Source organism: Dermacentor silvarum, chromosome 6 (assembly GCF_013339745.2).
Source record: "Dermacentor silvarum isolate Dsil-2018 chromosome 6, BIME_Dsil_1.4, whole genome shotgun sequence".
Taxonomy (NCBI): Eukaryota; Metazoa; Arthropoda; class Arachnida; order Ixodida; family Ixodidae; genus Dermacentor; species Dermacentor silvarum.
In genome coordinates, this window is record NC_051159.1 from 82,884,931 (window position 1) to 82,948,067 (window position 63,137).

At 46.0% G+C, this 63,137-nt stretch overlaps 1 protein-coding gene across 1 annotated transcript; it reads right to left on the minus strand.

The window, feature by feature from the left end:
- Nucleotides 1–16,343: 16,343 nt before the first annotated feature.
- Nucleotides 16,344–59,239, minus strand: LOC119455680 (venom serine carboxypeptidase). The gene is made up of 5 exons (XM_037717106.2): nt 59,097–59,239; nt 32,151–32,206; nt 30,267–30,439; nt 29,205–29,538; nt 16,344–19,663 (listed from the first exon to the last, which is right to left on the minus strand). Exons 1-5 carry the CDS (start codon nt 59,171–59,173, stop codon nt 18,861–18,863), a joined length of 1,443 nt encoding a protein of 480 aa, XP_037573034.1. The 5' UTR covers nt 59,174–59,239; the 3' UTR covers nt 16,344–18,860.
- Nucleotides 59,240–63,137: the final 3,898 nt, after the last annotated feature.

Sequence of the window (63,137 nt, forward strand, 5' to 3'; positions counted from 1 at the left end):
TTTCCTGCACTTGTTGACGCCCTACTTAAGTTCCGTTTGTGAATACGGGCCTAAGCTTCCAACTAGAGCTGTCGGTGTGGTGTGGTATAGTGTTATGCGAGAGCACTTACAGTACAAGCAACTCTTTCGATGGTACTAAATAGAGAGACCGAAGAAAGGGGAAAGGCAGGGAGGTTAACCAGATCGGAATATCTGATTTGCTACCCTAACTATTATGCAGAGGGGAGAGAGGAAGGAGAGGTAAAGTGTCAGGAAAGTAGAGATAGAGAAAGGGAACGGCTAAAGTGAAATGAGGCGGTTATACTTTTGCCGACGCCCACCCCTGTTCACCGATAATGTCTCCATTTCTGTTGAAGTTTCTATTTTGCGTATTCGCTTACCCGGCACCAAAGCGAAGTTGCTGTCCGTCTCGTTAAGCAGCGGTGGGAATAAGACAGCGTGCAGCCGTTAGCTAATATAAGAGTAATGCATGCGGTAACTTGGCTTCAGGCAGAAATTCAGAATGTATGCAAATGTATGTTACAGTGAAGCTGTACACCTCTCGCTGGTCGGAAAATTTCGTGGCGTAAACACAACAAGAGTGGAACGCGATAGCATTCAAAGATCCTCGACTGTTTCTCACACTTCCCGGCAACTGCAGCTTACGTAACCGTAATGTTTACTGGGAAACGCTGGCGGTGAACGCTATGCACGAAGGCGCGCTTTCTGGTAGAAACGTGGCCTCTTTCGTGGGCCGGCCTTATTTTATTGTTTGCACCTTTAATATTTCAGCCTGAGAAGAGAGAGAGAGAAAAGGTAAAGGAAAGAGAGGGAGGTTAACCAGAGGTTATCTCCGGTTGGCTACCCGGTACCGGGGGAGGGGTAAAGTAGGCGAAAGGAGAGAGAGAGAGAAAAAAATAAGTAAAAGTAAAAAAAAAGAAATGAAAGAAAATAAAATCACACATTTAGCATAAAAGGCATGCGCTGTCGGTGTTTTGTTTCATGACAATTGTTTGTGGGCTGTCACTCTCAAAATTCCGAGGAATAACTTTGTAAAGAATGCAAGACAAAGTGTGAGCAACCTTGGTGGTAAATTATATTTGGAGGGCCTGCGTGCTTGGGGATGAATGTCCGGGCGCGGGTGTCAATGCCGACGCCGTATTTTCTGCGACATGGGGCCCTAAACGCTATTACGTTAGTTAAAAACGCCACACCCCATACCAGCTGTGCGATAGCTTCGCCGAGCTGGGAGAGAGAGAGAGCTGAGAGAGAGAGTGAAAGCAGTGTATCAAAAAATAATGTCGCAGTTGCGCCCGAAAGGCGAAGCATAGGCGGAAAGTTTTCATTTTTCCGGGGAGCTGGGACCCGACCAGCTTTCCGAAACCGACCCATATATATATATATATATATATATATATATATATATATATATATATATATATATACCCTCTGCTAAAATTTTCCAGCTTTATGGCAGATGCACTTATATCGACACTTCAGGCAAATTGTCGTGGTTGTCGTCGCCGTGATGTTCCGCATTAAATCCAAAAGCCATATACAGGAGCGACCCATACCCTGTGGGTGCGGGAAAAAGCACGTAACAGTGAGCCGAAAAGGATGGCGGCTTGATGGCATTATTTCCCACACGCTCAATATTCGGGTTAGTTGTAGGTCACGTAATCAAACGCGAATGGGAAGGAGAGCACGCGTCTTCTCCTCTAGCCCTGCCGTAGCTGTGAATGACTGTGCGCGGCTGACGTTTATCGGGCCCGCGTGTCATATCTAATTGTTGGTAATGATTGGTGGGTGCAATGATGAAGGGCGACCAGGGATGGCTGCTAACTTCATGCGCGCTGTCTTTCTTGCCGGGCTGTCTTTCTGCGCCCCTGGTGTTGCAGAGTTAAGAGACAGAGGCCATCGCAGATCACTCACACAGGCCGTCAGTAGTGGACATAAAAATAGGCAGATAATGATAATGAATCTAATTTTAGGAGTTGCGGTGAATCGTTCGCCTCCGCTGCCGACGTTCTTCACAATGCTTGCGTTGTGAAAGTGAGTGCTCGAGGTCATCCAGTGAGATATTTACAGGTTTACATGGTCCGTGCTTACTATGTCCACTATGTCCGCTATGCTTACTATTTTAATTTTAGGTGAATGTTTACTACATAATATATGGCCACTGTATTAACGTATAGACTCGTGTAAAGGGCACACTTTTCTGTCGCGATTTTGACAAGCCTTTCATGGGACCGGGTCATTTGACCTCATTTTTCCAACTACGAGTATGAAATCCGCCGTAAACATCCGCGATCGCCTCCTCTCGACATCCAGTAGCGACGCGCGAAAGTACGCTGCGCGCGACAATTCGCTGTTGAGACCAATCAGAATCATCGCACGGAACGCGATTGCTTCTCGGTTGGATGTCTTTCTTTAAATATTGGCTGTCAAGTTGGGGGTGCGGCCCTTACGCGGGTGCCATCCTTACACGGATTTACACGGTAAGAATCTTCCTTCGTGTAATTGTCTTCTACATTCGCTATCGCTAATACTGCTTCGCCTTCCCGGCCAAACTGCACTCTTTTTTTTATTTTTTAGTACTTTGAGTCCGAGTATAAGCGCTGCTGCGCATGACTTCTAGACTTCTATTTATTCTGATTTTGAGTGAATCTGGCTTCGCATCATTTCGGTTACTGAGTGAATTCTATATAAAAGGTATTTCAGCGAACAGTTTCCCAAATTTTTAAAGGTGGCCTGTGGCAGATAGTACAATTCTAGTTCATGAGCTCGTCTACTCGAAGAGGCGGGCATTACTTGCCCAAAAAATTGAAATGCATAATCGACTAATTTACAAAATTAACCAATTAAGTTTGTAACTTATGGCCAATGGCCTTATGCCTTATGGCCCATGTTGGCCCACCTTATGGCCCATGTTGCAATTTACAAATTCTAGCCATCGAGTGCGGATCCACTTTGAACTAAATCTGAGGCTGACACCAGTGTCGATATATTAATTCTCTAACTTTGCGGAGAAATACATAGGCGTTCCAGTAACTTTCTCAACAAAACGTCGTTTTATGCATAAAAGCACAAAAGTATGAAAAGAACAAATTATGGGATTTTACATGCCAAAACCACGATCTCATTACGAGGCACGCCGTAGTGGAGGACTCTGGAATAATTTAGACCACCAGGGGTTCTTTAACGTGCACCTAAATCTAAGTATACGGGTGTTCTAGCATTTCGCCCCATCGAAATGCAGCCGAAGTGGCCGTGCTTTGATCCCGCAACCTTATGCTTAGCATTCCAACACCATAGCCACTAAACAACCACGGCGGGTAAGCGCAAAATTAACTGGAACGCCAATGCATTTCTCCGCAATGTTTGGGAATTAATATCTTGAAACTGGTCCCATCCTGAGAATTAGTTTCTAGTGCATCCACCTTGCGAATTCCACGGCCAGAATTTGTAAACTGCAACACGTGCGGGCCATAAGTTAATATGTTAAAACTTAATTGGTGATTTTTTTAATTATACGATTTTGCATTTCAATTTTTTGTGCAAGTAGTATGTCCACCTCTTCGAGTAGACCAGCTCATGAACTAGAATTGTGCTATCTGCCACAGGCAACCTTTAAAATTTTTTTGAAAGTACTTGCTGAAACCCCGTATTTATGGCCTCTGCATGCAAGATGCGATGTTTCCATGCCTAATACGCAAATGTTGTAAATAATTAGAAAAGCTTTTTTTTATTTTTTAACGCTAGTCATTAGCATTGCCTACTGGAAAGAGAATCAATATTGAGACAATTATCACTCACGTGCTTTCACACGCCGTTCATAGAAGACTCTGCCGATGGGGTGACTGAAGTCTGCAGGTTTTTTTCAGGCTCAAAAAAGCACGCAAAGTAATTTGAAGTGAGGTGAACATACATCAACATATTCATTCCCAAGTGTACGTACAGGCTATCCATTTAGTTGGCTACCTCCTTCTCTATAAAAAATATAATATACTTTCTCCTTTGTATATATTTAAATATATTGTGTCTGTGCGTGGTGTTCTCAGCGGAAATTTTAAAAAAAATGTTAAAGTGAGGGAACACGGATGAGGTAGCCGCCGCTGGTGCTTCTAATGCGCTTCTCCTCCTAATGTCAGGATTTGCCGAAATAAAGCGAAAGTATAGATTAAAAGCCGTGCACGTCCACGCCAACAATGGTGCCGTCAACTTTTAGCCACAACAAAAGTGAAAATGTGGAGGCAACACAAGAGAATTCTCAAATTATGTGGGTAACAGAACTCCAGTGATGACATTTTAGGGGCGGGGGGCGGGGGGTGGCAGGTTACGGATCATCGGGGGGGGGGGGGGGGGGCTCAGCCCCCCCCCGGGAAAATTCCGGAGGGGGCTCGAGCCCCCCCCCCCCCCCCCCGGAGTCGGCGCCTATGAGAAGCATCAATTGCGAGAGCAAGTCAGTAGAGAGCTATTCGGAGCAGGGACAGTAGTTTTATCGGCTGCATAAACTTGGACACATTCGCTTACTAACTGCATTAACAATCGTAGTGTCAGCGCGCACAAGCAAACATGAATAGATCACACTGAATAACCGCAGACGACTGTCAAAACGCTGCTAGCAAGCGCAGCCGCCGCAGCGGGCGAAGGTTCGTGCGGTCTATCGCTGCAACGGAAACTGAGCGGCGAATGCACAGCGCATACAAAGGTCAGAGCCGTGTGGAGATAAGAGACGGTACGGGCGACCGCCACAGCCGGGCAAAGTACGAGCGCATTGTTCGCAGAGTAGAAGCTGTGCCCCCCCCCCCCTCCCTCCCGCTCTGCCTTCCCGCTTTCTTGCTTTCGCGTGGGAGATTGAGTGGCCAGTTCCCCTTGCGCCCGGTTGCAAGATACGCCTTTGGTGCCGCAGCAGAGCGTCGTCCCGCCTCCCATACCCCCACGGCCTTTCGCGCGACGGTCGCGTTTGCTTTCCGCCGTGCGTTCGCTCTCTGTGATAGCGCGCGTCCCCGGCGCGCTTTTGCTCGCGCATACGGTGCGCGGCGACGATTTTATCGCCCTTGGACTTTATACGGAACCTCATGGCGACGGCGACACCGACGGCAGAAATCCGGCTGAAGTTTCCATATAATTGCTATAGCAATAATAGAGAAAGGTTGTGGTTGTGAAGAGGAAGAGGCGCTATTTCGCGCAGTACTACCGACAGAGCCGTTGTACGTATCCTACTCCTCATCCTTCACTTAACAGAGCAGATACCGCCGCTTGGCACCAACTGCAGACTAATTCATTCTCTTGCCTCTATATGCTTCATCTCTTTCATCCCACTCTATACCCTTCCTACTGTCTCTACTGTGGATCCAAACAAACAGTCTATCATTCCACATGGGAATGCTCTAGTCCACGGGGCGTTCCTCCTATCCCCAACCCCACCCCTTCCTCTTGGGAGTCTGCACTGCTCAGCTTAGGCTGGCAGGAACAGCAACAGCTGGTCCAGCAGGCTCGCAGGGTCGTGCAAGGCAATGGAGCCCTGGACTGAGGGCCCCACCCAACGAGGAGGAATTGTCTTGCCTTTGTGAATAAAAGTTTAATCTCTCTCGCGCAGCATAGTGGATGCGAGGTGGAGAGGAGGAGTGAGTCAGGTGGTAGTGGGACGCGTAGAGCTGCTGTCGACGCCGACCTAGTTCGCGCCGAACGCGCCCGGTGTCCGTTACTGCAGCCGATGCTTCTGGCAGCGGCTCGGCAGATTTCCACCAGAGAACTGGCCAGTATTTGCTTCGGAAAGACTGATGCTAGAGTTAGGGAAGGCTGAAACCAAGCGTTGCAGAAGAGAACATCCCGAGTTTAGATTGAGGGAAGCCGAGAGTTCGCGTATAGGCAAAGAAATGAAGATCCGGAGGCTTGTCAATATGGCCAGCTGAATTCATCGTGATACTACGCAGAACATCACGAGATTGTGTGTGTGGTTTGTCACTACTTTATTAGCCTTTCCCCAGCTCCACTGGTCTTCGGTGTTTGCGCTAGCAGAGCCACGCAAAATTTCTACAACAAAGCTGTATACCTCTCGTCGGTAGGAAAATTTCGTGGCGTAAACACAAAACGACAGGTTAACAATTGAAGGCAAACGGCATATCTCTCTTTGCAATCAGGCATATATATATATATACTTAATGACGTCACCAGGCTTTCATATATACAAGGGAGACCCCTCTAGCGCAACTCATTCAGTTCATTCTAAGACTGCCGGAAGACTGTGACGGGAATTAAAGAGACCAGAAAAACAGCGTGAATACAATGCTCGACCATGTGTGGTGTTTGATACAGCTTCGCTGGACATTCACGTTCGCAGGGCGGGATGGCGGCCATTTTTTTTCAGAATGTATGCATTATGCACACATTGTATTTGCAGCTCATAGCATGTGTCTCTTAAGGTGCACTGCGTATATGCGTGCAACAGACACCGCATATACGCGCTTGCGATGGGGGAGGTGTACGCTAATGGAGGACAGCTACTGCGGAACTCTCACACAACTTCCAGATATCTTCACCTTAGAAATACGCACGTTCTAAACGCACCATCGTTTGAAAACGTCGGGTGATAGTTCAAATTACCGAAAAATGTATCACGTGATCCAGAGGTGCTATTGAGGACACTGTTAAATTCCACCATACCGCCGAACTAACTTGCTATCTTGTCACTTCTGATTGGCTCACGGGGCTGCTACAGCCTCTCTGATTGGCTCAAAACGCCAACATAGTGGTATTTGACTGTGTTCGGAATAGCCCCCCGGGAGCGCGGCAAAGCTCATCAGGGTGTTCTTGTCGACGCGTGGCTCGCGCTAAACCAGTCTACATGCGCAAACATTAGAATTACTTTCTCTTTAGAAGGTTTTTATGAAGCTTTAAAATCAAACAGTACAATATAGGCGCAATCAAACAGTACAATATAGGCGCAATTGAACGCCGCCAAGCGGCGTTCAATTGCGGTTAGGTTGGTGGTTAGGTTGGTGCGAGATTTTTTTTTTACTGAGAAATTGTACTGATACTGCTGAGAAATCAATGAACACCGCATGATACCGACATGCTGCGCGACGATAGACCGAGGAAGCAGCAGCGGCCACAAAGGCCGGCAAGCGCGCGCAGCAGCTAAGCCCAGTAAGGGCGAGAAAGAGCTACGGACTGCCCGCCGGCTACACCGAGAGCGAGACGACGGCGACACCCGCACGCGCCCTTCACGCGACTGCCTCGCCGACGACAACCCGTCTCCACACCGCGGCCATCGCGGTGTCCTTCAAGTCTCGTGTCCCGTGAACTACTGCGGCCGACTGTGCGATGTACGCGTGCAGTACGGGCCACTTTTAAAGAGAACGTACAGTATACATGCACTTTTACATGTAACTTTCCACAGACATAGATTACGAATGTTGTGGATATACTGCGTCTTACTTTCGCTTCATCGCACTACGCAGTATTAACGATGACCGTTTTGCGTTCTAGCTCCATATCTGCACGACCATTTAGAGCACGGTTGTCTTTCTCTGCTACGGGTAAAAAGTCGCAATATCATGGCCCCCAATTTTCATTTTCTTGGGTGGCTGCTTTTAATCAACTTCTCTTTGGTAAAGTGACTTCATGTGAACTCTCAAGCAAGCCTTTTCTCACACACTGGGAAAAAATTCTTTTTAATCAATTTGCAAATCAGAGGTCCTTAGAACACACACTTCCACGCGAAAGTGGCGGCAAGCAGCTAAAATAAAGAAATAGGCTGAATATTTGGAGTTCGGGAGTAAAATATACGCTTAATTCCATTACAATATTATAATAGGTTTAGCTGATGGATCGGGTGGCGAGTTTGAAAACATATTTCACTTCTATGTTGGTTAGGGCACTATCGGTGACAAGAACTGCTTGGAAAAAAATGTGGGACAAAATAGCAGAGACTTCAATGTCCCGCTTCAGGCACGAGCTTGAAACAAAGAAGTTCGAAAGCATGCACAATGACACTACTTTGAGGCTAGGTTGCGCGAAACAAATCAATTCCACACGGCATATAATCCGCTCGTTGCAGTGTCTGGAGAACGCCATAACATGAGAAAAGTCCCTAAATAAATAATGTAAATTTCTCAAATCCTGTCTAACTTGCACGTCAGCTTGAGTCAGAAATCCGGCTTCTCGGAAGCGCTCCTACGTATAATGTACGTGAGCGGTAGCGCTCACCCTAAATGTGCCTGCTTACCTGATGGCATGACGCTTGGGTGAACTGCCGAGGCAGCAGCTGTAGCGTGGTCGTTCTGCATGCCACCGTTCCCTTGACACAGGAAACCCCATCCCCCTCCCTCCTCTCCTGTTTATTGTACCTGAATTTCCTTCACACATGCGAATATTTATAGCAAGGAAGTGACTGTACAACCCGGAAATATGCGAAAACGAAGATGATTTCAGTTGGAAGCGGATATCATGTCAAAATAATTTAGACCTTTCGTGATGTGTTCTTGCCACGCGTCGATAGTCATAACATTCTCGTTTGTCTTCTTTTTGTTTGTCGGTTAGTTTGTTTGCGCTTCGCGCATATGATTTAATGGCTACGTATCCCTCGAACTTCCTGCGAAAATTTGCTGCATGAGCTTCGTCATCTCTGGATCACAGTTGAATCACCCAGAAAAGGTTAACTCAAAATGAATCTACCAAATGCTGTTTCTAATCCGCTTTAAAATGATCCTGCCTTTGTCGCGGAGCTAAACGAATTTTGGCCGAGCGTTAGCCCTTCGTGAACCATATTATTTGCGATCAGCTCGTGAACTACACGTCGCTAAGTTCATGATATTCGGCGTGTGTCTGTTAATTACTGAAATCGTGTACAGAATTTTCTTTAACGCAAGAGAGTTTTATCTTTCCATATCACCGATGCAATGCTGAATTCGCCGGTTCCTGTTCGATCACCAAGGGTAAGCACCGCACAGGATGCCGTCATTTCTCGGAAGGCAGGTCCCTTATCGGAAACACGCAGCCCTGATGGCTCTTCTCCCGTAGCCCAACAGCTCATGCGTCTGCATTTACTGGTACTGTTCAGGCCTTATTTCATGAATTTTTGCATTCTTGTAAAAAGTTACGCAAAGCTTTCAGATATGCCCAAGCAAACCTTAATTTTCTCAGGAAACCAATTGGTTGCGATTGTATGACCGGAAATTGTCGCGTATCATATATGCTACACTATGCAGTTGGGGTATATATTTCAAAACCATACACAAAGGCGTTTGAATCGGCGAAAGCCTGTGACAAATGTCACAGCCAGTCAAAAACATAAAATTTTGGTGTAATTAATGTAGCGAATTTCTCGCATCTTGATATATTACAAATTTATTTAATTTTTATGACTTCGTCTTTGATTTATTAATTTATAGCTTCCATAGCTTCCAGACGGATCCCTTAGTGCCCTTCTTTTTAATGGAGAGGTTTAGCTTGTCCGGTAATCAGGTAAACGCGGGTGGACTCGGGCGTTGGAGCGTTTTGCCGGAACCGTAAACGTGAGCGGCCTGAATGGAGCTGCCACCTGGTGGCGCAGAAATCAAACAGACAAAAAGCAGCTAATATTGCAGTAACCATGTGTATTCTACTTCTCTGCTGGTGTAAATTTTTGGCCGCAATACAATTATGTCACTGTCGAACATTTACACCAGCAGCGAAGTAGAATACACTTGGTTACTGCAATATTGACTGTTTTTTTTTTTTTTGTCTGTTTGATTTCTGCGCCACCAGGTGGTAGCACCATACAGGCTGCTCACGTTAACGGTTTCGGCAAAACGCCCCAATTCCCGGTCCGCTCGCGTTTACCCGATTACCGGACAAGATAAACCTCTTTATTATGATTTTTGTTTTACGTAGGCTTTAGGAGCTTTACACAAGCAAACAAAATACCTTATTCCTGTTCCCCGAAGAGCAGTTTGTTGATATACGCTTGTCTTTGGCTTTTGGAACACGGCTGGCGCCGCACGATATCTATCGTAAAAGGAGCTGGAATTTCATGTTGTGACATATTCATAATACAAGTGCTAATTAATATTATAGCAGTGAAAACGCTATCTTTTGCCGCTAAATTTATTTTATCGCCACAAAACAACCCATAACTAAATACATGTTGTATCATTATTATTATTTGCTTTTTACACATATACACACAAGGACATAGGAAATAGGGAGGGAGTAAGCTGACAACTGCCACCGAGAGGGTCACAACGCCTGCCTACTCTTTCAGGAGGAGGAAATAGTGGAACTGAAAATAGGAGGAAACAAAAAAGGAAATGAAGAAATGATGGAGGCAGACAGAATTGCTGTATCATAAATGATACAGAAATTAATTCTCGCCTCACAGAACCACCAGAACGTCTTTCTCGTTCAAAACATCACAGTATACTGACACAGAGCTAAAAAACCCTGCTATTTCTCCTACGTTACTTTCAGGCATAAGAATTATTTAGATAATCTGTTTGTTAACTCTTGGCGCATTGTGCGACGAGCTGCGAGCCGCCATACGTATTTCGTGAGAAAAATAACTGAAAAAATTGTTCCGAGAGTTACAGCCGCTATGGATTTTATTGCTGTAAATGGCGCATAATCCCGGAAAATATGCGTTAGTTCTATTAAGTTAGAAGAAGTTGTTCTATTTATGCATCATATATGATAAAACTTGCGGGTAAGGAGTTAAAGTGCGTATATTCCAAAAGATATACTTCCCCTTTCCCATCTTTCAACTCCATCCGATTTTAACAAGCACATTTCTTATAGCTGAATGTCCCAGGAGATTTCTACAAAATACTGTAACTTACGTGAATCATCGTATTGTTGTTTTGCATAATATACTGCATATTACATTAATTTGGAATTATAGGTCTTCATCGAGTTTTTCTAAAAAAATTATGATTTTCTGCCCCCTGCATTGATTCTGAAAAAATATCGACATTTCTTTCTTGTTTCTTTTTCTTTTTTTAACAGTCTGTTTGGTGCTCTCACGTCAAGAACATAGTCTTTCCGTGCGTCCCTAACCACGGGAATCTCTGGAAAACACAGCGTTAATGAAAGGAAGTGCCTACAAAAAAAAGCAAACGCGATTGTTGCTCCGTGACAAAACGACCACGCACGATATTAATAGCATAGCATTCTCCACACCGTTTCCTTTTGGTCCACTAGCGCCGCTAGCTCGAAAACGTTTAGCTGCTACCAGGAGTTCCTTCAGACAGTTGCGCGGTGTGCAAACGAATTCACGAACACGTGTAATGCCAAACGTACTTTATACGACCATATACATTTGTTCATTTCCAGCGGCGGCGCTGCGTATGGCGTGGCCGCGCGGGCCCAATCTTGAAAGAGATCTGCGATGGGGACATAGTACGCCGAGTGCTGATAGCTTCGTGTGCGCTGTGCTCTCGCCGCTTAGTTCGCGTTGAAGCGAGAGGCAGCACGAAGGTAAATTCGCTCGCTGCCGCCGCGCTTTCTCACTCCAGCGTTTTGACAACGAGTGTGCGCGGTCATCGAGCGAGATGTGTTCAATGTTTGCTTGTGCGTGCGTGACACCATGCTTATTAAGTTAGTAAGCGAATGTTTACAAGTTTATACGGCCAGTAAAAATATCATCCTTACTTCGTGTAGTTGTCTACTAATTTGCTATCGCAATCGATGCTTCGCCTTTCGGGCGAAACTGTGATTCTCTTTATCATTTCAAAAAAAGAAGAAATTGTAACACTAAATCAGTTTAGACTGGTAAAGTAATATTTCACTTTGTGCACCCCAACAGAAGGTTGTGACGCACTTTTAATAAGTGCAAAATTATTTTGCAAATTTTCCTGGCAAGTTTACTTGGCAGGAAAATGTTTAAATATACTAACGCATAAAACGTAGATAAAGGTTTGCTTTCTTGAATTTTGCTTACAAACTGCAGCGCCGGTTTTTAAAAAAAACGTTATCGGAGCTTTCATTCGCTGAGTATTTGGTAGCGCCAGAATGCAACAAAATTCTCCTTTACCGACGAGCAAATCGCTACACTGGAGCAAACGCTGCCAAAATCCATGACGTCATCGGTAGCTGGTGCGGGAACGTCAAGGTGACATCGCCACCCATCCTTAGTTTTTGCGCCCTCTCTGGCTTACAAAACCTTCCGCTGTCGCTAAAATTACCTGTTTTGGTATTCGAGAAGCGTTATCTACCAATCAAGTTTAATTTTAGGTACTCCTCCTCAGTGTCCCTTTACGTGCGGCAGCTGAACTGGTGGTATTACGCTCGCGCACTCCGCGAGATCCACTGGCGGCGGGCACGGCGCATCCCGTCTAGGGAGCCTACATGCAAGAGCGCTTGCATGTAGGCTCCCTAATCCCGTCTCTTGCGTGGACACGGGATCATTTATCTTTTGTTAAACGTACATAGGCAGCAACGCAGCGAAGACGAGGGCACAAAATCGTGAAAAGCAGACGCCAGGAGCGCTGACGCTCCGTACTTGTGTTCTCGTATTCTCTGCGCTACTGCCTTAGTGTGTCGAACAAGCTCGCCCGTCAACTCGCGCTCAGTACATTTGTTAACTTTATCGGCATGTATTTCCTCTGCTTTCCCTATTTATCTCGAAGCTACAGCGTGCTCCACCATTTGCTTGTTTTTACGAGCAGCAGCATAGGGTATATTGCATCGTAAATGGTCCCTATTACCGGCTCAGGATTGTCCTGGATAATTGTACGATACGTAGCTATGACAAACGAAGGACAAAAGAGACGTCAATGGAACAATTTTTGTTCTATGTCTCTAAATGTGGCGTACATGCCAACTGTCGCAACTTTTCACAAAGAACTGCCTGAAGGGAAACAGCTTTTTAGATTAAAAAGTATGCGGCACCGCGCAGACCGATGACCCACTGCGGCGACTGCTGTGACTTGATCAGTTTTTTTTTGTTTTTTTTTTGTAGATAGCATAATTTTCTTCTTTACTTTCTGTGTTCCCATGACTTGACCATGCGTGTATTTTTCTGCTATTTCTATAGCATTTTTGTTCTCTGTATATCTTGACTGATATATTTGTTTTGATAGTGTTTTATCCTTTCGTTACTTTTTCTTCTTTTCAATTGTTCTTTTCCTTGGCTACATATTAGAATATCAGGCCGTTATCGTGGCCAATCTTTCACTTTTCACAATCAATAAAGAATAAGAAGCTGGAATGGTTTTTGCAATCTGGCATTTTTTTTTACAATCTGATATCTATGCATGGCGAACAAGGCAAGGAGGCGACCCGCGGGCACTCACTTTCAGCGGTTGTCGGAAGGCGAGAGTCGAGTAAAAGTTGTCAGAGCCGAAAGTCAGTGCTCGTTTGTGTCGCCTTTTCGTCTGGTCCTTCTGGCGTTCGAGCTGTTAAATGCTCACCATGATTCAGAACCAACTTGCCCACCAGCTACAGCGAAATTTATTATCTATGCAATTTTATGCACGCTCCATACAAGTACTCTCGAACGAGTGTAGGTGAGGTGATACTTTTTTATGGGAGGGAGGGGACTTCCTTTTTTTTTTTTTTTGTACGATGCACATAACAATACGTAAAGTCCGCCGTTGTAGCTTGTGCACACCGTACTGTAGCTTCTCTGTCCCTCTTCAGACCACGGATGTCTTCGTAGTGCTTTGATTATATTGCCTTTCGATAACAGGTGGGAAGAGCTGCTTGATTAATTCAATGCTCACTGCATTAGTGGCAAACCCGCTACAGTAGCTTAGTGGCTATGACCTTGCGCTGCTCATCTCGAGGTCGCGCTTGCAATCCCGGCCGCGGTACGTGGCCGCATTTCGATGGGGGTGAAATGCAGCAACACTCACGTTCTTAGATTTAAGTGCACGTTAAAGAACCACAGGTCGCCTAAATCATTCCGGAGTCCCCCCTTATGGCATGCCTCTCTTAGTAAGATAGTAGTTTTGGTACGTAAGAAGCCACAATTTAATTAATTTTCATTTGCACATTAGTGGCCGCCGATTGTTCCTTGTGGCTTTTGCAGTTAAACAGCGGCGAACACCGACCATGAGCAGTGTGTGCGTTGTGGGGTCACAGTCACAGGCACCAAGACACGACTGTCGTTAAATCACAAACGCTGAGATTGATAACGTAAACTTGAGCGCACAAGAGTAAAATTGAGGCAACGACTGAAAGTAGGCGCGATTCTCACGCTTACAGCGTGATGTTTTGTTCTTTCTTGCCGTTTGAGCCCAGGTCATTCGATAAGCAATTTAGCGCACTTTATGCAACCTTGGATGTTTTTTGCACGTGCACAAATATTTTTTAAAGAACCTCGGGACACGCTCAAGAATCCTGTAAGACACACGGTGATCCACCTGTTTTGTTGTTATAAGCTGGACGGCGCTGCATTCAGAGGTGTTTAAAGGTCAGTGCACTACTGTTCGAAAGCACATGAAGACTTGGGAGAACACGACGTCGCATCGTGGGCCTTCTGGACAGCCCGGAGTTGATTATTCCATTCGTGGCTCTTGACCAATGAATAAAATGCGTCCGCCATCAATACGTGGTCCGTGGGGTGCTGTAAAGAGGGGCACTCCCAGAGCATGTGTTTGAAATCGCTAACTCCGCCGCAGTCGGGACAAAGAGGGGAGACCTCCGTGTCCCTACTGATGATGGAGAGTGTGGGATACGAGTTCGTTTGTATTAGCCTGAGGGTCACGGCTTGAGGCCTCGTGAGATTCCGATGTGGCAGGGGGAAAGCCCTACGACTCATCTGATAGTGGCTAGTGATCTCGTTGAAGGTGGAGAGAATGTCCCTGAAACGGGGGGGTTCTGCCTCCGAAAAGGTCGGACCAAGCCCGTCGCCGGTCCCACCCGGCACACCGGCCTCCCAGTGCCCGGCGCGGCCGGAAAGACCTCGCGCCCGGGCATGGGCCAACTCATTAACGTTGGCTAGCCCCCCTAGTTCTGCGCCCTCGTTGGAGAGAAATTCCCGATGTCGTCTATGCATGCGTTCATTGTGGCAATAGCTCCGAAGCCATGGAGCATAGTGTTTTGTTGGCATGCCGCAGTATCCATACAGAGGCGAATGACGTCGTTACCTTGTCCGAGGCCTTGGGCTTTAAAGATTGTAGAGCAAAGTTCAAGGAATCTGGTGGTGAAGAATAACAAAAAAATGGGTTAAGCACTGGTGACGCAGAACTCTCGGAATAAGAAAAGGCATTACTTTTCTTTACTTCAATAAACTTTTTCTTATATTGAAGGATTTATTAAATTGAACCATAGATCTTAAGCGCCGATAATAAACACAGAATAAAGATAAAAATAACTTTGCTCGGTGGCATAATTCAGTACCCCGTTTCCACGGGGATGCTCCTTCAAAAGGGATTCTCATATCCATCCATTTATCCTTTCTCATTAGCGTAACCTTTAGGCTTTAAACGTCTCTGGAGACGACCGCTTGCACCTCCAATGTATTTAAGCATAAGGACGGCACAATTCTGCCTTATTTAAAACGCCTTTCGAGCAAAGGGGCTTTGTTTCTCAGGCCTCCAAGGCACCCATGGAAAAAGAATACAAATCATTTTAATGTAAACATTGCTGAAACCGGAGATATGCCGCTACAGCACTTCCTTGAACTTCCGCGCAGAATTTTACTCATGCAATAAAGTTTTCATTTTATATTTATTCGGACGACGATAACATAGCTGCCTTAAGCACTTGTGTAAAAGTTCAGAAAGCCTTACTTAGAGCTGATATAATCTCGACCGGGTGAGGTGGGTCGTCACCGCAAGAATCAGGAGACGACGATGAAGGCGGGCATCGTGATGATGAAAAATAGAAAAGATTGTATCCAGTTCATTGGTACATGGTTTTGACTCAATCCGAGTCTCGAGCGGTTCTGCTTAACACGGGGGCCAGGACGGTTTTAAATAACCCCTCGTGGTCTTGAGATAGCCGATGTCTCCTTCGGGGAACTTGCGGAAGTGTCAGTCCTCTGTCGGGTGGTCAAGTTGACGACCTCCTCCCTCTTGGGGTCCTCTCCTTTGGTAGCTCGCCTTTTGCGTCTGCTAAGGTCGTAGAGGTCTGACGCTTTCTCGGGGATGAAGGGGATTATCTCGTCACGGGAAAGGCGCTCGGGCTTGCTTCCCACATTTGAGAGGTACAGTTTCCAGGAAGATCATAACCGCCTCTTGGGGATGAAAATAATTGCCCCGACACGGGAACGTGCGCGGGTTCGGTTTCCCACAACTGAGATGCAGAGTTCCAAGCCGATCGCAACAGCGTCCGTCCCCCGACCCCATTTTCCCCATTTTCAGACAGCTCAACGATGAGAGTCCAACATATAGCGTTCCTACAGCAAGCTTCGAAAGTAATTTCATTGCGCATTTTTAAAACACACTTCTACTGGGGTTCCTGCGGAGCCGAAAAAAAAGAATCCAAGCAGAAATTGACGATGGCATCAAGGAATGCAGAGTTATGAAAACATTTATTTCGCCTTCTATTGTAACCTTTTGTGCGATTGCGAACAACGCTGTGGCCGATTACTCAGCCATAACTGATCTTCAATAACCACAACAGCAATGCGCACAGGGAAAAAAATAACATTGCACTGAACGACCTTCACGCACCTCATGACGGGCATGAACGAAGAGTCACGATGAATAAATGCTCGAGAACGGACATTTCATTTGTGAGCCCTTTTGACATTGTTAAAAGAAAGCGTACTATGTATGACCCGACTGTCGTTCACTGTGACACGGCCAATTATGACTCTGCCGCATCAGCACCACCTTCGCTCTCATTAAAATCAAAAAACAGTGGGTCAGTCAGTTGAGGTGAATGGCTGCATCAAAAAAAGGAGAGAGAGAAAGAAACACATGAGAGGCACTGAAATTTCGCTGCAAACACGGCTGTTTACGTCCATGTGAGGTCGACCCCCATATCTTTTCATTATTATTTTTCCGTCGCCGTCTACCGCGGGCATGGTCAAATACAGTTTCACCTTGTTTTCAGCTAGAAAAGTTAAAGATAGAAAGGCAGTTAAACAAGCTCGTTAATCCATATCCGTGGACGCATATCTATAAGCATATTTAATGTGAGTGTGCTTATTTCGATAAGCACACTCTGGCAACATGGAGTGTGGTAAGTGCACTCTGTCACTGCGGAATGGTCTGCTTGAGCATCTAAGTTTTGTTTCTTTATTTTCTCGTCTTTACGCGGGATCACTGGCAAACCAGCCACGACAATCAGCGTACAATAAATGTAGAATTGGGCCCGTTTTCACAAAGGATCGACTTCGTACGCTAGAGTGATTCGTAATATCAGGCGCCATTCAATCACGATAATAATTATATTATTAACGATAGCCACTAGTCAACGACAAAAGTTCTTACGAAAGAAAACCTTTGTGAATTCTTCCTCGAAGTCTGTCAATACAAAGACCACAAAGTACGCAGTCAACGCATGCACTATAATAGTTTCATTCAGATTGCTTGTTAATGCAATGGTGATGCTTCGTAATGACCCACGCTTTGGTAGAGTGCTTTGCGGTCGTTGTCAAAAATGATTAGTACTTGTAAGGCAAAAATAAGCCCATTGTTCCACTTCGTTTTTAATTGGGTTTGCGCTTTCTGTGCCGTGCGTACCTGAGTTTCGGTGCAACAACAACTAGTTAGTAGTCGGCACTTATCTATACTGGCACATGATCCACTCGCACACTATCTGCAATGGTGTATGTTCATGTGGCCTGTATAGCCACACAATCGTAGCTCAGTGCGCGGATCACGTGGCGCACGCGATCACACATACATGGCTCGCACTAATGCAAACTTCGAGCTTGCGATGCGTCGATCGAGTCACTGCTTTGTCTCTGCGATTCGTTGGCGTTAGTGTGTGCTGACTATGTTTCAATAGAACGCACTGGGTCGGACATATTGAACAACGATGCTCAATTGCTTTCATCGACAGCTGTGCTTCGGAGAAAACAGCTGCGCCACTAACATACCTGAACGCATGAGACGTGTACGATTGATCCGTTGTTTACGTAGCAATTACTCGGCGTTTCATTTGGGAAGAGCATGCGCGTTGGCGCCTTTGCAATAAGTTATTCATAGTGAAATCATTTGACTCAACTGTTAAATTGAGCTATATTTCTGCTTTTACCCCTTCTGATCATAGGGCGTCTCTTCTTTTTACCGACTTTTTACGGAAAACTTGTAATCTATGCCCAACTTTAGGACACAACCAGAACCTAATAATTTGCACGCATGCTCATTATTGGGTTCAAGTTAATATCATGTCTAGCGGAAGCTTTTCGCGAGGCTGACATACGTTCACATAGTGTACGTTCGACCAAAAGCAAACAGAACACAATATTAAGACGTAAGAAAATTGATACATGAGCTTGCTTCATTCAGGAGATGTGCCAGGTTCACATGTGACCGCATGCAATAGACACTTGCGCATTCTATGCCTCCTAACGCCAGTTAAGCCCGTCAATTGACTTGCGAAAATGTGCTCCATTCGCCATTGTTTTGTATACTATGAGACATATGCCTTTAAGACAAGGTAAAGTTGAATGCAGCGCATTCGAGGAAATTCCCCTGTTCGTCCACCTTGCCAACCACACGTGCGCATGTGGTGCATACACCGCAGCGCAGTGCGCGTAAATCTTGAGCAGTAACTCTTCGCAGCACGAGATTAAGTTTCACAGCGACCTTGGCCGCGACAGCCCGCGTACAATTTTGACCAGTCTTCAGAGCAGCGACTTACAGCAGCAACAATGCACGTCATATCTTGAGTGAACCTCAGGCGAAAACAGGTGTTGCGGAAACTTTGAGGACGCCGTCGACTACAGAAGCCAGCGGTATACCTGCAGCCATTATTGAATTCGCCATACACGAAGAAGCCTAGGCTTCAAAAGGACGCTTGTTGTCTATGAACGCCGTTATCAGTTCGTACGAGGCCCTCGGTTGGTCGAAAGGAAGGAGGTGTCCACCGTTTCGCACCACCACGAAGCTGAGGTTTTCGACAGTCTTCTTGTAGCCGTATAAGCTGCGGCCATCGCCACTGCGCCACACCGTCCGCGGCTCGCGGTTCCAGCGGTCGGCGTGCGACCAGGCCACTTGTGAGAGGAAGTTCTCCGTCTGAGTGGTGGCCATGGCCATATCGAGGTTGCCGTTGTACACGAGAACCTTGTAGCCACCCTCCACGACCACGGTGAACTGCGGCCTGGCCGAACGCAGTAGGTCGTCAAATAAACTAGTAGCCACGACGCTGTGCGACATGTGAAACGTTTGGTGTCCCACGTGCAGGGCGCGTCGGAGCTCCGGTCTCTGCACGAACGTCTTGAACGCGACGTTGTCGTTAGGCGCGGTGTCGTAGAGCAAGTTGTAATAGTAGTGCATGCCCGTGACGTTCTCGTAAAATGTGTTTTTGTGAATCACGCCGAAGAACAGTCTGTCCATCAGCACCACAGCGTCTCGCATGAGACCACCGCGGATGCAGTCGGCCGCCTGGTTGGCGACGCGCGTCATGTAGTCGGCGGAGATACGGTCGATGAGTCCGAAGCTGTAGAGAAGCTCACCGAAACCCAGCATGTTGACGGGGTCCGTGAATCCGTTGCCGATGGCGATGCCTCGGAAGTTTATCTTGACCCGCATTGTGTCGGCGTTTTGGTGCAAGACTGCGCCGACCGTCGGCACGTACTTGCCTGCGCGTGATATATAAGACAGGTAAGATGGTCCAGACAACAGACAATGCACTCCGCATGGCACAACTCATACAAAAACAACCGTACCTTCTGCAACGTCAGACTTCAACATATTTACCCTACTGAAAACCAAATAGTTAAGTCACCATGAGAGGTCTCAAAGCCTGTAAACCTGTTACTTTGGACGGACAAGTACACGTTATATGTTAAATACATCGACGATTATGTCCCTCAATTAATCCACCGCAACGCATGCTTCCGAAGCCCATATGCTTTGTCTACAGTGCACACCATGTGTGTCTTGGAAGTGCACCACAAAGCAGTGAGTAAAATGCACAGAGCGCGCATATTGAAACTTGTTACACGCTGTCATAGCGAATGCTGTCTACATTACTTAAGTTCATGATATATAGCCTGCTTCGATCTAATACACACATAGGCGCGCTATATTTTAGTCATTTGCTTTTAGTAAAGACCAACACAGTAATACTTATCTATGAAGGTTTAAAGGGGGTTTGCTGGTTCCGAGCAGTATAAAGCCAACCTATCCACTCGTTTTTTTTTTCTTTTTTTTAACTATCGTGCCTACATCACGAGGCATAATAACATCACAGATGGCATGGGAAAATTGGTGTAATTTTATTTAAGCAAACAAAAGAAGCTGATAACACAAAACGAAAGAATTCCACGGAATCAGAGTGCTTCCAAAGCCCGTTGTTGTAGCAGCGTTGCGGCTGAGGAAAACAGAACGACACGCAACAGACGCAGAAAAAGTTTCATTGTGTCGTATGTCTCCTTGTTCTCACGCTCTAAAACAGCATAATTCTTCGTTTTATTGCGATAGCAATTATATGGACACCCGAAGCGGATTTCTGTCGTCGGCATCACCGTCACCGTCGTCATGAGGTTCCGTATGACGTCAACGGCGATGAAATCTTCGCCGCGCGCCGTATGCTGTATCAATGCCTCCTTTGGCTTACGCGCGCTTTCACGGGGAGCGAACGCACGGCGGAGAGCAAACGCGCGTTCTGCGCCGTGCTCCCTGTAGGGCTGCAGAATTAAGCGTCTCTTTCCTCCTTTACAATCACCATGTATATAGTGCAAATGCGACTTCTTCCGTGGCGAGAAGGTGGTAAAGACTTCTGACGCTGCTCGACGAGTGTGTCCCGTTCTGATCTCATCGAAAACCTCCGAGCCTCTCCCAGAGGAACCGGCAACAGTGACCAACGCCACGCGCGTTCAATGCGAACACAGGCAAAACGCCGACGGCATCGACAACAGTTCTGCGCGTTGCTGGTGCTGCTGCATGTCCAAGTTTATACAGCTGATAAAACTACTGTCCTTACTCCGTATAGCTCTCTACTAATTTGCTATCGCAATTGATGCTTCGCCTTTCGAATGAAACTGCGACATTTGTTTTGTTAATGTAGCCTGCTGTACAAGGAGTTTTCTTCATTTCTTGGTTTTTTTTTCCTTTGTTCGGTGTTGTCCTTGTCAACCCTTATCGAGTTGGCGCATGTTTCCTTTTGAACTACCACATCACCCCACTCCCCGTTCTAATATCATGAACATTATTAGGAACACGGCATACTGTCCTGTCAACAGCTCACGCTTGGAAAGCGAAGCTCTGCAGACGGCGGTGTCCATTCAGGTGAACAAATAACACACTTCACCTCTTTAATACAAACTCTTTCAGAAACTTTCATAAAAAAATACTCCATCTCTCGCTAAAGGGAACCATGTGTGGATGCGAAGCAGCGGGGAGATGGTTAGCTTGAGCGGGAGATGATTTCGCGGCAGCGGCCCGAGCGCTAATCGCGACGCTGCACAAGAGAGAGAATTGTGGCGCGCGCTCCGTCATTTTCATACCGCGGAACTACCGTGGCGCCCCCAGGGGAGTATGCAGCTGTCGCACCACCTGTCGTGCGCGCCGCTTCGGATTCCTAGAGGAGAGAAAGGGGGAGCATATGAGAGGAGAGAGAGGGGGAGGGACGCGCATGCGCTGTGGGGGTGTGGGACGCCACGGTAGGGCCGGACAGAGCCGCCGGCAAGAAATGCTACGCATTTAAAAACTGCCAGCCCTTCCACTGGGGTGGAGATGGAAGACCAGCGCTGCTGTACTATGGTAGGAATTATGTATTTCCAATTATGACTATTAAGATGTGATGGTGTAATTGGTTATTTGAACTATTAAAGAATGAGAAATATATATGATCCAGTGGTTTTCATTTATTTAGTGACCACAGGGACCATGGCCTTATGGTCGCTACGGTACACCGCCATAGGGTGTACCGCAAAGTTTGGCACGTTCTTCATAAACACGTCACCAACGCCGCGCGCGTTTGGTGCAAACGCGGGCAAAACGCCGCCGCCGCCGTCGACAACAGTTGTGTGCGTTGTTTGTGTGACCGCACACAACCGCTGTCAAAACGCTGGCTACGTGAAGAGAGAGAACTGTATTCGTCAGAGTGGGGAGCTAGTTCGTGGGCTACTCAGGAAGGTCAGATGAGCCCATGAACTAGCTCCCCAGCTAAACGCCGTTGTCGACACTGTTGGGGGAGAGGAGGGCACGGTGTAAGAAGTAGCTCTTACACTGTGGAGGCGGGCGAGAGCCCAGAGAGAGTCGGCGGCACTAGGGTGCCTAGGTTGCCTCGATGCCTTCCTCGCCCACCGCTCCCCTTCCACTGGGAAGCCGCGTTTTAGGGGCGAAGCACCTTAGGTCCGAGCCTTGTCCCTCGTAGTCTGTAGCTCTGGTTGGCATGGAGACCGCTATGTATCTATGTATGTATGTATGTATGTATACGCATATATATATATATATATATATATATATATATATATATATATATATGTGTGTGTGTGTGTGTGTGTGTGTGTGTGTGTGTGTGTGTGTGTGTGTGTGTGTGTGTGTGTGTGTGTGTGTGTGTGTGTAGTATATGTACGCCAAGGTCCGGCTTCCGGAAGCCGGAACCGGAAGCCGACTTCCGCTTCCGTTTCCACTTCCGGCTTCCGGAGAACGCTTCCGGCGTTTTTCTCTCTCGTCCGTAGCTAGGGCCGCTGTGGTGCACAAGGGCGTTCGTCCCCGACGCGCGCTCTCTTTCTCTCTCGTCCGTAGCGGTGGTTTATCCGAATGATCCCCCGGTGCTTCGCCCACTCATCATCATTCACTTCGTGGATATGCGGTGATTTTTTTCTCTCAGCCGTGCGTTCGCTCCCCGTGTAAGCACGCGTCCATCGCCCTCGCGCGCTTTCACTCGCACATAGGTCGCGTTTGCTCTCCGCCGTGCATTCGCTACCCGTGAAAGCGCGCGTCCCTCTCCCTCGCGCGCTTTCACTCTCACATACAGCATACGGCCTATGAGAGTTTTTTTTTTCTATTGCCGGACACGACCATCGAAGAGTAAGATCAGCTAAAACGCCGTGATATAAGAACTTCGATGCATGAATTTACCTGCAAACGTATCGCTGTACGCCTCATGCGACTACTGGTGTTGCGCCCGCTGTACTTCTTCATGGACACCAACCTCGAATCAGACTCGACATTGTGGGATTGCCTGACAAATGTTTCAGCACGGACCCTTCAAAGGCACAGCAGGAGTTGCGAGAGCGCATCAAGAACAAGCAAATCAAATCGAAGAGTTACACCGATGAAAAGCGCGGTGCCAAGGAACCCAACTTCGTCGTTGGTGATTACGTGCGGCTTAAATTACCTACAGTTCATGGGACGCTATCTCCACAGTTTTCTGCGCCCACGAAAATTATTGAGAAGCGTTGACCCGCCTCTTACCTCTTGGAAGAGGGGCGTGTGTGGAATGCTTCCAAATTAGCGGCCGTTCACCGTGAAGCTATCAGCAAAACGAAGTTCGGCACTTCTGCTGTCATGAACTGGTCACCGGCATCCGATTATTCCGCTATTGCTGCTGCAAATCATCCTTCACAACCTGGCACGTCAAGCGCGGATAACTATTAGAATGCACCCCTCAACCCTGAACCACCTGCTGCTGAGCGCACGCAACAAGCTTCATTTAATCTGCCGGAATGCGAAGCACGCGTGAGAAGCGCCCGTGACAAGAAGACACCGAAGAAGCTGCAGGACTCTAAGAGGCTTTTCCTCGAGTATATATAATCAATCACGTGGTGTTCATCAAGGAGCTGTCACTTCACCATTACTTTTTAACACTCTGATGTGTTCCATTCCTCTTCATCAAGATGTACAAACATACGTATACGCAGATGACATTGCTTTCTTCGCATCAGACAGTGATATCCAATCTCTATATTATCGACTACAGAACTACCTCTGCGCCATAGAAACATGGTTAAACAAAATTCTCCTTTCACTTAACGTTAGAAAATGCTCGATATTGGTTTTCCCTCTTAACAATCCCGTTAACGTATCGCTATCCTATCGCCTCGAGACTATACCTCAAGTGGAGTCTGTGAAATATTTAGGTGTAGTATATGACGGTTCCCTCAGCTGGCTCGGCCATATTGACCATATAGTTTAAAAAGGAGTGAGAGCCGTTGGTATGCTACGTAAGCTGTGCAACAGTCGGTCCGGAATGCGGAGAGATCCACTTTTAATGATATATAAAATGTATGTGCGGCCCATTTTAGAATTTGGATGTGTATTATTTTCTGGTGTGCCAGCTATAAGATTACGTCTCCTTGTTCCCCTTGAGCGGGAAGCCCTACGACTGTGTTGTGGATTGCCGAAATGTGTTGCCAATAACATACTACACCAAGAAGTCAGGTTGCCCTCAATATTGTGTAAATTTGGTTTACTGACGATGCAAACAGTCTTAAAATTGTATGAATCCCCTATTACAAGATTAGAATACATATTCATTTCCCAGCCTGCACTATTCTTCGGAGTACACTGGCCTCGTTTTCATACACCCCAGGTGGTCTTCATACAAACATTAATCAATCCCTTAAATGTACGTATCTGGGAGGTGCCGCCTATTTGTGATGTGCGAGAGAACCTACAAATCATATATGATGACATCTACTCAAACAACGTAAAACTTCTTTCTTATAATATATTAAACGGCCCATTACAAAACCATTTATTAAGTTTATAAGTACGGTCATTGCGACAGACGCCACACAGTGTGAAGAAAAATCTGGAATTGGCATTTTCTCTCCTGCTCTAGATTGGTCATTCGCAATCAGGATTTCGGACTTCTTTTCCGTATTTCTGGCTGAATTTCTAGCTGTATAGTTCTAGCCCTACGCAAACTAAATTCATCAATATCGGCGGTAGTAATAATAACAGATTGTTTATCTTTATGTTCCTCGCTCACAGCAAATAGTGTCACTAACCTTTTACGTACATTTCATTTTCTAGTGCCTGCCCACATAAATTTAATTAGATTGCTTTGGGTGCCTGGACGTAAAGGATTAGTCATGAACGAAATGGCTGACAGTCTTGCGAGAGCGGCCCTCAGTGGCCCTGTATTACGATTACTTCCTACAATAGCTTACCTAACGACTACTAGATTCAGGATATATTCAATTATTCAAGACTTTTTGAACCCAGCTGTAGCTAATTTTTCAGAATATCGACACCTCCTATTCCCTTGGCCCAAAAATTCCTTTCACACCACAAAAAACGGAAGTCATCTTTACCCGATTACGTTGTCGAGTACCAATATTAAACTTCTATCGTCACAGGGCTGGTCTGGTGCCCTCCCCTCTGTGCCCATTCTGTGGAGAAGATGAAACAATAGACCATTTTTTTTTCATATTCTGCCGCCCTTTTTTTTCTGTAAGAAAAAATATTCTAGAATCAAGATTTACACCGCTTGGTTTAAGCTTTTCTATTCTAAATATCCTTTCTTTAGGAGCTTCATCTCTTGGAAAGTGCCACAGGGACATTTGCTCAGCCGTGGATGAATTTATAAGTGCTTCAAATAGATTTTCTTGAATTCTTAATTATTTTATGTTTGTTCATTTTCTCCAGTTAGCTTTACCAATTTTAGTATTAAAAAAGATTGCCTAATTCCATCCAAATCTTGGCCAATCCCCCGCAGTGGGTATGCGCCATCAGATAAGGCATACCATACCAACGCCTCCTATAAAGACATTTAGGAGGCGTCGACCATACCATACCATACTACGTTAGGCAGTAATGGACCAACAACCGTTCTTTTTTCTTGTTTTGCATTTTATTTATTGATTTTTTTATGCAAGAGGGGATATGTTATATAAGACATCGCTGCCGACTGAAGCGCCATTAGAAGGCGCGTACTTGGCGCCGCCTGAGAAAAGAGGATGAAGATGGAATAAACTGTCAGGGACTGAGTAAATGCAGTCAGATATAGACAATTTTCTTTGAGCGAAGACAAGAAAAGCCTCACGTTAGAAAAATCTACAGATTTTATACATCTAAATTATTCTTGGAACCGACACTGGTGTCCTAACCGGCATTTCGAAGTAACATTTACAAGGCTGCGTTGCCGTATTCTACAACTAAATTTTTACTTGCACAGATGTGGTCTGGCGGCATCCCCATTATGCTACCTCTGCAATGAACCAGAATCCATCGATCACTTTTTATTATCGTGTCGGCGCTTTTCTAATCATCGACAACGATGTTTGGAAATCCCACTTCGCAATCTAGGACTGCCTTTAAGCAGTCCAGTTATACTCTCACTTGGAGCCACGGTGTTAGGATATGGCCACGGGAATGTTTGCCAAGCAATTTATAATTTTCTTTGTGACACAAAAAGATTGCCTTATCAATATTTTCCCATCTTTCCATGATTGATTTATTTATTCTTCAATAAATTATAGATTTAGCAAATTCAAAAAGTAATGTCTCAAAATCACAATTATATTAGTGTTAATATTATTATTCAAAATTTACGTCTATCCTTTACTGTATTTAATTAATTATTAAATTCATATTAATACTCCTATCTAGGTAAGGCTGACTTACTTGGTATAGACTACTTAATTCTTTTATTATCGGTTCGTTTCACATCTTCAATTATTTATTTATTTTCCTTTAATTTTTATTACTTATTTATTTCTAAACTAATTTATTTTAAATTTCTATCATAATACCACCCGGTTCGTGGCCTATCCCCCACAGTGGGTTGTGCCATTGATTGAGGCATCATCATCATCATCATCATCATCATCATCATCATCATCATCAATGTCTCCATTGAGTATTACGCACGATATAACAGTGTTCGGTGACGTGCGATTCCGCCGGATCCTCCTCCGTCGCCGTCATCGACCCTGGCGTGGGTCCTGGGGGCGGCGTGGTCTCCTACGCGCTGCTTCAGCTCTCGGCGCCGCCGTTCGAGAAGGGCACCGCCGGCGCAGGTGACGTCATGCGCGCGATGGCGCCAACACCACCTCAAGAGCGGCTCCGTCCCTCGGCGCTGCAGTGCATGGTTCTACACAGACGGCTCGAGAGGACACGGTGAGCTGTGTCCAGTGTTCCGGTGAGATTTCGGGAGCTCGAGGCCAGTTGCCAACGCTCGCGGCGGTGGCACCGCTAGAGCGACGATCGTAATCATATGAGATCTTCCCCTCTTGTCAACTGCGGGCTGCGGTGCGATGCAGGCTTCGTGGTGACAAGGCATTGAGCAGGCGGCGGCTCCTTTTGTCAACCTGCTGTGTGCACTCTTCAGAACGAGGTCGGAGAGGAAAACCAGACCAGGTGTGCGTCAGGGCCTTTAGGTTCCTGCAAGACCTCAACTCCGGGGCTGCACCACCTGGTCTGCCCAATCTTCGCGAGGAGTCCATCCTGGAAGTCAGCCAGGTATAGGGTCTGCGGGTTCCTGGAAGACCTTGGTGACTCGGACGTTGCCGGCTCCGTCCATCCTCGTTTGGTGCATTAGCAGTCTAGTAGTGCACGTTAAAGAACCTCCGCTGGTCAAAGTTAATCCGGAGCCCTCCACTACGGCGTGCCTCATAATCAGAACTGGTTTTGGCACGTAAAACCCCAGAAATAAGAAGAAGAAACAGCAGTCTAGACGGTTCGTCCGTCGGTAAGGGTGTTATGCCGTCGCTGCCAGCCACCGTGGGCCAGTGCCGTCAACGCCTTCGAAGAGGGAGGGGCAGTGTGGGAACGCCGACATGATTAGCGGCATCAGAGCCAACTGTGGACGAAGAAGACGAAGGACGCGCGAGCTGCGGCTGTGCGCCCTTCGGCGGGGCCGGACGAGACTGGAGCCTGCTGGCGTCGACTGCGGGACTGAGCCGTTCCCCACACCATAAAGCTTACATTCACGCCGTTATTTCCTTTGTCAGATGTGTTGCGAATACTATTCATGCTGATCTACCCGTTGCTGAACCATTGTGTCTGTGTTGTCAATTTAAGACGAAAGCCTTATATGTCTCATGCTGAGGTCTCTGTTTCAAGGCCGTTTCAAAACCGCGTCGTTGACACGGAATGGCCCTCTCAGGATAAGAGGCGATAATGCACACAAAACTACAATTAAGGGTGGAAGAATGACTGAGCAATTGAACTGAAGTGATAATTGGTATACAGAGAGGTGAATGAAGTGAATTAAGAGTGAATTGATGGTGAATAAAGAGTGAATTAAAGGGATTTAGTTGGGTGATAGGAGTGAAACAAAAGGTAATGATGAGATAAAGTGAGCTAAGGTAATGAAGAGTAAATGAGCATGATTGAAGTTGATTGAAGTGGTGATAAAGAGTGATTGTTGAATAACATTGAATGTTGAAAAGGGGGATTGTTGATTGTGATTGTTGAAAGAGTGATAAAGTTAATTCAAGCGTAATAAAAAGGCATTAAAATTGGAAATTTGGAGTATAGAGCAAACCAAGTGGGATGGAAGTAAAACAGAGATGGATAGAGAGAATGAAAGTGAACCAAGCAGTGATAGGGTGAATCAAGATTGAATGAAGGTGTTATGGAGTGGGGGAGTAACTTGCAAAAAAAATATGAGATTTGAGGATCCAAGGGAGAGTGACTCAGCAAAAAAAGTGTTAGTGTTTCGAGTTTGGTGAATCATAGGAAGGGTGACTTGCAAAAAAAAACGACTTGCAAAAATGACTAAATTGTGGTTTCAGAGTGATGACTCAGCAAAAGAAAGCGCAGAGTCACGGTCCGAGTTTGGTGAATGAACTTTGCGAAATGTGTAAAAAATGTGAATAAATAAAATAAAGAAAATTTCAAAAGAAATTTAAAGCGTAAAAAGTGGGCGTCGTTTCACTGAGTTAGCGGCGCTCGGGATTTTGCCATCAAGTCGTCTTAGTTGTAGCTTAAGGGACCCCTAGTAATTTTTATTTTTCTACCTTCTTTTAGTGTTGAACTCTGGAAAATATGAGACGATTTACGAAGACAAATATCCTGTGCTAAGTTTGTCTAACCTGTGTTAACCTGTGTTAATATCCTGTGTTAACTGTCTAACCATTTCCCTTGTTAGTTTCTTTTTCTTACTTTCATTGGTTATCTTCTCTTGCAGCGTCCCATTATTATGGGATAGCAGCAGATTGCAAGTAAAGAACCGTCAAGGGACCGTGCGTGCTATATCAAAGTCCAAGGCGCACTTACCGGCGTATGACTCTCCTGTGATGTAGAACTCGTTCTGGCCAAGCTCTCCAAACAGCGTGAAGAACTGCTGTAGAAACTCGAGCATGTCACGGCCCACGTCGGTCATGTCGCGTGCGTAGCCGCGTTTGCTGTCGGTGAAGCTGTAGCCCGACCCGACTGGCTGGTCCACGTACAACATCGAGTAGCGACGGGCCCACGTCCGCTTGCGGAACTTCACGTCCTTGCCGTCTTTCGACAAGCGGTACGGCCCATGCTCGACGAAGAATCCCAACAGTGAAGACGATCCGGGTCCCCCTTGTAGCCACAGCACCACCGGAGCATTCTCCGGGTTTGTCTGCGTATAGGTGAAAGGTATAGGCGCAAGTGCTACAGATGCTGACGTCACTTTGGTACCATCTCTAGTTGAGAGTTTGTGTGGAAATCAATCAATCGAATAGTTACAAAATTTCTATACAAACGTCATTATACCCCTCACCCCTGCCGTCCACTTTAGACGAGGCTGGTTGGTACGGAGCCGAGGCTGAACCACTCATCGGCTCTAATTCTCCCAGAACTTCATTTTCGGTCTGCCAACTTTGTCTTGCAATGACTAATAGCATTGCTTTTTCTCAGATTTTTTTTTCTGACAATGTTATGCGCAGAAACTATTATTCTTTACAGCAGTTTTGTTGTCAAAACACATTGCAAATATATTTCGTTTTGCTCGTGTGGCTACGCGCAGAAGGTTTTATATTACCATTTATGCTTTGTATTACTATGGTGCTTTTCAACTTACGTAAAACGTTCGTTTCGAAAGAAAATTAAAAAACAGAATTGACGCTGCTCCTAACATGATTTTGGCATTCGTAAGCCTGCGATATGAGGAAATTTGTAGATAGAGTATATAAGTGACTTCTGTTCCCGCATGACAAAGTGGTAGATATCTAAGAGTGGTATATGTCCGGCAGTGCGCCCAATCAGAATGATAATGAGGAACACCTAGCCTGGGTGTTCTTTGAGCACCTCTGAAAACTTCTAGCAGAAGCTATACTGCACAAGTGTGTCAGATAATCATTTACTCACCATCGCGGGTACAAACCAGAAGAACAGGTTACTGTTGAACTGTGGATTGACAGTGATGTATCCGGCATAGCTGGGCACTTCGTTATCTGCTCCGATGCGACCGACCTTGCTAAGCAACTTGGCCTCATCCAGCGTCCCTGCCTCAATGAGCGGCGTCAGGTACAGCGTCTCCCCTGCAGTAAAACTGAGATGAACATTCTCAAAATGGCGTAGATGCATTTCTTAGTTGTCTGATAAGAGCATGCCGGTGAACTTCAGTTCTACCGAGGAATATCTTTGTTAAATTTTATGACACATGTTATTCGTGCATAAATATATTAAGCTAATATGGATTTACATTATGTATATTATGCCCATAGATATTATACGTATTATGACGTCATTTACCTGGCATTAAAATTTTTTGTCAGGAAAACATCTAAACTTGCGCCAGACGAATGTGTTGTCCAAAATATTTATCGCAGGGAACGTAAATAAATGCAGTACACTCATTCAACATTGCCGAATTATATTTCTTTCCCACTTGTCCAAATTGCCTCTTCAATTTACCTTCGTTTATTTATTCTTAATTTATTTAATTCTCTAGCATTGATATAAAATATCCATATCCTTGAAAAATGTCAATTCGGAGGTTCTAACAAAGTTAGAAGGCAGAAACTTATGGCATATGTTCCGTAAGATCTATGTAACCGAGCTACGCCATTTTCAAAATTTGCATACCTAGATGCACTGTGCTGAAAAAGGTATGGCTCCTCTAGCGCATTTTGTGCCATGTATATAGTTGTGCACATAAAGTTTGCGACCTAGAATGCGCCTGATGAATCGACCCAGAGGTAGGTTAGATGTAGCTGTATCGCAACTGCTGTCTATCTAAACTACTAAAAAAAAAAGACGGCAAGAAATCTGTCTGTCTGACACTGTAAGTCTAGTCAAATATAAATGACACTGAGAAAGACAAGTAATCTGCAGATATGCATTATATTTTATGACAAGGTTGACGGATATACCCGAGTTCGTTCACCAATGCGCGGTGCTGTTCAGATCATAAGGTCATTTCCATACACCTTTACTCTTCTTTTTAAAGGGTAGGTGTGGTGCTTTGTCGCCGAGTGTTCATAACGGTATCGCAAGCTTGATATTCAGCGCAGCCAAAATGCCTTTGCCGCATTTCTTTGAACATCATACATGTGATTATGATAGTTACGCTTTTAACATAACAGACTTAGATTACCTGCTTAGATGACACTTCGCAGCTGTTGGTTGAAAAGATTGTCGCTGTTATCGTCCGATGTATACACTTCGAGTTAGTCGCCGGAATGGTTACAAATGCTATCACCCATTTTGAATATTGCAATAGGGCACTTGTAACCAGTTTTCTAAAACATTGTCAAACATTGAAAATAATCATTAGGTGTGAAAAAGGTGTATGTACATTGGCTAAATTAACATGGCATGAAAATGAGTAGTAATTAAGGATATGTGAGCTTCCGGACATCGCGCTGCAGTTGGTCCTACAACGGACCTATGAACGTGATATAGATAGCTCATTGTCAGAGACGAACATTTCTGTTGACGTTCACCCATTATAACAGTTTCAATTATTTGATGAACTTCAGCTGAGGGAGAGTTGCTCATGCTTGCATGTGCCTGGTTACTTGTCATCAATCGAATCCTTTCTTTTTTTTTGCATGTGTGCACTGCTACCGTGACTAACAACTCACACAGGGAGCATCTTCCCGAAAACTGGCCCTTGAGACATGTTGACATTAACAAACACCCGCACAAAATGCACGGAGCCTTATTATTTCTGGCAGGCTCCAAATCGTCCCTTAGTGAGATAGTTGTTTGTTTTACTTCCATTGACGCTGGCTTCGCAGATCTCACCTACGCTGCACTCTTCAGCCGCAGCTAGTGTCGCAGCAACGTTTTCTTTCGGAGACCTGCAATGCAAACATCAAAATACTTTCACTTGCGCGCGTACGTTCTGTATGTAGAAATGCAAAGGTTAATGAAAACTGCAGAGTTCGTCCGCTACTACTCAAGCAGTACTATAAGTGCGGCAGTATTGAAGAAGCAGGTTGCAGTGAGCACAACTTCTCGATGAATCCTTGCGAACACTTGCAACGGTAGGCTCCCGTACCCTGCTCTACAGCAAGGAACCTTCACCTCGTCTGGATATGCTCGACCCTGAAACGCTGTACGAGCTCCATATTTTCCTCAGCAGGGACACCCGGCTCAGTCGTACTTCGAGTGCACTGAACTACATGCCCCAGCTGCATGATGGAAGGTCGCCTACGATGCCCTCAATTAAATGCATACGTAAGGCTAAGCAGCGCCAAAAAAAAAAAAAAAATCTACACCTATTTTTCAGCGCAACATCAAGGAAAAAGCAACATTCCAAAAACACTTATAGCAACGTATTTTAGCCTTGAAGCCGAAATGACACCCATGGCACGGCCTTGGCATGCTACAGTAATGCCAAATGGCCAGCTTGCGAGAACTGCTTTCTGATTGGCACAATTGTGTTTCCTCCCTTGCGCAGAGGCAAAGCATAGAGTAGTCTCAGGACATTATATTAGTCAACATATAACAGTTTTTTAATATGCTATATTAACGCTTGTTTTGTCGCTTCTCAGGGTACATAACCGAAGCTAAACAGACTTTACAGATATGGGGAGCAAATAAATGTGATTGCTGTTTGTTACGTGTGAAACCAAGTCATGATCAGTTAAGGCAGTATTCGAATAGCTCGGGCACAATTAATGTGTTGAAATTTGGCTCAATGGCCCCAGCATCAATTGAACTTATCGCTACCCTGTCCAGTTTTGTCAGGTGTTAATGCATTATGTCAGCTATCCTGTTTTTTTTTTTCTTTTGTCCAGTAATCGCAGTTCCTAAGACAAGTCGTCATTATGCAGTTCTTACGGCTCTGTCGCGACAGCTGTTAAATCGATGCGAACTGCATGCTTTTTAAGCTTTCAGACTGACTTGATTACTCTATGAACTCTGAGCGTCTTTCTCTGACAAAATTTTAGTCACGCTTTGCACACGTGCTTTTTCCTCGTCCGTCCGAACCGTCCTTCTCTGAAGATCCATGTCATTCCGTGAAAAAGAAAATGTTAAGATGCACAACAATTTTTTTTATAACTACAGCAGAAATACAGAGAAAAGCACGAATGCGTGCAGCTTTCTGAATGAAAGGATGTTTCATAGTAGACAGGGAAGTGGCATTCAAAACAACCATTTTCCGTTAGCTAGAGCAGCTCGCCTGCATTACAGCCTTGAATGTCACTTGGATTGAAAAGAAGCTTCAGACCAGCGCATGCGAATGAATATCAAGGCTGGCAGGACCCGTATTCAGAAGATGTTCCTACGCTAGAACTGTACGATAGCACATGTCAGCCTGCAGTCGTGATGTTAGACGTATTAGCGATAGCAGCCGGCCAATGGGCAAACAGCACTTACGACCGAGAAGTTTTCTGCATTTGACCCCAAATTATTTGTCTCCACTGAGCGAAGGGGAGTTGGAATAAGCACCCAATAAGCAACGCACAACTTCCGAACTTTTCACAGAACAAGCGGGAAACCTTCATTTTAAACAGTTGATTACAGGTACTGCTTGTATTCATTAGGAAGGTGCCATCCATTAACTTTTTATGGATGGCTCGTTTAGTTTTCAGCCGCAAAGAGAAGGGTGCTACAAACTGGTTATTGATGAGTGGTTAGAGCGACTCATTGCATTAAGTAGTACAATTAGCACCCATGTTGCCGAGCAGGTTATCATTCCCCATTGAATATTTTGGAGCGGTGGTTTCTTTTAGGGCTCACGTGGTTTATTATGCCCGTGCCATCTCCCACCCATTCTCGTTAGTACTTAGGTCTAGAGATGGGCAAAACGACTCACTTCAGTGAGCGGCTCGGAACGGCTCAGCTCACTGAAATGAACCGGTTCATTTGAACGGCTCAACGGTTCACTTAAATGTGTAACCCGTGTTAGGCATATTCTATAGTTATTTGGCTTTGAAAAAAAAACGTTATATGCATAATTGAATAACCGTGTTATTAGTACTCTCGCTATGTTGAGAGAATATTTTTACATATTTTAAAAGCATGAATTTTTACTTGTAATGAAACTTTATTTTCTTTTCTATTGGGGATAAAATGCTCATTATACTGTAACAGGCAGAATACGATGTACCTTTTTCAGAAAAAGAAATATGTAATTTCATCGTCATTGCAGGAGCTTTTCTGTTCTTGTGGTACAAATTTAAGGTCAAGTTTGGTCAAAACATATAAGAACACAAAGTTATTGTGCGTTGTCTTTCAACTTTATTCATTTAGTCACATACGCACGCTCACTATAATATGAGTGATCTGTAACGCCATGCAAAATGAATGTCGAAATCATTTCTTGAAATACAATACAAAAACCATATGAAAGATCCACAAGACTGCCGATCGTACCTTTCGTTTTTTTTTTTCGTTTTTTTTTTCTCTTGAGTGCGCGCACCATACCGGCGATCATGTCATCATGCGCCAGGACAACAAAAAAAAAAGAAATGAAGTTCTATTACAACACAACAGCTCATTGGCCTCGTTTTATTGACGTGCTAATGATACACGCTCAGAAAATGCACAGAAGTGGATGCCATGGGTGACATTTTCATGACTACACTAATTAGCACAAATGAAGACCAGGGCGTAAACTTTACGTTCACCTGTTGTCTTTAAAGACACGGAAGACCATCTTCGAAGTGTTGTTGCATCAGCGAACGATTTGCGATCGGTGAGAGTCGTGAGAAATCGTTCGTACAGCAGCAGGCAACGAACGGTACCATCCTTTGCCAATTAAGGCTTCTTTACTTCGCCCTTCGGTGGCATGCACGGTTCTGCACGGCTCACTGAACGAGAGAAAACCGGCTTCCTCTATTCGAAAGAACCGCCGCTCACTAACTCAACCACGGCTCACTCGCTCTTTAAAAGAGCGGCTCAAAAGATCCGGCTTGCTTCTGAGCGACCCATCTCTACGAGGGAATGATTCGTCACGGCTCACTGAACGAGAGAGAACGGGCTTCCTCTCTCCGAAAGAACCGCCGCTCACTTACTGAACCACGGCTTACTCTCTCTTTAAAAGAGCGGATCAAAAGACAACCGAAGGCGAGGAGGTGGAGGCCACTCTTGGGAGGAAGGGTGGGAGGGCAGTTGCTTTCGCGCACTGCTAACTAGATGGTGCGGAATTCACGCCCAGCAGAAGACCCGGCTCTGACGGAACGGTTCGGCACGGCTCACTGAACGAGAGACAACCGGCTCACTTTCTCCAAAAGAACCACCGCGCGCTTTTATTGAATCATGGCTCGCTCGCTCTTTAAAAGAGCCGCTCACAAGATCCGGCTCGCTCCTGAGTGACCCATCTCTACTAAGGTCGTGCCAAACTAATTTACTTGCGCCGACTGAATAAATCAGGGGCCCAATTCCCAACACGTTCCGTTCGTAAGTGACCTTTGCCGTCGGCCGGTGGCCTTCGCGAATAATATATCCGGCATCGCCTAAAATATTCTCTTACGAACAATTCTAGCGTAGGCGCTTTTAGATGCGAGAGCATCTTATGCTCGGGGCAGTGTCCGTTCTGCGGCGTCCGCACCCATACTGCGCATGCGCAACTCTCCCTCATTCTCCTCTCCTACGCAGGTATGCGCTCTCCTCCTCCCCTCTCCCCCCTCTCCGCCACAGGTGCGGCGCAGTAAATCATTGCATATAACTCTCTATCTCACTCCCTCCCTCTCTCTAAGGGTACACCGGTATGCGGCGCAAGTGTCGCGGCGCAGTATTGACCCTTTTCGCGGCGATCCGTGGGCGCTGCCATGTTTGATCACGTGGTGACGCGTCCATTGCTTGCCTCAACGGCCTCAACTGCCTCCTTGTTTACCATATATGTGTATGACGCCGGTTCGGCTTAGCAAACCTGTTTCGGGAGATATTGTAGACGGTGAGTGGGTGGACGACACGAAGCTTTGCCCACAGCTTCAGAGAACACGTCCAAACGGCGCGATCAGCGTATACGCTGGTTGCTCTAAAAGCGGGGCTAAATATGAATTCCAAACTTTCAGCTCATGAAATGAATCAGGATTAGTGTGTTTTGCTCTTCGTTCTTTATTTGGCAAATATTTTGAGGCAGCGGCTTGTCATATTTGTGACTCAGTAAAGTTTCTCGGTGCGGTCACTATCTTATTATTTTCTGGCTAATCGCTCGCGCTTGTGCTCAGTTTCGTTAGGTTCATTCTTGCTGCGCACAAGGCTTGAAACGCAGCTGTTCTGTACACTACACCCATACCTTGTAGCAAAGATTTATTATCGCTAGTAACTCGCTTACTCTCGTGGACCGTCACGAAACATTCAACTTCGACCATTCGTACGCTATCGGTGTAGTCCGTCATTTATTGTGCGTATAAAGTGCACGTATATTCAAATGTGCGTCCATTCACTTATTCCTGACACATTGGTGAAACAGTGGGCGTAAGTTTCCGTGCCGTTTGGGGTAGATGGGTGTAGGATCCTGTGCGCGAAACCTACTATGACAGGAAGCGGCGCTACTCCCTTTGTCATTGTTTAACGACTGGTACTCACTCTTGCCGACGTACCGGGGCTGAAGCCCTTTCTTTGAAGGTTAGCGACACAACGCTGGAGGATGAGCAAATTTCTGTATCCTCGAGGAAAGCCGTAGATCTCAAAAGTGCCAGAAAAATGTACGGACAGTTGCAGCAGCGGTCCGCGAACTTGGCCCCATATATTCATTACATTCCTTAATATGCCAGTCACTATTTTTGCAGCCAACTACTGCACGCGTCTTCAATCCACATGATTCAAACCAGCATGAATGAAGCACAGTGCGTTAGCGAAAACTCAGTTGCATTTCCGACAGCTGATCGCACAGAAGCAAGGTAGAAGCGGTAATGTTTCCGTATTCATGCGCTGTCACTGAGGCAACGTATGGCGCGCCGCCGTAAGCGCCATCTCGTTTCTCTAGAACAAACTGCTCCGCGAAAAGGGTCAATAAAGCGCGCGTTCGCTGTGCTTCCGTCATTCTCTCTCTGTGCAACGATGTGCGAAACGCCATGAACAACGTCAACGTCGGCTCCAGTTGCAGCGGCAGCGCCACCGCCGCGGAGCAGAGGAAGGCTCGGGAAGCCGAACGTAAACGTCAGCGTCGGCAAGCGGACCCCGAACTTCGGGCCAGAGAAGCCGAGCGTAAAAGTCAACGTCCGCAGGAAACTTCTACGGAAGCAACACGGGCTCGGCACGCCGAAGTGGAACGTCAGCGTTATCAATCCGACCCCGAACTGTGTCTCAAACCCAACATCTCAAGAGAAAGTGTCGAACTTTACCTCGCAAGGAGCATGGTAGAGTACACCCAGACCTCCAGACACGCGCCCCTCATACTCGCAGGGGACTTCAACGTAGACATACTGACAACCGATAGGCTGGTGTAGCACATGAAGGACGTATACTCCTTGCGATGCATTTCCCAAGATCACAAGCAACCCACCACCATCAGGGAACGTGCATAGACCTCGCCTTCACAAATTTCAAACTCGACCCTCTGCAGCAAGACCCATTGACGCTACACTTCACCGACCACAAAGTCATCGTCTTCAAGATACCGCGCGCACCGACGCTAGGAATCACGTACGATCTCTATATAAAGAGGCAACAACCCCGTGCAAACGTCTCCTCTCTTCTCAATAAATTGTCTCACTCTAACTTTCATTGGGTTGTGTTGCCAAGTGAAACGAAACGGAAACTCGATGCGCACCCCCCCCCCCCCCCCCCGATGCTTTCGCATCGCACCATGGTTGCCCGTAGGGTGAGATGATGTGATGTTTTTCGTAAATACGGACCCCGCTTTCGTTTCTGAAAAAGAATTGTTCGTCCTTTCTCTTCCGATGGGGAAAGTGATGTGAGACCCGACAAGCAGGTCGTGTCAAGCAGCTCGTGTCAAGCAGAGCGCCGCGTGGCAAACTCATCCACTGACAGACGAACTGTAGATGTCCTTTCACGAAGCGAAAAAAGCCAACCACACGTGTTCATTTGTGGCCCGAAGGCAGATGTAGATGACTGTTTCTGGATCATGACAGAAAAGCTGTCCAACAGAGCAGGGAACAAAAAAAAAAAACTAAAACCCCTCCCCTACCGGAAACAGGGGTGCACGCGAAGCTTGTCCATCCCTAGGGGAGCCGTTGGTTAGTTTTTTGAGCGTTTGAGATGTCCACGGGCCCGCTGCTGTTCTTTCAACACAGCCTGCTCTTCGGCAGAACGAACCAAACGCGGCCTCCTCATCTGACTGCTGGGCCAGAACTGGCGGGAAACGGCGGGCGCGAGGCGAGCGAACACGCGATCGCACCCTTTCCCTCCTCCGGAGGGAGGGGATGCCTGTGATTGGCTCGGGGTTATTTAAAAAATTGTGGGATTTTACGTGCCAAAACCACGATCTGATTATGAGGCACGCCGTAGTGGGGGCCTCCGGAAATTTGGACCACCTGGGGTTCTTTAACGGGCACCTAAATCTAAGTACACGGGTACTTTCGCATTTCGCCCCCACCGAAATGCGAACGCCGTGGCCGGGATTCGATCCCGCGACCTCATGCTTTGCATACCAACACCATAGCCACTAAGCAACCACGGCGGGTAATTGGCTGGGGATATGGCGTGATCGCGCGCGCCAGCTGCGGGCGCCACGTCTACTTCTTCATGCATATAAAACCCAGCTTCAAAGGGCGCGTATGAAGAAGCCAATAAATTCTCATACGATACGATATTTGATACCACCTAAATGGAAAGATGTGCCTTTTGACATGCTCCTACTTATGACGATGCACAATGTATGGAAAACTCGCATGTTAGATCGGAATGCAGAACCAATTGTATCTTCGAAGTCACATTTCAGTCGGATGATTTCACAACTGAAAGGCTTTTATGATCAGAGAGACTTCCAACCAGACAGGTATCCATTGTTGATGCAGTGTATCCTTTTGCCTCCCTTTTAGAGAACTCTTTACTGTGATAAATGTACTGTGAAGTGTCTGTTTTGTGCTTGTAGACGCGGCTATGACTGTTTTGGCCATCATGAAAATACCTTAGGCATGTACGTTTATATTCGCAATATATACGATGAAATAAGAACGACAGTGGTTGAATCGGTTAGCGTGGTGGTCTCGCAACGCGGATGTAGGGGGTTCGATTCCGCAGTCCGACCAGCAATTTTTATAGTTCGCGCGGCTTCGGTTTTTTTTTGTACGCCAACACCACCGCGACACCGACACGGGTGAGGCAATACAAGCGTCGCTTGAAAAATTTGGCGGACGCTTAAGCTTCGCCTTTGAGAGAGGAACGCGATAGCATTCAAAGATCACTGGCTGCTTATCACGCTTCCCGGCAGCTGCAGCTTTTTTGTCCAACTTCGCCTCCGCGCGCGGCTGCCGTAAAACCCCTCAGGGGCTTTAGGCTGCCGAGGAGGCGAGTGCCATCTGGATGGTGTTCTTGCAAGGAAGAAACCACGGCGTTACGCTGTATGAATTGTAGAAATACTGGAAAGGGGGTTTGTGTTTGAGTTCCGCGGTAAGAGAATTATGTTTTCCAGCATATCCAAATTACTGTCTGACGCTCTCACGCCTGTAGGTTGTGGTTAAGCCGTACTTTACAATTTTTCTGGTGGATTTTACTTTGATAAATTCAATTTTGTTCACTAACGCCTTGCGCCACACGGAGGGCGTGCGCGACGCCTCCCAACGGCGACGGCACGCCGGCGCTCACGCCGACGCCGACACCAGATTTTCTGCGACTCGGGGCCCTTAACGCTTTCGCGTTAAAAGAAGTGCGTTTGTTAATGCCTAGTTTGTTATCCAAATGCCTAGTTTGTTATCATAGCATTGTTTTTATTGCTGTTATTTTTTACATGTCAATTAATTCACCTAACAAGAATGAGAGTTCCTTGATATTTCAATTTCATTATTTGATATCATGCGTTATCACTTTTTCTTTGTTTTTGTGTGCTTCATTTTATAGCTTGCTCGTGATGCTCATTATTCTAGTCAAGTCATTGCACTATGCATATTAACTGCGTTATTGCTAGACCTGAATTATTTAATCTCTCGTCATGTGAAGCTTTGTTCTCACTTGCACTTTCCTGCTGTACATAGGCCGCCGTCAAAAGTTTAAAAAGTAATGGTTAATATTTATAAGTCTATGTAAATAAATAAAATCGGTACACCTGTAAGAAATTAAGATACAGCCGAACTCAATCGTCGAGAAGGCAATTTCATACATATGTACTACGATTTTTCATTGGGACATTTTCCTGCCGTGTGTTGTAGTTCCTTTTCACTATGACGTTTTCCTGATGTGCGTTGTAGTTCCTTTGACCTTTCGCAATGCCAATTATTATTTTTTTGCTCATCTTACACCTTCCTTGACTAGCTACACCGATCGAAAACCTTGGTCAATATCGTTTAGGAAATTCCCGATAAAGGAGATTAGGATGTCATGACTTGGACTGTCAGTGCATATAAAAAAAGGCTCACTCTCTATCTTTCTCTTATTTGAACTACGGACGGGTTTAATAAAGTCAAACTTGGCATTCAGTAATAAAAATTATCGGTTTAGATTTATTCTTCAGCAGCACTCTTGTACTGAGTAGATGAGTTATCACTCATAACATAATATAACTTATGTGATAAGTTATATTATGATAACATAGTTATAACATAACATAGTTATATAGTTATATATATATATATATAGTCATAACATAGTTATATGATAACTTATGTTATGAGTGATAACTTATGTTATCACTCATAACATAAGTTATCACTCATGTGCACATGATCTTTCAAATTTCTTTTTCTTTGAGCTCGTAATACATTAAATTCAGAGTGGCGCAAGAAGTAGTAATAATACAGATAACTCGAGTTTTTCTTTAAGCTCTGATCATTCAAAATATTCTATAATTATGACAAACCTGCAATTTACGTTTGGCTCGCTATGTTCTTTTTCTTTAATTCGGCAGATTTCTCTCAAGGCATAATAATAAATACATCATAGGAAATTGTGAATCTACCCGCCGTGATGGCTTAGCGGCTATGGAGTGTGGCCACAATCAGATTGTGGCTTTGGCACCCCAGAATTTAATTTTTAAAACTTGAATCTCTGGAATATTGCCTTTGATATTATGCTCAAATGATCTTTAATCCGCCTAATGCAAACAAGCATTTCGTATAATTCAACAATTTTGTGACCATTTCGTAATTCGTGACAAAGCAACATAACCGAACAGGAAATTCTGACGGCTTGAACAGCCGGCCAGAATGTGCCCACATTAGGTAATCGGACTACTATATATACCGGGTGTTCTTTTAAAGCCATATGAATTTTTTTTAATCTCCTGTGGCAGATACCATAATTCTAGTCATTCAGCTAGATTACACAGAGGTGGACATTATTTGCACGAGAAATCGAAATGCATGTTCGAATAATTAACAAAACTAACTAAATAATATTTTAATTACGTACTTAACGGCACATATTGCAATTTACGAATTGCCGCCGGTGAGTTCACCTGGCGTATCCACTTGAAACGAAATTTCAGGCTGACACAAGTTTCAAGATATTCCTTCCCAATGTGGGCTACAAAATACATGTGCGTTCCAGTTACTTTTGTGCTTCAATGCATAAAGCTATGGTTAGTTAAAAAAAGTAAGTGGAACAACAGTGAATCTTTACTGAAAGTTTCACGGCTCACATCTCGATCGAGACCAGTGCAATCCTTAAAGTTTCTTGTGAGTGGATGTGCCTTGCAAACTCATCTGCTACAACTCGTAAGTTGTAATATGCGCTCTAAAGTAGTCAATAAAGCGATAATTAGTTATTGTTGGTAATTAGGCGGTTATGCAGTTCGATTTTTTGTGCGAGTAACGTCCGCCGCTTCGAGTAATCCAGCTCCTGAGCTAAATTTACGCTTCTGCCACAGGCAATCTTTGAAAAAAATTCTGTGTGGTCTTAAAAATATGCCCGATATATTTCCGGTCGTCAGAACATGTAGAGAACACAAGCAGACACCACGCATTCAAACATCCGTGACTAATACTTTTTTCTTTTCATAATTTTGACAAGGTGCTGCCCTTACACGGGACCGTACGTTTTGGTTTGGTCCCCTGCAAGGGCCGCTGCTAAATGGCTCTATATACTATATGCCCCTACTAGATGGCGCTCGCCGCCTAGTAGCGGCACGCGGAAGTACGCAGCGCGCGAAAATTCGCCGATGCGCGCGCGTGGCATCGGGGCACCGAACTCGATTGCTTCTCCATTGGAAATGTTTTTCCCCAATTTCTGGGCTGCCAAGTTGGGGATGCGGCCCTTACACGAGTATATCTGGTATCTCGTCACGCAACCCAGTAATGGCCTTTCGCCCACTGTTACATTTCATATATATTTATGCGGTAACTCATTATTCTGCTTTTTGTCATATTTAGTCATCTTAGAATAGATCAAGGTATATTTTCTTCCTAGGAGTTCGACTTTAATATGAGCAGGTTGTAATAAAGGTAGCATACTAGTCGTGAAGCTTAACCTGTGACTCCGACAACGCTTCCAAGCCATCAGGCGCCACACAACTCAAGAAAGTTCATAACGTGTTTCTGTTTTGTGTCAGTTATTCGGCCATTATTGTATGTCTTAAGCGAGTATCCTGTGTACTACAGAATTGACACCATGACCAACTTATAACAGCGTAGCTGTTAAGGGCTCAGTCTCCGATGGTCGTGTCCGCGTGTAGAAAAAAACTCTCATTGGCTGTATGCTCTATGTGCGAGAGAAAGCGCGCGTCTCTCGCGCGCTTTCACTCGCACATACAGCATACGCCGTGCGTTCGCTCTCCGCCGTGCGCTCGCTCACCGTGAAAGCGCGCGAGGGACGCGAGCTTTCACGGGGAGCGAACGAACGGCGGAGAGCGAACGCGACCTATTCCGTCGCGCGAAAGGCCGTGGGGGGACGGGAGGGGAGGCGACGTTTAGCTGCGGCACGAAATGCGTATATTTCGGCCGGGCGCAAGGAGAACTGGCGACTCAATCACCTACGCGAAAGGAAGAAAGCGGGAAGGAAGCGCGGGAGGTAGTGAGTGCGTCTTTTGCTCTGCGAGCAATTAACTGCACACTTGTACTTTGCGCGGCGACGGGCTGTCTGTCGCGCGCACTGTATCTTGAAAGCGATCTGCAACATGACTCCTACCTTTGTATGCGCTGTGCTTTCGCCGCTCAGTTTCCGTTGAAGCGATAGACCGCATGAACCTTCGCTCGCTGCTGCTGGCGCGCTTGCTCACGCCAGCGTTTTGACAGTGGTTGTGCGCGGTCATCGAGTGTGATCTATTCATGTTTGCGTGTGCGCACTGACACCAGCCTTGTTAATTCAGTTAGTAAGCTATTGTGTTCAAGTTTATACGGCCGTTATAACTACTATCCTTACTCCGTACAGCTTGCTAATAACTTGCTATCGCAATTGATGCTTCGCCTTTCGGGAGAAGCTACGTCTTTTTTGTTTCGCACTTTTAATATTTCAGTCTGAGAAGATTTACCATAACAAGAACTGTCAGCCGTTCCACTGGGGTGGAGATGGAAGACCAGCGAAGCTGTACTATGGTGGAAATTATGTATTTCCAATTATGACTATTAAGATGTGATGGTGTCATTGGTGATTTGAACTAATAAAGAATGATATATATATATATATATATATATATATGATCCGGAGGTTTTCATTTATGTAGTGACCACAGGGACCATGGCCTTATGGTCGCTACGGTACACCGCCATAGGGTGTACGACAAAGGTTGGCACGTTCTTCATAAACACGTCACCAACGCCGCGCGCGTTCGGGGCGAACGCGGGCAAAACGCCGCCGCCGACGACAACAGTTCTGAGCGTCGTTTGTGTGACCGCACACAACCGCTGTGAAAACGCTGGCGTGAGCAAGCGCTCCAGCAGCAGCGGGCGAAGGTTCATGCGGTCGATATCTCTTCAACGAAACTGAGCGGCGAAAGCACAGCGCATACAAAGGTAGGATCCGTGTTGCTGATCGCATTCAAGATACGGTGCGCGCGACCGTCTGGCGCCGTGCAAAGTACAAGTTGCTCTCAGAGCAGAAGCCGCAACCACAGTGCCGCAACCCCTCCCTCCCACGCTGCCTTCCCGCTGTGCTCCTTTGGCTGGGAGATTGAGTCGCCAGTTCGCCGTCGCTCGTGCATTGTTCCTCCGAACGAACAGCACGCGGCCGGGCCATGGCGAGTCGTAAGGGCAACAGATAGCGCTAGCGCGATGTCTACGTGACGGAACGGCTAAAAGCCGTTGACACTGTTAGGGGAGAGGCGGACGAGAGCCCAGAGAGAGTCGGCGGCAGAGGCGGCAGAGGCTGGCAGGGCTGCGCACATGCACCGCAGTGGGAGAGCGAGAACGCACACGCACAGTCTATGGTGCCTCGATGCCCTCCTCGCCAACCGCTCCCCTTCCACTGGGAAGTAGCGTTTACTCTCCGCCGTGCGTTCGCTCCCCGTGAAAACGCGCGTCCGTCGCCAGTGGCGCACCGACGGAGGGGGGTTTCGGGTGTTGTAACCCCCCGCACCCCAACGCGTCCAGCCCCACCAGTCCAACGTGTACCTTCAACGCTCTGTTCACATTGTCACTACAGTTCAGGAGGTGGCTTGAGGTCGAAATTTTGAGTCTAAACACACACTATCACGGTCTTGTATTATTCATTCACTCTTAAATTACTTTGAGTAAAACGCTGAAGAAATAAACATCTTCATCATCCTTGGTAAGATTATTATAATTATTAGGCATTTTATTTATTGTTGGATTTCTCTGGCTAAAGCAAGGTAATTGCATATTATGCAAAGTGCTTGCTCCCCCCCCCCCCCACACACACACAAAAGATTTAACCCCACCCTGGCAGAGATCCTGGGTGTGCTACTGTCCCTCGCCCGTATGCGCTTTCACTCGCACATGCAGCATACGGCCAATGAGAGTTTTTTTTCTACATCCGGACGCGACCATCGAAGAGTGAGCCCTTAGCAGCTTCGATGTAAAAGGAATGCGCTGCAGGGTTTCATGACATTTGTTTATGTGCTGTCATTCTCAAAATTCTGAGGTTGTAGCAGCACCAGCAACGCGCAGAACTGTTGTCGACGGCGGCGGCGTTTTGCCTGCGTTCGCACCGAACGCGCGCGGCATTGGTGACGTGTTTAAGAAGAACGTGCCAACCTTTGCGGTACACCCTATAGCGGTGTACCGTAGCGACCATATACGGCCATGGTACCTGTGGTCACTAAATAAATGAAAATCACCGGATCATATAAATTACATTTCTCATTCTTTAATACTTCAAATAACCAATTACACCATCACATCTTAATAGTCATAAGTGGAAATACATAATTCCCACCACAGTACAGCTTCGCTCGTCTTGCATCTCCACCACAGTGGAAGGGCTGACAGTTTTAGGGGCGAAGCTCCTTAGGGTGTGGGTCCGTCCCTCCTCTGTAGTATGTAGTAGTAGTAGTAGTAGTCGTCGTCGTAGCTAGGTAGCCACGTCTACTTTTATGAGAAAAAATTGCCGCGTATCTGCGTGCTTCGCTGCAAATGTCGTCGAAAGACGATAGTCTTCTGCCGGCCGTACTACATGAGTGCTGGTCTCATCCGCGGCCACCCGTGATGCTGTTCTAGTACCATTTCCGTCCTGGCATGATAAATGCAATGGAGGTTTGAACAGATTTCATTTTACCGCATTATTTCATCAAGCGGCCATTTATGTTTTGCCCTGCCTCAGACAGCGCTTCCTTTATGTTGAATCAGCCGCATCTGGCTGGCATTGATAAAATTGAGGAGGCGCTGCGTGAGACATGGACGCCATCTGGCAATACATCGGGAAACATGAGCTTGTGCAGAGGGTTTCCTTCCTCCATGGCAGAGGGCGCTCGTCGGCGCGCAGTCGGGGAACGTCGTTCGTCGGCGCGCATAGCATGGCATTTTCAGCGCAGCTTAAGAAGCTAGGGTCTTTAGAGTTACGTATCTATGTATTTTCTATTAAAGGAACACACCTCCTAATACTTACCTAGTGATGTTGCGCCTCAGATATGCGTAATATTTACTTTGTGATAGATAACGTTCACAAGTATGAACAGCCGTACCAGTTTAAGTAGTGTGGGCGGTAAGCAAGTGGTCCAACTTTGGCCGGGTGGCTGAATCGGGTGACAGACAGACAAACAGACAGACATACAGACAGACAGAGCAAATTTTCAGCGTTTAAGTTCCCCAAGAAAGACTATCGTCTTTAAAAAAGAATCTGAAAGTTGTATCCGTAGCGGAATCGAACCAGGGACCCCTCGCTTCCGAACGCGCGGCGCTAACCACTACGCCACGAAGCGCACATGGACACACGCACCACGATGGCAATAAATACCCAACATTAACGAAAGACTGCGCGTTTCTAACGCGTTTGTGCTAGCGCGTTACGGCCCGTGTAAGAAGCTGGTGTAAGACGCTGTGGCCTCTCCCCCTTACTAGAGAGTACTGCACGTTTATAACGCGTTTGTGCTAGCGTCCCCTTAAGAGGGAGATGGTGCAATTATAATGAAGGGCGCTGTTATAAAATAGGAATGACGTCACATATGGCGCGTGTCATTGGTGTAAGTCAATCGTTCGATTTAGTGCGGCGAGACTGCGCGAATTACACGGAAGATTCACGGTTTACCGATGATTCCCTCCGGAGCTTCGCCCACTCATCATCATTCACCCCGTGGATATGCGGTGTTTTTTTTCTCTAGAAAAACTAGCCATAGAAGGTTTTACCACATCGCACACTGTCAACGAATGTTTGGGAGTAATCACACCTAACAACCTCGAATAAAACGTGGAGACCAAGATTTCCCATTGCCTATCCGTTGTGTTTTTCACGGTTTTTCACCAAACGAAAAAGGCAGTTTTGTTTTCACCCGTGTCGGTAACTCATGCTCAGCTGCTATACATTGCTCGGAAATACAAGTTGGCGATAAAATAACATTCAATGGTGCCAGTGTACCTAGCCCTAGAAGAGCTTGTGGACTAGTCGGTAGTTGGTGCTCAATGTACATTGCCATGCGCATTCGCTGCAACTTTCGTTTTCTTTGCTTCAGCCGAAAGCGGTGGAGCGCCGAGTCGACGCGTAATGATGATGATGGTCTTCAATCACAGTGGGTCTATCACCAAACCGTACTTGTCGTCTTCCTGACAATGACGTCAATGACTTCCTCCCTTGTCATCATCTACATGAGCGGAAACCAGGGCAGCGATAATATTAGCCAAAACACAAAGAAAATAAAAAAATGTCACAGTTTCGCCCTAAGGGCGAAGCAATGAATGCGATAGCAACACAGCAATGTCATACGATGTAATTAAGGTGAGCGGCTTTGGTAGCAATGTGAATTGTAGTAAACATGAGCTGATTAAGTAAGCAGGTGTGCTGCGCCGTAAGTAGACCGACATGAAGAGAGACTCGATGACCACGAGAAGGCGCTTGTGAAACGGTGGTGTTGATGAGAAGCGCTTACCGTGGGCAGCGCGTGCGAAGGGACACACCTGTAGTGCTGCACTGCCGATCTGGGCAGCATTGCATGTGTAGCGTGCGTTGGAAAATGTGGCCCGACTATTACTAACTGAATGAACAAGCGTGGTATGAGCGCGCACAAACAAACATGAATAGATCACACTGAATTACTGCAGCCAACGACTGTCAAAACGCTGGCAGCGAACGCATACGCCGCGCAGCGGGCGAAGGTACGTGCGGTCTATCGCTTCAACGGAAACTGAGCGGCGAATGCACGGCGCATAAAGGTCAGAGCCGTGTGGAGATAAGAGACGGTGCGGTCGAACGAACGACGAGCGCGGTTGTTGGCAGAGTAGAAGTGCCCCCGCTCCCTCCGGCGCTGGCTTCCCGCTTCCTTGCTTGCGCGTGGGAGAGATAAGAGACTGTGCGGACGAGCGACGAGCGCGGTTGTTGGCAGAGAAGTGCCCCCCCCCCCCCCTCCTGCTCCCTCCGGCGCTGGCTTTCCGCTTCCTTGCTTGCGCGTGGGAGATTGAGTGCGTTCGCTCTCCGTGACAGCGCGCGTCCCCGCACGCTTCCGCTGGGGCATACGGCGCGCGGCGAAGATTTTATCTATACGGAACCTCACGGCGACGGCGACGACGACGGCGACGGCAGAAATCCGGTTGAAGTGTCCATATAATTGCTATCGCAATGAAAGCAGCGAACGCTGCTTTTTTCAATATCAGGTGCCGCAAAATAGAGGACAATATAGGCAAACTTTGTACAAGCACTCGCCAAACGTTTACTTTTGAAGTCCATTATATGTACCTGTGGCACTCGAAACATGTTGGCTTATCTCGTCTTAGTGTCCGCACAGCGGATAGTGTACACATACAATGATATCGTGAGATATTTTCGAAAAACACTCAATGCACTTTTTCTATAATATAACCGTTATTTTTATTATTTTTTTTTATTTGAAAACACATACACATGAAAGGGCAAACGAGGAGCGAGGCCGGCAAATGCCACCGGAAGGGGCTCAACGCTCGCCTATAATCGCTAGCAAAGGATGCACATTTGCAGCAAGTGGGTCTAGGGAAATGAACTAGCCCCCTAACTTCTGATTGATTGATTGATTGATTGATTGATTGATTGATTGATTGATTGATTGATTGATTGATTGATTGATTGATTGATTGATTGATTGATTGATTGAGTGAGTGAGTGAGTGAGTGAGTTAGTGAGTTAGTGAGTGAGTGAGTGAGTGAGTGAGTGGGCGAGTGAGTGAGTGAGTGGGCGAGTGAGTGAGTGAGTGAGTGAGTGAGTGAGTGAGTGAGTGAGTGAGTGAGTGAGTGAGTGAGTGAGTGAGTGAGTGAGTGAGTGAGTGAGTGAGTGAGTGAGTGAGTGAGTGAGTGAGTGTACGATCAAAAAAGTTACCCTGGAGTATTGAAGGAAGAGTGGGGTTGAAGATTGAAGCCTGGCAAGGGAACAAGAATTCAGGATCACCAGTCAACCTCTAGAGTATGTAAAGGAGTACGTTTATCTAGGTCAATTACTCACAGTGGGCCCTGATCATGAGAAAAAAATTTACAGAAGATTAGAATTGGGTTGGGGTGCATACGGCAGGCATAACCAAATCCTTACTGGGAGCTTACCACTGTCGTTGAAAAGAAAAGTGTGCAATCATTGCATTCTACCGGTGCTAACATATGGGGTAGAAACATTGAGGTTAACAAAGAAGCTCGAGAACAAGTTAAGGACCGCCCAAAGAGCAATGGAATGAAAACTGTTAGGCCTAACGTTAATAGACAGGAAGAGAGCGGTGTGGATCAGAGAGAAAACGGGGATAGCCGGTATTCTAGTTGACATTAAGAGGAAAAAATGGAGCTGGGCAGGCCATGTAATGCGTAGGATGGATAACCGGTGGACCATTAGAGTTACAGAATGGATAACAAGACAAGGGAAGCGCAGTCGAGGACGGCAGAAAACTAGGTGGGGTGATGAAGTTAGGAAATATGCAGGCGCAAGTTGGAATCAGCTAGAGCACGACAGGGTAATTGTAGATCGCAGGGAGAGGCCTTCATCCTGCAGTGGACATAAATATAGGCTGACGATGATGATGATTAAAAAACGCCGCAGTAAACTTTGACGACTTGGTGCGACTGAATCATCCATAAACTGGCATCCAGGATGCCAGTTTATGCCGCATCACTGGGCCACTGCGTGGCCAATGCGGCCACTGCGGCCAGGTGTGGAACGGGCGACTTCGCGCTCGACAGCAGAGTGTCATGGCTGCTGAGCCACCAGAGGCAGTAACAATCGATCATATTCTGTTTTCGCTTATGGGTCATGCATCCGATACCCTCCCGAGTTTATTGGAGTTGGTTGTTCACAAATTTAGACTGATTCCGCCAACGAAATATGCCTGCGAAAATTGCTGCAAACGCGTTTTGTCTTTAGTGTCCCTCGGTCTCTCTTGGTACTCTAGTTTTTGTGCCTCCAGTAATAAATCTCAGATAACTATTATTATCGATGAATGATAACCAAAAATAGAGATCGGCACGAATAAAGGCATTAAGATGAAGCAATCTGCTTACCTAATGGAGCCATGCACCCGAAGTCCGAACAAAGGCACCACGTCAACGAGAAAAAGAAACACCACGGCCATCAGTATGTCGGCAGACTTTCGGGGCATGTCGTCATGCCAAGCGTCGGTCACGACCCATCTAGCCACGGGGGTGTTGCGAGCTGTTACTTTCAGGAAGGGACCATCTCGTTGCAGCTTTAACGTCGACCGAGATGCAAGTTTAGTCGCAAAGGCCGGTGACGCAGCTCGCCTTAGCTCACACACGCGCGCCTTTGTAGTCGCCGCCCTTTGCTGTCGCTTTCTTTTCACGTCGTTGCTATAACTCTGCTCGTGTGAGTACTGGTCGACCATTGAAAGAGGTCCACTTCAGGAAGAATTAATAGCGGTGTACTGCACGGCAGCCCTCAACGTTAGGTGACATTCTAACAAGAGCAGGTTAGCAGCGCGAGCAGTAATCTTCGTCAAGTTGGCTTGGAAAGCACGGGGATAGACTGAGCAAGAAAACCATCGTTGGAGAAGAGACAGCTGCGCACTCTGCCAACTGCACATACGGAGAAGACGACACCTAGCGGAAGCCGTCACTGTCTATAAAGGAGTCGTCTCTCGCAGGACCGTGAGCTGTTAGCATCAGGTTTCCATCCAGATGAGGCAAGCCGCTGTGAAAGACATTCTTCGGTTCAGATACCATTGTCGATCCGTCGGCATGACTCCGACACATTTCTTTCTGCTGCTCCTGTGCACAGTTCGGCCGGTTGAGACTTCGCCTCACTATTGGCAGCATACAAGGTGTTATTCAATGATTTGTACAACTGCGAGGCTAAATTCAACCTTCCAACTCTGCTAAAGGTACTTCGCAGCGCGAGTCTTTGTAAGACAGTTTACCCTCCGCCCGTTTGTTATATCCTCCTCAGACCCGAAGAAAGCTCCCGAACATATTCGCTATTGAAGTCGGTTCTTATTACCGACTCGTACGTTACGAACGTCGACCCCCAACCTCACCCAACACCCCTTTCTTTTAATGCTCTGCTTAAACGCAGAAGGCAGCATTTGCATGTACGTTGAAAATATAACTCTTTGTGTTTCCTGTCGTAAAAACTGATTTTCTTTGATCAAACTCCGTCATGAAGATGTAGATCATTTGGCATAGGTTGGCATGTTCACGATGCATTGCATATTTTCTTGTCATCTCGCGGTACCTGGAAGTCACTTTACTGGTGCTTTTCGTCGTCTGCGACGACCCAACAGCATAGATCGAATTAACCTCAATGTTCAGGAAAGTTGACGCCAAGAATGTTCACTAGTTCTGCGTTCATCCAGTTTTGTATACGGGATAAATATTTTACGTAATCGCGTACGAGTTAATATTGGAAGCGGTTAAAGGAAATGTGCATAATAATGTTAAAGAGGTCGCACGGAGCCAAGCTGCACCAGGTTTCCGTTGAGATTTATTTCAGAAGATCGCATGAAATATTAAGCGGTTTACATATACTCTTTATACAGTTAATTTTAGTTTCCACTACAGGAGCTCACAATAATGTACACCAACGCGACGCTTTGACCTCCGCAGATCTATACGCAAGACTTTTTTTTTTTCATACGTGGTATTTATTGCAGCAAGTTAAAGTTGTATCAGAGTCCTTCAATGCTCCCTCCTAGTTTTTTTTCCTTCCTCCTTGATGTAGGCTCCCTAGCTCTCTTTCCTGGTCACGAAACTCCGCCCGCAGTTTCATACAGGGATAGAATCTGCCGCTAGGGTCGCCGCTGTCAGCGTGGGGGCATTCGCGTCAGCGCGCGGCTGAAAATGCTGTATCGGCAGCATTCTTTATTCTATGGTACTGGTAGGATGCAATTGTTTATCTTGCATCAAACCGCTCATGTTATACTATATCACTCATATTTCGCCTAACATACAATGTGGTTCTTGCATCTGCGTGTGAAGGAGTTACTTTTGCTTATCTCTGAAAGATATCAAGACTACGATGGAGCCAGTCGTGCCAACACAGCAATATTGCATGTACGTATTGTTGCAGCGCAGTTCCTTATCTTATAGGGGCTTTACCTTATCTGAGGCCGGGGAGCACGAGATTATTTATTAGATGCGAACCAGCTTATGGTCGGGGCTATGTCACTCCCTCCCTCCGCCGTGCGGCGTCCACACTCCTACTGCGCATGCGCATCCCCCTCCCCTCCTCTCCTCCCTCCGCTTTTCACAAATGCCTCACCTTCTGGGACGGGTCCCACCACCACCTCCGCTCGAATTCATGCTTCATATTGACAGCGCGTGTTGCTAGGATGGACTACGCTTGGACGGCGTGATGCAACAAATTGCTTAATGAAGACTCTACAAAATGAACGTTTTGGTCACATATCCTGCGAGGTAGTTCAGTATGCACTCTTTGGAAGACAGCACTTAATTGAAACGAAGCCGTGTTTCATGTCACTAATCCAAACAAAACTTTTACTAACTTGGGAAAACTACCGGACCAGCACATGAAAGCAGACTACTGTAAAAAATAATGCAAGCTTTATTGAAGTACAATTTAAAAATAGAAAAATGAACACGGTTGACATATTAATGAATCAAAAGAAGGAATGCATTTTATTACAATTATGTATCGCATAGAGAAAACAGCAGTGAAAAGAAAACTGCAGCTTGTTTGTATGGCGGTATGGCTGAAGCTGTTAAGAAGAAATTCAGCACATCACTTTCTTGCCCCGACCGTCTGGGCATGTTGCGCGCTTACTTGCCCGTGCAAGTTTGTTCTCCCTCGTAAAGAAGTGCAGACGGCACCTGAGGAAAAAATGCACCACTTCTGCCGTGGTGCTTACATAATGGGAGCCACAACCTACAGCAGCTGCTGAAGTCAGGTTGTCCAGCAGTACTCTCTCCACAATGTTCATGTACACGTCCGCACAAGCCACTCTATTAACTGTGAGTTCTTCAGCGTAGCTCTCCACAATCTTCAGGAGACTGAGCAGTCGGCATGACGGCACCTGAAGGAAACCTCTTGACTTGGCAAGTATTAAGTCGCTTGCTTGCCTAGACGAGCCCTTCAGAGTTTCGACGCAGCTAAGGCAGCTCATAGTCAGGAACTTTTTCGTTACATATCCTACCAACTAGTCCAGGATGCATTCTTTGGGAGAAAGCACTTGGCTGGAAGCAGAGGCACCCTGAATGCTGTCTGGTGGCTCCAATAAAACGGCGTCCAAGAGGACTGCCAGGGCATCAACCAGAAACAAATTTCACATTGTCGTGCTTCAGTATTTTTTCCAGAGCACCAGAGCATGTATACACTGCAGGCGTGCATGGTTAACACGTTAAAAGTCTGAGCGAATTGGTTGTTTATGACTGATATACTGAAAGCAATATACTGGACAAACGAGAACACATGGAAAGCCAAGTGTTTGCCGCCTCCTTGTTCTCTTTTGTCCCGAAATGGTAAAAGAAGATGGTGTTCTACCTGACTATTAGAAGGCTTTTCCTTCTCGAAGAGGCCCTGAAGCTTCAGGAGAAGTTGAGGCCCATCGCCATCAACAGAAGCACGTTTGGGTGGTCGCACCAACTTATTTACAGACAGCATACAGTAGATGAATAGGAAGTGTTGTACGGTAGGCTGCCCTCCATCGCCAGCAACGTGCCTCACTGTCCCAAAGAATCACTGCAAAATTAAACCAATTCATGGTAAACACCTTACTTAGCATGAAATGTAAATACGTTTACCTCCAAGGGATCTTGTCCAAAGTTTCCTACGAGCACGTAGCGAAAACCAGAGCTTAGGAGGCTTTCGACCAGTGCTACTGTGCTGCGCAGCCTTATCCTAAGCGCCGGACACATTGGTTTGCTCAGAAAACACACTCGCCTCTGTACAGGCAACGACTCGATGTACCTTTGCCAATCGTCCAGCCAAGCTATATTCTCCTTCAGTGTCTTAAATTCAATATTTGCAGCATAATCAAAAAGACTGCTATTATTACAGCAATAATATCAGTTACTTACAGTGATGTGTTCGGCCTCATTGTATTTTACATGCTCTGGCCTGCGAGAATTAAGGCTATCAAACAGCTTGTTCATGCGTCGTCTGAAGTCTGACGCTGCTGTTGAGCGATGTAAGTTCTTGCATGCCTCTTGCTTGCTATAGAACTTCATGGCTGCAGCAGTGCTTTCCCTAAACAACTGTAAAATGCACAGAATAATTTTTAGGCTACAATGCTTCTCTGGTTTCAGTGACAAAAACAAACAAAGGTTGTGGGAATGTGTTTTATTTACGACATTACCATTAGCTGAGATGATTTCTTACCTGGACAGCAAGCCGCACACTCATTTTTTGAAATGCATTAGGGAAAATGTGCGATTTGGTCGGCTTCGGCACTGCGCGAAGCCCAGCCTGCTCCTCTTCATACTCTAGTAGGGCAGAATAGTGGCAGTGAAAGACCTCTGGGCTTTGGGGCAGCTGCAACAAAAACAAAAAGAAATTTCATAAGAAAAAACAAGTAATCTACAGCACAAGTAGTTCAGGGGCGCAGTACTTTAATGCTTACCAGAAACTTCCCAACCTTCAGTAAATTGTTCCGAATCCACTTGAATACATGTGGAGGGTCTATCACTACGTAAACAAATCTTGACGGATCACACGGGTGTTGAAACGTGTTCTTAGTTGGTTATGTCGCCGCTGATACCTGAAGATGAAAATGCTTGTTAGCCCAATTATTTCATTATACAACACAAAATTGCAAGTATAATACTTATATATTTACCCAGTGACCTCAGAGCTGATTGATTTGACGTAGAATTGTCACATGTGATGGCATCCACAACGACTTCAGCATTCGAGAGGTGCACAACGCACTGATGCAGCAAGTTTGCCACTATTGAGCCTGGTGCAGCACCAGATGCACAGATACTGCCCACTGTCTGGGACCAGCCACCTAGAAAGGGCCGGAACAAAAACACGAGCACATGGTCGCCATCCTTTTCACGGTCAGCTGGTCTCGTGTGCTCAGAAAAATCCACCTTCCCCAAAAGGGACATGTCAGATTCTCTGACGTGAACACCCTTCCGCACACTCATTTCGGCAAACATGAGTACACCTGCAAAAAAATGTTTTGTTTAGTTACGCTGCATATTCGAGAAAATAACAATTGTAAGTTGATTCCATATGGTGTCTAACCTCGGCGTTCCCTTTCAGGAACTCCTTGCACTTTTTCTCGCAAGACAGCAAATAAGCTTCCATCAAAGCCAAAATCGGCCTCGAGGCTTTTCAGGTAGCCATACAGAGTGCGAGGGTTGGGAAGGGGAAGAAAGCCGTTTTCTTGTAGGAAAGTGTAAACAGCTGTTGACTTTACCTTAAGAAGTGAGCAATCATACAGCCACTCCTTTTTGTACCTAGGGAAGAAACAGAGCATGCGTTTTGCATTCATAAGCATGCTGATAAATGTGCAAGTACAATGCAATTCACGTGAAATGACTAGCTTGGCTACGAAATATATAGTGGATGTGGAACAACGTGCTCCATCACTCATGCACCCACACCGGGCTTTAAAAATATAAGCATAAAATAAACAGCAAAAAGGATTACTGACTGCATCTAGCCTAAAAAATGCCACGATGCAAGTACTAATCAGTAGTTTTTCACTCCCCATCATTGTAGATGTGCATGCACAGTACAGATATAGTGAGGCAACTAATGATATTAGGGACCAAATAAATGCACCTGCCATGGCAAGCTGCATGCACCTACCACACGATACGCCATAGAAACCAACAACCAAAGTAATTGAATTACATTCAAAGCTGTGCTAACATCACAAGCAACAACTAAAGGGTTTGCCTCTCCTATAGTCGAATACTACTGAGCATCCTACACCATAGAAGAGTTACTGATTTCTTTTACGTTTATCAGAATGCTGGCATGCATGCAAACACAATGCAAAAAGAAAATGCAATGTCTACATAAATGCAAAGCAATTACCACAATTCATATTAACTTATGCGTGATGACATGCAAGTGATACCTAATTACAACTTGCTTTAAATAAGCATGAACATTCTTTAGAGAGGTGAGACCGCAAAGTATTGCAAGAAGACGGGGAATATTGCTTGAAAGGAATATGCCCATTCCAGATAGTATTCCGAGCTGACTAGGCAAATGCACTAGACTACTATTTTTTTTTCTTTTTTGTGAGCTTTAGCCACATATGAGTCAATCATAAGTATTCAAGGACGCAGAACACAACTCGTTGAGTAATACAGCATTTGCCCACGTCTCAATAGCTTACCTCACAGCTGTTGCAGACTTCGCGTTTGCTTTCATCAGGCACTGATCAAATATCAGCTTTTCGCGAGCAGATAGCTTCAGAATTTCCTGATCCAACCTTTTTTGTCTGCTTGCTAACGTGGTCATCTTCGCGAGCTTCATCTGGCACCGGCGGAGTCGCTGAGTCGCGCTCCGAAGCTGGCCCTTCACTGCCTGCAACTCCGAAAAGGAGCAGACGACCTCTTCTGTTTGGCAGGCTGTGTCCACTGTCGCATCTGCGGAACAATGCAAAACTCAATTTAAGTACACGAGTAGCGTGGCTATGCAAAGCTGTTTGACTTGCCTTTATTGCCAGCCACGGTTGTATCGGATGTTTCCGTCCTTGAGCAGGGTAGAATTTCATCTCCTGTAGCGTCGGGCGACGACAAACGACGCCTTTTTGGTGCTGGCTTAATCCTCGTTGACACCGGGATCGCGGCTTCGGCTTGCTCAAATACACCGGCAGCCCTTCGAACAGCCTAGGAACGGCGCCGGGCCGCAACTTGGCCTTCTCGCGTTGCAACTACACTGCGTCTCCTTTCACTACGAACTCGTCGCTTCGAACAACGTCCGTGGCGTCAAAATGTTTTTCGCACATTCGGACGTGTTGAGAGTCAATTGTAAATCCGCCAGCTTCCTGTCGCGGTATTGCACGTTTCCACTTCTCTCGCTCATCGGCGTCACTTGGGAAACAAAAAAAAAAAAACGAGACCTTTTCGCTCGTACCTGTGTAACCGGAGCGACAACCCGGTACACAGCAAGTTTTAGGCATCGTCACTAACGTGTACCGCCCCTGTGTCCTCGTACACGATGCTCAAAGCCGTCAGATCTACAAATTATGCGAAATGAGGAAAACTGACCTTGGGCGCCCAGCAACCAATAAAAAAAGTCTTTTTTTTTTCATAAAGTGGGGCAACGACAGGCAACGAATCAATAGAGGGTTCCAGTTTTGTTTAAACTTTATCTGCCTCTGCATGTTCTTTTTACCATTAAACTGTATTTCCGAGGGAAAAAAAAAACACGGACTCAGCATTGCGGTGTGACATGCATGTCTTCCGTAAAATTTGTCAACCAATCAGGAAAGACATATTACAGGGCACGCCCTTCGTCGGGCACAATAAAATCTGAAACAATATGTGATTTCATGTAACGTTTCCATGTGCGACTTGACCAGAGAAAGCAGAGTGGTAAAAAGGGAGTTGTATACAACATGTGCATTAAATATTTGTATAGCCGTTTTCTCGATACCCTGCAAAGATATTCAGTGGAAGGACAAACCAAAAGAAAGTATACAGTGAAACAAACTTCCTACACAAAACTCCACAAAGACGGACGTTCCTAAAATCGCGATGAAACCAGTAGGCTGGACGGAGCATTGATTAAATTAACCTGTATGAATGATCCGAATATTTAATGAGAACTGTCACGGAAAAAGAAGAAACGACGAGCTATCTGCAGCACGAAAGAGATGCGCTAAACCAAGTCAGCCAGCACATACAGGCCTAAAGAAGTTATCTTCCTTCGTAGGTTCCAAGCTAGAGGACAACACAAAAGTAGCGAACATTATGTGTAAATGCTGAATATAACTCGAGGGTAAACGTTGAGTATAAAATGAAGCCTTGATTATTATTATTATTATTATTATTATTATTATTATTATTATTATTATTATTATTATTATTATTATTATTATTATTATTATTATTATTATTATTATTTAGATTCTTGTGCGGTTGTGTCACATGCCCACTGTGGGAGATTTGCCAAGAACTGGGCAGCTCTATATAAATAAAAAATATACGAAAGAAAAAAATTACACCAAAGCTGAGTTTGGTGCGTGATGAAGAACCCCAGGTGGTCAAAACAGATCCAGAGTCCTCCACTATGGTGTCCCTCGTAAGCCACCGTGCAGTTAGGGACGCTAAAACCCACAATGAAATGTGAATTATGGCTGGCCTAGTGATAGAAAGGGATCGGTAGTGATCCTTGTGGAAAGTGACGGTGCGAGCGTCAACCGGCTGCTCTGGGTCAGCTTTTCAGCAAAGCGATCGAAGTTGAATGCCGACCTTTTCTTCTCTGTTTTGCCACAGAAACAAGAAGCTACAACGTTTAACACCGGGAAGGCTGCGACATCAGTTAGAGTCTGAGTATGCCCTTTCTGGAGACGTATTCTGCGACGATCACTTTCGGCGATAGCATCGCCTCGGCGACTGTATCGCCGTGAGGCGTTGGTTGAGCGAAATCGGATGAACTGATTGGCTGGTTGAGCCCTACGTCACGCGAAGGCGATAGTATCGCCGAGGAGACCGTCGCAGAATACGTCCCCTGGTTCACCCTATAACTTACCCGTCATCCGCATGGATTCCAGATGTGAGCAGTAGGCCCACGCAGGAAATGAGAAAGCAAAGGATCCTCATGGCCATCGCAGCAAAGTGCCTGGCTGTGAAAGAAATCGTGGAATGACGGGCTATAACGGTCGCACAGCAGCTCAGTCACGTGGGCAGTGCTATAAGAGAATGGGAATTGCGACAGCTTGTTTTTGTCGGAAGGACGTCGCTGCGTGCGCACTGATAGCACCGCTAAGAGAAGGAACAACGCTGTTATCTCTTCGTAGATATACACTCACGCAATCACGTTTTTGTTCATATATATCATATTATACCGAAGGGTGGTCACGCTGGTAAAGGCCTGTTTATAGTCCGACGTTATCGGCGTGCGGGCGAGCGTCGCTCGCGGCCAGTTACGCCATAGAGTTTCTCACTATCTTACCTAGATGGAAAACTGGCGCTACTGCGCTGTGGTATCCATGGAAATACCGGTATATTGTGACTTCGGATTGGCATCGTTCTCGGAGAGCCAAGAAAGCCTTGAAGACGCGCCTGGCTAGCACCGTTACGTCTGTCACAATGATTCATTTCGTGCTAGAACAGCTCGTAAAAAACTGCTTTAGCTTTATTATTACACAAAAGCATGTTTTGTTTAATTTTGAGGACTTTTTTTTCGTGGAGCAGTTTGTTTTAGAGAAACGAGATGGCGCTCACGGCGGCGCGCCATACCTCTCCTCAGAGACCGCGCACGAATACGAAACCATTACCGCTTCTACCTTGCTTCTGTGCGATCAGCTGTCGGAAATGCAACTGAGTTTTCGCTAACTCACTGTGCTTAAATCATGCTAGATTGAATCATGTAGATTGAAGACGTGTACAGTAGTTGGCTGCAAAAATAGTGACTGGCATGTTAAGGAATAGAATGAATCTGTGTGGTCAAGTTCGCGGACCGCTGCTGCAACTATCCGAACGTGTTACCGGCACTTCATGATGTACGGCACTTCGTGATGTACGGATTTCCTCGAGGATACAAAAATTTGCTCATCCACCAGCCTTGTATCGCTAACCTTCAAAGAAAAGGCTTCATCGCCAGAACGTCGGCAAGAGTGAGTACCACTCGTTAAACAATGACAAAGGGAGTAGCGCCGCTTCCTGTCATATAGTAAGTTTCGCGCACGTTATCTATACACATCTGTCCCAAATGGCAGGAAGACTTACGCCCACTCTATCGCCGACGTATCAAGAATAAGTGAATGGGCGCACACTTGAATATATGCGCACTGTATACGCACAATAAATGACGGACTACACCTATGGCGCACGAATGGTCGAAGCTGAATGTTTCGTGACGGTCCACAAGAGTAAGCGAGTTACTAGCTGTAATATATATTTGCTACAAGGTATTACAATGTACAAAACAGCTACGTTTCAAGCCTTGTGTGCAGCAAGAACAAATCTACCGGAACTCAGCACACCCGCGAACGATTAGGCAGAAAATAATCAGATAGTGGCCGCACCGAGGAACTTCATTGAGTCATAAACTGACAAGCCACTGCTTCAAAATATTTGCCGAATAAAGAACAAAGAGCAAAACACACTAACCCTGACTGAATTCATAATCGGAAAGCTTGGATAGCTTGGAATACATATTTAGCCCCGCTTTTAGAATAAGCACCATATACGCTGCTTGCGCCGTTTGGACATAGCTTAATCAGCTCCGAAATCGCTTTTGCATGTTCTCTGAAGCTATGATCAACGCTTCGTGTCGTCCACCTAGTCACCGTCTACGATATCTCCGAAAACAGAGGTTTTCTAAGCCGCGCCGGCGTCATACACTTCCACTGTAAACAAGGAGGCAACGGAGGCAGTTGAGGCAAGCAATGGGCGCGTCACCACGTGATCAAATATGGCAGCGCCCACGGCATCGCCGCGAAAAGGGTCAATAGGATGCACAATTACATGAAACGTAAAAAGTATCAGCTGGCCGCTAAAGTTGGAGGGCAGACAACAAGATTATCGCTCGCTTTGGAACAACTTGTCGTCTGTTCTTGCTTTTCTTCGCTTGATCCTGCATTGTAGGTGAGTAAACTTTATTGAGAGATGTAATATAGGTGAATTAAAGTCTTTTATGCAGATTTTACTTTAAGAACGCAGTATTTGTGTGGCCATATCCACGTTTTAGACGAAGCCTCGTTCAACACCAGCCAACACAAGCCTCGCAGACATATAGCGCGTCATTCCCATGAGGGCTCGCATAGACGGTGGCGCCAGATTACCCTCTAGGTGTTATAGTGAGAAACTCTATGAGTTACGCTATGCCGATTGCGCTGCGCCAGCCGAAATGCTATCCCCTCTAGATTTCAACGCACGCGCCTTCGGCTGCTATCTTCGGAGCATGCGCAGAACGATCCCTAACCCACGCGCTGCTTGGAACGGCTGTCTGCGATAGAGTGACCTATCTGCATGGTTGCCAGTTCCGCTTATAATAAGTGGATTTGGACTTCTTTTTTCACCGAGTCGCTTGTAGATTTTTACAGTCGCTTGTCGCGTATTTTTGGGCTCATTCGCGTTTTTCCTGCAAATATTCTTATTTTAGTGCCCGTCACGCACGTTTGTCGTTAAATATACGCGATACCAGCCGGAGTCACAAAGTACGAAACTGTCCCTATCCATTCATCAACGTTTTGACGCCTTGCCAGCAATCGTGGTCGTCGTAGTGTGTTGCCAGTGTTCTTTGCGCAAAATGGCTTCGAAGTGGTCGAATTATGGCAAAAGATATTGTAAAGAGTGGTAAAAGGAAACCCAGCTCAAGGATTGGTTATGCCCAGTCACCGGAGACAATAAAAAAGCAGCATACAAGTAATGCAAGAGTGAGATTTATGTACTAGAAAACGTGCAATGAACAGGGTGCAGGCTACTCTGGAGACTATTTTAAAAAGTAAATGAGCGTTTTCGTTCATTTCTGCGCATATTTTCTTTGTACAAAATAATTAAAGTTATTTGTTTATCTTCCCTTCCTATTTGTGCAATTTTTTCATACTATAATTAAACTACTTTCAAGAATGAGAAAATTTGTTCAACTTCCGCTTCTTTTGGGCTTCTCCGTAAAAGTCGCGCGGATTTTTTTTTCTTTTTTTTTTAACACGAAAGTGTTTTATGCCGGGGTCCACCAAGACTTCACTGACGTATTTCCGTCACGGAAATACGTCACACGAACATACACGAACATAATACAAAGAAAGAAACCAGAAGAAAAAGTTCCACAAACATGCAAAATTTGGAAATCGAACCCACGACCTCTCGGTCCGCGACGATAGATCGCCGAGCGTTTAACCCATTGCGCCACAAACGCATTTGCAGAAAGCTACACAGACGCGCCTTATATATCTAACACTCCTCCGTGTACCCGCGCTCTTGCTCGGGGCGGTGCCGCCGCCTACGAGCAGAAAAGAGAAGTTCTGCATTATGACACTAACGCGCACCGACAGTGAACGCTTCGGTGGTCTCAGCACTACGACGCCTCGATGCCAGCATTCGAAGGGACGCTGGCATGATGATGATGATTTATTGGCATCCCCTTTGAAACGGGGTGGCGACAAATAGTCACCTAGCCTAGCCATCAAGAAGCACTACCAATGCCACCTAGGTGGCGTTCACCGTACTCAGCACAGCGGAGCCTGGCCTCCGCAATTAGCTCTGAAAATGTTTCTGAAGTTGATCGCGGAGGCTGCAATTACGACGCGCTGTACGCGCTGATTTGACTCGGTGACGATTCAGTTACGTGCTTTGTCTTGCGCGTTGTATTAGTGTGTCAGTTACGTGCTTCGTCTTTCGCGTTGTGCTAGCGTGTGCAGCGTAGTGCAGCTTCCATATGCACGACGGTTGCTCATGGTCATCGACGTTGGTAGTCGTGATGGAGGAGACGTGCCACCAGGCGTCAGCGTGGGTGCATCAACGCCTAAGGGCGCTTTAGCCACAAAACACCAATAGACATTACATATCAATCTGCAATAAACATTACACTACTTCTGTGAAGACACGTTTCACTTTCGTGTTCTAT

Bases quoted from the DNA above. Each gene is read 5' to 3' on its own strand.
- LOC119455680 (XM_037717106.2), bottom strand. From the start codon at position 59,173: ATGGCCATGAGGATCCTTTGCTTTCTCATTTCCTGCGTGGGCCTACTG. The intron at 30,440-32,150 runs GTGAGATCTGCG...GTTTTACTGCAG, and splicing joins GGCTGAAGAGTGCAGCGTAG to GGGAGACGCTGTACCTGACG. The intron at 29,539-30,266 runs GTGAGTAAATGA...ACCTATACGCAG, and splicing joins TCTGGTTTGTACCCGCGATG to ACAAACCCGGAGAATGCTCC.